General features: G+C 45.5%; 8 protein-coding genes across 8 annotated transcripts; all 8 read right to left on the bottom strand.

Annotated features, from left to right (window-relative positions):
• Positions 1-12,246: 12,246 nt before the first annotated feature.
• Positions 12,247-12,990, bottom strand: LOC127689540 (proline-rich protein 23A3-like). The gene has a single exon (XM_052189234.1). The coding sequence runs from the start codon at positions 12,973-12,975 to the stop codon at positions 12,247-12,249; it is 729 nt and encodes a 242-aa protein (XP_052045194.1). The 5' UTR covers positions 12,976-12,990.
• Positions 12,991-17,990: 5,000 nt separating this feature from the next.
• LOC127688309 (proline-rich protein 23A3-like) lies at positions 17,991-18,800 on the bottom strand. The gene has a single exon (XM_052186819.1). It carries the CDS (start codon positions 18,798-18,800, stop codon positions 18,069-18,071), a length of 732 nt encoding a protein of 243 aa, XP_052042779.1. The 3' UTR covers positions 17,991-18,068.
• A 4,924-nt stretch (positions 18,801-23,724) lies between these two features.
• Positions 23,725-24,456, bottom strand: LOC127689541 (proline-rich protein 23A3-like). Its single transcript, XM_052189236.1, has one exon. The coding sequence runs from the start codon at positions 24,454-24,456 to the stop codon at positions 23,725-23,727; it is 732 nt and encodes a 243-aa protein (XP_052045196.1).
• A 5,008-nt stretch (positions 24,457-29,464) lies between these two features.
• LOC127689542 (proline-rich protein 23A3-like) lies at positions 29,465-30,196 on the bottom strand. Its single transcript, XM_052189237.1, has one exon. It carries the CDS (start codon positions 30,194-30,196, stop codon positions 29,465-29,467), a length of 732 nt encoding a protein of 243 aa, XP_052045197.1.
• An 18,019-nt stretch (positions 30,197-48,215) lies between these two features.
• On the bottom strand, positions 48,216-48,944 carry LOC127689543 (proline-rich protein 23A3-like). Its single transcript, XM_052189238.1, has one exon. The coding sequence runs from the start codon at positions 48,942-48,944 to the stop codon at positions 48,216-48,218; it is 729 nt and encodes a 242-aa protein (XP_052045198.1).
• Positions 48,945-54,043: 5,099 nt separating this feature from the next.
• Positions 54,044-54,775, bottom strand: LOC127689544 (proline-rich protein 23A3-like). The gene has a single exon (XM_052189239.1). The coding sequence runs from the start codon at positions 54,773-54,775 to the stop codon at positions 54,044-54,046; it is 732 nt and encodes a 243-aa protein (XP_052045199.1).
• A 4,983-nt stretch (positions 54,776-59,758) lies between these two features.
• LOC127689545 (proline-rich protein 23A3-like) lies at positions 59,759-60,490 on the bottom strand. Its single transcript, XM_052189240.1, has one exon. It carries the CDS (start codon positions 60,488-60,490, stop codon positions 59,759-59,761), a length of 732 nt encoding a protein of 243 aa, XP_052045200.1.
• Positions 60,491-65,548: 5,058 nt separating this feature from the next.
• On the bottom strand, positions 65,549-66,280 carry LOC127689546 (proline-rich protein 23A3-like). Its single transcript, XM_052189241.1, has one exon. It carries the CDS (start codon positions 66,278-66,280, stop codon positions 65,549-65,551), a length of 732 nt encoding a protein of 243 aa, XP_052045201.1.
• Positions 66,281-67,306: the final 1,026 nt, after the last annotated feature.

The following is a 67,306-nucleotide window of genomic DNA, read 5'->3' on the forward strand; positions in this document are numbered from 1 at the left end:
GGAAACAATCTATTAACCACACCCCTAGATAGCCAGGATTTAGAGGACAAAGACCATCAGATGTGGTGGCATGCAGATACCAGGACTCAGGAGGCTGAGGCAGGAGGATTGTGAGTTTGACACAAGCCAGAGCTACATAGTAAGGCCCTGTCTCAAGACAAAAGGGATGCTCACTGTTGACCAATAGCTCCCTCTTATTCTTTTCCACCTTCTCTCCATCTCTGTCTTTTCCAAGTGTGTCACCTTACATGCCTGGGAACAGCGAGCATACCTCTCCTGCATCCCAACCCTTCCTCTTCCCTCCCAACACAACCGGTGTTTATAGAGTCTCTTCAGTGGCATGAATACATCACTTATTATTGCAACGATAAAGGCAAGAACCAGCATAAACAAGGAGAGCCTTTCCATTTTATAGATGGGGAAACTGAGACAAAGAGCGGTTAGGTCATTTCCCCCTCATTCGCACAGCCTGAATGTGAAATGCAAGCCTGCAGGCCTGAGTGCGGAGTGTAGCGGGGTAGACCACGCCTTTCTGGAACTTTCCTGACCTCAGCCAGGCTCAGACTTCAGTCTTAGTGAACAAGACCAAGGTCACATGCTTCTTACCTATGCTGCCTCTCCTCTCACCCTTCCACAGGTGCAATTATTTATATCAAATGTGTCAGACGAGGTAGACACTCAGTACATTGGGACCAAATGGATGTCACCGTGAATAAAGGACCTGGAGCCGTGCCTGGCTGACTCTGCCCTTCCCTGACTGCAGACACAGCCGGCTGAACTGTTTTACTTACATTACGTTCTGCCTTGGGCACTCCAGAGCCAGATGGGAATGAGTCAGCAGAGGAGGGTTGCCACCCTTTCGTCAGAGTACAGTTGGTCACTAGTTCCGTTCTCTGGACTGTGAGAGCTGGGGGCTAAGTGCTGATTCTTAGTATTATTATTTTTCCAAATAGGATATGATGAACAGCAGCAGGCCCTGAGGGGCAACTATGTCAAGTGGAGAGTCTGAAATGACAGCCAGTCTCTCTCTCTCTCTCTCTCTCTCTCTCTCTCTCTCTCTCTCTCTCTCTCTCTCTCTCTGTCTCTCTGTCTCTCTCTGGCCTCAGACTCACAGTCCTACTCCAGCCTACAAACTTACAGGTATGCACACTTCAGTTCTCATCTTCTGTTTTTACAACAAGGGTCTGTGGCCTGGAACTGCCTTGCATATGTATAATATGTATATAAGACACTAAAATTAATGTCCAGAGTTGTTTGAGTCTGGGCAAGGGAGGGCTGGGAGAAACAGGAGCCAAATATATTGCTGGATGAATTGAGAAAAACACATCCCGGCACTAAGTCTGGAAGCTTCTTAAAAAGGTAAAGGGCCCCCTTTTCCGGTCGAACTTTCTAACCATCTGACCCTGTGCTGCTTCTTCTTCTTCTTCTTCTTCTTCTTCTTCTTCTTCTTCTTCTTCTTCTTCTTCTTCTTCTTCTTTTTTTTTTTTTTTTGACTCTGGAGTTTATCAGAGACATTGGGTCCAGGAGTGTATTGGGACTAAAGTTACTGGGACAAAGCTGTGGGCAGGTCAGTGCTCCACAGGGGAGTCCCAAGGGCCTGCAGGCAGCCACTGCCACCAAGAACTTCTAAGGCCAAGAAAGGGAAGCCTCGAAGCCAAACATCTCTGCACGGTCCCAGGCAAATGTGTTCTTCATCAAGGCAGATACAAACAAAGTTTATTAAAGAGCCTTCTAAAGGGACATTCCAAATCACCAGCAGGCCTCCTCGAGGTGACTGTCCATTCTCTTGTGTGCTCTCATTCCAACATCGTTGGAGCTTTGCAAACATCAAGTCACCAATGTGTCCAGGAAGGAAAATAAACAGGCAGCTCAGGGTGACCCGGCTCTCGGGGCGAGCATGCTCTCCGAGACACTGCAGCTAGTGGGGTCGATGAGAATGACCCAGCGGTGGAGCGCACACAGGGCACTGAGACCTCTTGGTGTCTGTGGGGTTTGAGCCTCTGCTTTGTGCCCTAATAGTGGCCCACCAGGCAGAGGAAGCACCCCTGTGGCTGTAGAAATGGTGGTTTGCTGTAGAGGAGTAAGCTCTGAATTGGAAAGGCCATGGGTCTTTTCTGCATTCTGAGAGGAGAGTGGGGGAGGTTGCTTCTAATTAACTGGAATGTTTTTCATCTGTGAAACCGGTGATTTTTTTTTTTTTTCCGGTTACGGTAGATGGGCATGAGTTCTCAGGCTGGGGTTGGTCGGGGTTCTTAAAGGTTGCCTCACATAACTCCTAAAGCATATTTTGGACACTTGTGTTCGTTTAGGGGAGGAACAATTCATTTTAGTTCATGGTTTCAGAGAATGTCGTCCTTGGTTGCCGGTTGCCTGGCTACGAGCAGGGCGGGAGGAGGGTGTGGCTGAGCAGAGCTCCTCACTACTTGGCCAACCAGGAAGCAGGAAGGAAGACCGGAAGTGGCTACGGACCCTAACTGCCATCCCCCAGTGATTTGCTTTCTTCAGCAGGGTCCCACTTTACAAAGTTTCTAGAACTTTCTAAAATGATGTCACCATTTGGGAAGTTGGGATACTTCATATGCAAAGTAAAACAGGTATCTCTGTGGACCCTGGGGGTTCTTCAGGGCATGATACACATGAGCCGGGACTTCATTGTCACATAATCTGAGTGCACAAGTCAACAAAGGGGAGGAAAGAAAAAGTCTGTCTCAAACATCTGTAGTTGCCACTGCCTCTGGTGGCATTTTGGGCATCTCTGTTTACTTCATGGGCAGGATGGCCTGACTATTGCCTCCTGCTTTGGGTGTGAGATTCTGTTCCAGGATCTAAATGTTACAAAGATTGTGGCCCATGGGTATCACACCATTATTATTACCTTTTTCTCCCCTCTTAAAATATTTATTATTTTCTGTGTGTCTATGTCACAGCATATATGTAGAGGCCAGACAGCTTGAAGAAGTTGATTCTCTCTCCCCCGTGTGAGATCAAACTCCAGGCAGTTCAGGTTGTCAGGCTTAGCAGCAAGCACCTTCTCCTGTCGAGCCGTATTGCTGGCCCTATTGTCACTTTTACCATTGAGCGTGTCTACGTGTTTGCTTCTTACTCAACATTTTGGGGGAACAGGGAGTGTCCAGAGAAGAAAGGAAGAATAGGAGAAAAGGGAGCCCAGAGCAGGTTGGTGGAACCTTGATGCTGATAGAAATTCTATTTGTGGGTCCAGAGAGTGGGTTTAGCAGTTAAGAGCACCCATCGATCTTGCAGATCAGGGCTCAGCTTCCAGCACCCACGTGGCAGCTAACAGCCATCTGCAATTGCCATTCCGGGTAATCTGATGCCCTTTGCTGGCCCCTGTGGGCACTGCATGCATGTGATTCACAAACATCCACACATACGCATGCACGCGCGCAGACACACACACACACACACATACACACACACACACACGTCCATACACATAAACTAAAAATAAATAAATTTTTAAAAAAGAAAAAAAAAACCTTCTATTTGTAACAGTGTATTGATGGTTTCCTGTGAGCAGGGGGTATTGTGTGTGGAGACTGTAGCAAGTACCTCCTGTGACTGTCCCATACCACACACCATAAAGAAGGGAGTTTCAGCGATGGCCCAAACCCAAGATGAGGGTGAGGTTGCTGGATGCCACGGCTTGGCTCTCAGCCCCTCACAGATCTCCAGTTCTGAGGCAAGAGATGGATGCCCTTCTCCTAAGGTTTTGGAACATGAATGTCTGTCTGGGAAGATTCTGCTCCGACTGGAGCTGCTAATGGCTGTGCTGGAGAGGTCCTTTCGGTCGCAGATTTGTGTACAAAGTCAGGGAAGCCTGTGGCCAGTTTTGGTGACTCCATCTTTCCTCGTTGTAAACGTGTGATTGTGAACCCTGTTGCCCAGGTACCTACAGGGGAGCTTGGAGAAATCACCAACATGTAGGCCGCCCAGATCCGTTTCCTCAGCATCTCCTGGTGAGACCTGGGCTCTGGTATCTCCCTAAACCCTGTGGTTGGTGCAAAGAGGGCCTAGGCTTGGGAGTCCTTATGAGACAGCCAGCTGGCACTGAGAGTCTGTTCAGGTCAGAGCAGGTGAAGCAAGGTGTGGATAGGAAGTGGTGGAAATCTTGAGCAAGGATTGTGTGTGGGTAGGAAGGTGGCAAATGGAGAGAGATCAAATACTAACACAAGCATATATGAGACTGTGTGTCTGGTTCAGATGTACACAAGGCAATGGCAGAACTGGGAACCACAGCACCAGTGGGTGGAAAAGACTGGGCTATTTTGTTAACCGTGAGATACCAACAGTAGCTCAGGGGTGAAGTTTTCTAAGGCTCAGTTCTGAACCTAGTTCTTTGCTTAATCTAGTGAGTGGTCCATGCTGTGACCCTTTAATACAGTTCCTCCTGTTGTGGTGACCCCCGGCCCATCATAAAATTACTTTCGTTGCTATTTCATAACTGAAATTTTGCTACTGTTAGGAATCATAATGTAAATGTCGATATGAAGGATATCTGATGATATTTGACCCCTCTGAGGGTGTCATTTGACCCCCAGAAGGGTCCCATCTTTGGTAATTTATTTATATATATTTTTGGCAGTTCATTCATGCTTACATGATGACTTATGTCTGCTGTTCCGTTAGTTTATATCCTGTGTAAGGGAAGGGGCCGGCAGTTTTATATTCTCAGCATCTTACCTCCTATTTAGTAAATATGTGCTGATTACATGATTCTATTTTAGACTTTCAGTTGATTTGAGGGTCATTCACATGATAATCTCTCCAATACGGACTGCTGCCTTTCAAGCAGAAACTGGAGGCAATGCTCAGGTCCCTGTGTCCCCTGTGGTCTAGGTATTTGTCTATAAATACTGAACAAGGGGGTTTGAGGGGGTCAAATGCTCTGAGATGAGACCCAGTCCTACAGCGGTGCACAAACTTGTGGGGCACACACACTTGTGTGTATCCGGAATGCTCTGTTTACTTACTAGGTAGGCATCCTTATTGCGGGAATTAGCTATAAAACGAGCTCCCCACTATTTCTGCAATAATGGGGCTTGGAAAAAAAGAAAACCAATCTGATGATGTCTGGCTTTCTGACCAAAGAAAAATAAAAAGTAGCCTTTTTATCAACTGCCCTTTGAAAGTGCTTTTCTTGGTCAGAGTGGTTCACAGGGAGAGACCTGATGATTCTAAACCTACTTCATATCGGCTCCTGCCGGAGGTGACAGATTGTGTTTCCTCTGGACCGAGACATGGTGGGTAGCCATCAAGATCAAGTCAATGTTAAATTGCGCTGTCTCTGCCATCGGAACAGACCAGCCTTAGCACATCCTCTCTTCCAGGGAAAGCTCACCAGAAGGGGTCCTCGCCCATTATCTGCTGGCCTGGAGGGCGCTCAGACTTGTTCAGTGAGGACAGAGACTATGGCCAAGAAGTTGTTAGGAATTAAGTCTGGGATTAGTGAAACTTAAGTTCACTTCCTGGATCTGCTACTGCCCGGATGAGAATTTGGGGCAATGTCCTTAATAACATTTAGCCTGTTTTTCTATCTGTGAGGAGTTTGCTAGTTATGCTAAGTAATGTTGTTATATAAGGTTTGGTGAGCTGGACCCCAATGGTTCAGTACCTAGCAACAGGAGATATACCAGAAATGTCTAATTGTGGAATGCACGGGGAAAATAATGTCCTCCTCCTTGAATATATGTTAACTAGGGGGTCAAGCCCAGAACCTTACCATGCTAAGCGAGTTCTCTGCCACTTACGTTCCAGCTCCCCACTTTCTCTTTTTTCTGAGGTAGAGAACTATTAAATTGCCTCAAATGGCTTGGAACTCATGATCTGCCTGTCTCAGCCTCCTGAGTATCTGCAATTTTGTACACCACCGTATCTACTTTCTTTGGGACTCCATCAAAGATGCATGCTAATGGGGTCTTGTCGGTTGTTCTCGACCATCAAAAGAGTAGGCCAAACAGGAAGCCTGGCTCCTTCTTGGGCTGAGCCTCCAATCACAGGTGATCCCTAGTGAAGTCAGGAGAGCAGAGGCAGCATCCTGCTCTGGAGGGCTGCTATGCCCAGCCAGGTCTGAGCCTGGTGTGACCACGACTAAGGAGACACAGGCTGACGGGGAAGCCCTGAGGGGCCTCAATTAAGGAGCCAGGCCGATTTGGTCCCCTGGGCCTGCCAAGGTGCTCCCAGTCCAGTTGTCAGCCAGTCCTGATGTCTGAAGATGCTCCTCCTTGGTGTCTTACACAGCACACACATGTTTTGACATGTGGGCTTGGGGTCTTCACCTCCTCGGAAGGGAAAGAAGAATGAACAAGGCATCTCCAGGGTAGTGCTCCTGTGTGCTTCTCCACACAGGTCATTGAGACCAGCAGGAGCTGCAGGGTGACCGGGTGATGTGTCTGAGACAGTGAATGAGGGCTACCACTTATGTAAGCGGCTGAATACTTTTCACTATTTAAACCTAACAGCAACCTACTAAGCTATACCTACCAAGCTGTACCCAGCTCTTTACCACCCCTCCCCTCGTTTAACAGGCTCTCGATACGTAGCCTTAGCTAGCTTAGAACTTGATATGCACACCAGGTTGGCCTTGAACTCATAGACATCTGCCTGCTTTTGTCTCTCAAGGGCTTGGATTAAAGGTGTGTGGCTCCACACCTGGCCTGTTTCCTCCATTTATAGATGAAGAAACCAAGGCATGGAGAATAATATTAAAGCTCAAAAGCTTGAAGCCATTTTATTGGGGGGGGGGAAGGGTAGAGTTGGAATTCAAAAAATAAGGTCTTTAAAGTTGGACTTTAAAGCCCGTGTTCTACCACCCCCTACTGGCCCCTGTACAGCCCTGGAGGACAAGCTATGGAGCCACAGGCCTGGGAGCCCAGCTTGGCCACACTTGGTCACGAGATGCCTCTCCAGCCCTACTTGCTTTCTTTCTTCCTTCCTTCCTTCCTTCCTTCCTTCCTTTCTTTCTTTTTTTTGATTTTTTTTTTTTTTTTTTTTTTTTGGATTTGGTTCTTTGGAGACAGGGTTTCTCTGTGTAGCCCTGGCTGTCCTGGAACTCACTCTGTAGACCAGGCTGGCTTCGAACTCAGAAATCCGCCTGCCTTTGCCCCCCAGAGTTAGGGATTACATTACAGGGGATTACAGGCATGCAACCTCCCCCCCCCCCCCTCTGCCCTGCTTTCTTATCTGCAGAGTGAAGCTGCCTCACTGGGTAGTGGAAAGGGTCAAATGAGTATGTCGGTATATTTAGTACAGTGCCTGAGACAGGTGAAGGCTCAGAATGTGGGTCTTCCCTTTGGTTTGGAAGGGAAGAAATAGGAGGGATCACCTTTCTGGCTACTTCCTCTATCTTTTAAACCTCTGCTTCCTCCTTTCCTCCCCGCCAAAATCTTTTGTGTTAATGTTGGGAGTTCCTTGATCCTGGTGGTTCATTTCTCTGTTTAATCAGCTAGGCTGTGCAGAAAAGGTAGCTCTCTATAGTGTAAGAGCCTTGCGCTAGAATTTAGGAGGCCTTGCCCCTGGTCCTCAGTTTCCTTTTCAGTGAGACTGGAGAGCTGTCCACATACAGGGCTCATGTGCATATGTGGTGCACATGCAGCCACTTCCTGGTGTTACATCCACCGTAGACCATGATTAATCGATTGCAGCATCTTCGTCCGTGATCCTGAATGCGGCACGGAGTCCTCCCTCACACATGGAGGCAATCACTGTCAACTGCTTGGAGTTGAAGTGACAGTTATCCTCTTGGATATTTCTGGAGCCGTTTGCTGTCTAACAACCCTTTTAGCTCTGCCACTGTGACTCTATTACCAGACCCGGGGGTGCTCTGAGGGAAGGGTGGGGAGCTTATGGCTGATCCCAGCCACAGGTCAGATCTAGCAGCTCTGTGACCTTAGACAAGTGCCTTCCATTTTCCTGGGCTTCATTTTTTTTTTTTTTTTAATTTGTAGAATGGGAGTTTCAAACTATCCTTTCTTTCTCGGCATTGCTGTTGAGGCTGAAATCACTGTGGCTTTCTTGTAGGTGGGGCCTGGGTTTTCATCACAGCTGTGCCCTCTGCATTTAGAACAGAGCCTGGCCTAGAGCAGCACAGTAGAATGTTTAAATCTGCAGAAACAGAAGGAACTACAAACCCGTGCAGAATGTCTAGAGAGGTGGCGCTCAGGCCTTATGGAACACAAGGAACTGGAGTCTTCTCAGTGTGTACATTCCAAGGCTCTGAGGAGGTCAACCAGATGGCTGGGCTGGGGCCTGGGTATCCCATTTTCTACAGGCCATCCTGGGAATCCTGCTGCAGACTGTTATCTACTCTGTGGGAAGCATGGGCTCGGGATTAGGTGGAAATTAACACCCCTGAGGCCTCCCCTGTGCCCATTGCTTTCCAGGAGTCTGATCAGGATCAGGCAGTGTTTTTGGAGTTCTGAGTGCCTTTGCACCAGGGAGGGAGGTGCGGAGGGGGGTGGCTGAGCCTGATTCCCACACCCTGTTGGCTACCTGAGTCACAGGTCCCCAGCTGATAGATGCTCTTGGCTGTTACACTCTGGGCTGTAAGGCAGGCTCAGAAAGGTTAGGGCATGTTAGGGTCTACGCTGTCGCAGCAACTCATCCTCAGCTGTCTTGTGAGGATCTCCCCAACTCCAGCCTAAATCCTATTCCTTGAGAAGAAGCAATAAATATGAAACTGACTGGTGTGTGTGTGTGTGTGTGTGTGTGTGTGTGTGTATGTGTGTGTATGTCTGTGACTGTGTGTGAGTATGTATGTGTGTGTATGTGTGTGTATGTGTATGTGAGTGTGTGTGTGTGTGTGTGAATGTGTGTGTGTGTATGAGTGTATGTATGTGTGAATATGTGAATGTGTGAGTATATGTGTGGTGTGTGTGTGTATGTGTGTGTGTGTGAGAGAGAGATTTGCTTTGAACAGAGATCTTTGCAAAGCCTTATGTGTTAGAAGTGGAAGTCTCTTAGCCTTGTGTTTCAGTGTGGGGTGGTACAGTTTGTGTGGAGATGGCTCTCATCACAGGGACCCATACAAACTCTCTGCTTTGGGAACAGGGCTTGGGGGGTGCAGCCCGCCATTGCTCTAGTCCCCAACATTGAACACAGGCTGGTCAGACGGCCATATGACCTTTCTTCCATCCCCAGTGAGAGTACCTGGGTTCTTTTTCTCCCTGAGTTCGAAGGCACTCCCTCCCCTCATGCAGATACTCCACTGCATCAGCCTCAGAGATGCTTCTAAGCTACAACGAGTCTACCAGGACCTAGGGCAAGCAGGACACTATTAAATTTGGATTAGAGTTGGCTTAGCCTGAGTCACATGACTGCTTTTGCTTGATCTTAGGTGGCTAGGGATGTTCTGGAGTGTTCCTGTGAAGTGAAGTGTTACCTGGCTGTTACACACAGGAATTGCCTCCTGCAGCCACTACCCTAGCCTTCCCCACACTCCACCCAGACCCCTCTGTTGCCTTAGCCTGTGTTTCCTTTCTCACAAGTGAAACCAGATGGCTGTGGTGGACAGTGAGTGCTGCTTGGAGTGACCCAGGGGAAGCTGAGCTTCTGATCCTACCACTGCCCCAAACTGCTTCGGAATGGGTTCATCCATGAACGAACCCTCAAATTTCTTTTATCTCCCAACCACCAAGAACCCAATCCTTTATTTAGTCCCGAAACTCGGAAGCTAATCTTTTATTTATTTCTGCCGTAATCCCACTTCAGGCTCCGCATGGAACATTCCACTTGGGAACGGACATCTAGGATTTCAGAAAGACCCCCATTGGGAGAGGATAAGGGCTTAGGAGGAAAAGTAAAACCAGGCTTGGGATATTTTGGCTCCACGTGTGAAATGGAGGAAGATTGCAGCTCAGTTGGGTTTCTGGATGGGTAATGAGCCACGGGTTCATTCACCATACACGGAAGCCCTGATCACTTAGACAGATTTTTTTTTTTTTAAATCCCAACTTGGCTCTAAAGCCAGAGCTAGGACCACTGAGAATCACTGTCTCTTGAAGTATAAGTTGCATCAGGAACCAATTACAAAATCAATGTGGAAGACAGAGACAATGGGGACCAGACCACCTAATCTCAGCCAGTTGACACCAAGGGGCCCTGAAAGGAGTGCTTGGCCTTTGGCAGGCTTTCAGAATGCCATCTCTGTTATCATTCATTCATGCCTGCATTGATTAATATTTCCCAAGTGTATGTGCCAGGCCTAGGGCAATCATTGGCTATTCTGTGATCAGAAATGATCTCTGCCCTCGTAGGCTGTGTGGAGAAATAGAGACATTTCACTAAGACACTGATGGAAGGAGGTGTCTTAGTCAGTGCTCTGGTGCTATGAAGAGATGCCATGGTAGCAATTCTTATAAAAGAAAGAGATTATTTGGGACGTGCTTGCTTTCAGAGCTTACTTTATTGTCATGGTGGGAAGCATGGCGGCACACGGGAAGACACTTCGCTGGAGAGGAAGGTGAGAATTCTATGACAGGGTCTGAGGGGCTGGCTTGAGCTCTTGAAACCCCAAAGCCTACCCTCAGTAACACTTCCGCCCACAAGGCCACACCTCTTAGGCCCTCTCAAGTAACACCACTTCCTAATAATCAAGCATGTAAATATAAGAACCTATGAGGACCATGCCTTTTTTGTTTTTTGTTTTTTTTTTCCCCGAGACGGTGTTTCTTTGTGTAGCCCTGGCTATCCTGGAACTCACTCTGTAGACCAGGCCTCGAACTCAGAAATCTGCCTGCCTCTGCCTCCCAAGCACTGGGATTAAAGGCGTGCGCCACCACCTCCCGCCCCGCTAACAAATGTTTCTTTTATTTGTTTGTTTGTTTGTTTGTTTATTAGTTTATTGGTTTATTTTATTTTTTTTGGATTTTGGTTTTTTTTCGAGACAGGGTTTCTCTGTGTAGCCCTGGCTGTCCTGGAACTCACTCTGTAGACCAGGCTGGCCTCAAACTCAGAAATCCGCCTGCCTCTGCCTCCCAAGTACTGGGATTAAAGGCATGTGCCACCACCTCCCGCCCGGCTATGAGAACCATTTCTATTCAAACCACCCCAGTGGGATAGCCCCAAAGGGTTTGCTAGTTCCTGTCAAGGCGGGGAAGCTCCTGTTGGCAGTACGGTTGGGTTGGCAGACTGTTGGAGGGTGAACTGTCATGGGGCAGAACTGTAGAGGCACAACCTACTACTCTCTTTGCCCACTGTCCTTTCCATCTTCTCCATGCCCGCTTCTAAACCTTAGCCAGGACTTGGGGCTCAGGGACACATAGCATTTATTCAAGATTCTATTCCAATAACATGCATCTGGGTGCAGCCTGCCATTGCACCCAGAATCAACCAGCTGGCAGGTCTCTCCCCAAGGTCTTAGGTCTAAGGAGGTCAAGGTCTAAGGAGGTAGTGATTATGTGCACCGGTAAGCATTCTGCTAGGATGTCTCAGAGCTAAAAGTTTTAAGAAAACAAAGTTAGCACATAGGTTAAACTTTACAATAGTATTTTATTTCCATACATGCTGAGGCAAATTCAATAATGACTGAACCTTTCATACAAGTTTACAGGAGGAAGAAATTGTTAAGTTAAAAGTATAAAACAATTGGGAAGAACACTAACCCAAACACTTCCCATGAGTCTAATGTTTATGTCAGTATGGGAACTGCAGGTCAAAAGGAAGGTCCATCCAGTGCATGATGAAACCAGCTGGTGACAATGTGCATCAAGTCTCACTGGCAGGAGAGGACAAGTGAAGAGCACTCCAGCAGGTGAAGGGATGGCGGAGAAGAAGTATGTCAGCATCATGTATCCAGGGCTGGAACCATCTTTTCCTACTATGGTATTTGTGAGTTTCTGCAGAGCCCAGCTTGGACTGAGGAGGACAAGTTTTCTTTCATCCATGGATGGACACTGGCAGCAAACCCAATGGTTTCTTGTTTCCAGAAAGACGAGAGGTTCTTAGGGTTCTTACCAGGAACTGCCTGTGCACATGAGGGGAATATGGAAGATTGTGAGAGAAAGTCTCAAGTTTGACAATCCATCTTCTGGTGTTCAAAGGCAGATTTATTTAAACTTCCAAGGTGCGACTTTGTGTCTCCCTTCTTCTTGAAGTGTGTATGTTCTGTCTGTAGTTTGCAGCAGAGAGCACTGTGTGGACACAGGCTGAACATTATCTTGTTGGGTATGCAGCACAGGAGCTCTGTGATTCCCAGGAAGAGTCCCAGGCGCCGTGTGTTTCTGGAGCAGTCTATTTTTCCTCAAAGACTAGGCGCTTCCTGGCCTTGCATGGAGGGCGAGTAGGTCTCACAGGATTCAGCGGGCACTGTTGTTGGTGGCTTGAATAAGAAGATGGAGGGGGAGGCTCCAGTGGTGAGTGCAGAAGAAACTCCCGCATGCTGCCTTGGGGGCTCCAGTAAGCCCAGGGAGCATATTCCTCTGCTCTAGGAGAGACGGAAGGAATGCGGCCATCTGGGACTTGACCCTGAAATGAAGAAGATGAGAGATGAAGCTCTGGGACCAGGCCAGATGGAGCCTTCATCCATGGCATCCCTGAGTGAGAGACATTTTGCAGGCCCTTGCAGTCTCTTACCGAAGCACTGAAGGATCCTGGCTGGATGACTATGACTTCCCGCGGCATGTCCAGGAGATCAGAGTCAGGCTGGTCTGAGGGCAAGAACTCAGGATGTCTGGGGCCAGTGGAATCTAGGAGGCTTCCGGGGACCAAGAGGAAGTGTTCTGGGAGGGACACTTCCAGGATCGAGGTGTGCTGAGGTTCCAAGAGCAGGTCGCAGTCATCCAGGTTCAGCTGTAAGGCAGAGCCAGGTGGCAGGAACACCAGGGAAGTGAGCCTGTAGCTGGAAGTCTCCATAGGCCCCTCCAGGTCGTGTTGAGCATGGTGGTCTTGTTGGAGTCGAGGGCGCTTGGCAGGATTGGTTACAGGATCAGCGCTGGTGCCCTGGGGCCTCACTCCCTCCATGGTGTGATGATTTGGCAAATTGGGAGTTGGTGCCTAAAGAGGTGCACTGCAGATGCTAGACCTGTGAGCTGTACTTCATGCAGGTATGACTGTTGTCAGACTGGCTTTTGCAAGAGACTCTGTGCGCCCTCTTGGAGAGAAGAGATTCGGTCGGAAGGACTAGCTGATCTGAAGTGTTGGCTTGGAGAGAACCTGAGTTCTTTATATCTTCCTGGCTTGCAGGAAGCTCCGCCCAGGCAGGGCGGGGCCTCAAACACAGGCAGGGCAGGGCGTTGGGAACAGGCCCTCGAAGGGGGTGGCATGGGTGGAGGAGGATGGGCAGCAGGGGTAAGCAGTGTTGGGAATATTCGTAGTCAAGGGAGAGAAAATGGCCCTTGAATGTCCTTGTCGTTATCCTTGCCTTCACCTGTGGCATCACACACAGGAACATGGCTTTCCCACCCCAGCCACGTTTTCAGGAACTCTTGGTCCCATCCTAGAAATTCCCTTCATTTGCAAATAAAAACGGAAATGCACATTATCAAAGTGAAACAACACTTGTTCCTTGCAGGTCAGGCTTGCTACTTAAGGACAGAAACTAAAAGCGTTTTAGGTTCCTATTTTTCTATTAGAAAAATGACCTCAAAGTTGTGTTATAATGAAGTACATAATTGATCTGAGACAACCCATCGATGAGTGAATATTCGCCTAGCATGCTGGGGGGCATTGGATTTGATCTCCAGAAACAAATCAGAAAAGTATTCCTGTGAGTACTGTAGAACTTCCCTAACCCCAGCGTTTGAGAGACAGTCACAGCAAGATTATGAGTTCAAGGCCAGTCGGGTACATGGTGACAACTAGACTGGTCTTGGTATGTGGTGAGCTCAAGGCTAGCCTGGACTGACTGAATTATGCCTGAGAAAGTTAGTTCATCCTCACGAGCCTTTACAAGTGGGGAAAAATAGTTTCAATGTTAGATGCTTTGTTTCTGTTGGATATGATAATGAAGGACAGATCTGTTGATTGATTTATTTACTTTTTTCCCAGACAGGGTTTCTCTGTGTAGCCCTGTCTGTCCTGGAACTCACTCTGTAAACCAGGCTGGCCTCGAACTCAGAAATCCCTGTGCCACTGGCTCCCAAGTGCTGGGATTAAAGGTGTGAGCCACCACTGCCCTAGCAGGCAGTTCTTCAGGAGCACTTAGTGCCCTTAAGAGCTCTGCTCTCTCTCACTTCCTAATTGTCCTAATGAGTTTATTTCTTAATGTAAGTAGTGGTTGTACACATTCATTGATATACAGAGTGGTGCACAAAGTGGTGCTGTGATGTGTCTATAATGAAGAATTAACTGAAGCTGTTTTCTGGTCTTTACAGGAGACTTCTGGCCACACAGAAGCTGACATCACTCTTCCAATCAGCCTGAGTCCGTGGAAGTGGCAAGAAACTGCAGCACTCCACCAGAAGTCTTTTGGTGTTTTTCTCTCTAATATGTCCCAACTGACTGAGCTCAAGTATGTCATGTTTAAGTCAATATAAGGTCTTTGGAAGCCAGAGCAAGACTGCCTGCATACTCAGGATCCCATCATATTCCCAAGCCTTTCTCAGATTAAACTTGTAATCGCTCTAAGTCCATCTTGCTCTGACATACTTCAGTTTAGAAGAACATTTAGTCGAAACTGAAGAACAGAAGCTAAAAATGTTGTGCCGGGAAGTATTCACTGAACCTCCAAAACACAACCAAGGAGCAAATTCCAATGGAGCCCGATTAGGCTCTCTTTATTCCAGCTGAAGCTTAGAGTTTCTGTTTGTTTGTTTCTTTGTTTGTTTGAGGCAGGTTTTCTCTGAGTAGCCCTGCCATGTTTGGAATTTGATCTCTGGATCAGGCAGGACTCAACAGAGATCCACCTGCCTCTGCCTCCCCAGTCCTCTGGAAGGGTCTTCTTTGTTTGTTTGTTTGTTTGTTTGTTTGTTTGTTTCTTTCTTTCTTTCTTTTAAAAGATGTATTTTTTTTTTTAAAAAGATGTATTTATTTTTTCTATGCCAGCCGGGGAAGCTCCCTTCAGGCACACCACAGCAGGGTATTGGATACCATTACAGATGGTTGTGATCCACCCTGTGTTTGTTGGGCCCTCTGCAAGATCAATACAGGCTCTTATCTGCTGAGCCATCTCTCCAGCCCCCACCAAAGGCTTCTTAACTGAACATCCTAACAGTATGTGAGCAGGTCCTAATGATGCAAAGCTTCTTCCTTACCGCAGTTAGTCTGTTAAATTTCTATGCCCTTATCCATCTTGTGGTATAAATGGGGCCTCTGGTATTTGTTTTTCTTCCCTCTTTTATCTCATGGTCCCATAGAGGCCAGGCTGGCCTTGAACTTGCTCTGTAGTTGAGATTCTGTTGTAACTTTTACTCCTTGTGCCTCTCCCTGAAACCTCAGGTAAATAACACCTCAACCAGTACACTTAAGCTTTAGAAATATGCTGGACTCCGTGGCTGGAGAGATAACCAAGTGGTTAAGAGCACTGACTACTCTTCCAAAGATCCTGCGTTCAAATCCCAGTAACCACATGCTGGCTCACAACCATCTGTAATGAGATCTGAAGCCCTCTTCCGGTGTGTCTGAAGATAGCTCCAGTGTCCTTACATATAATAATAAATACATAATTTAAAAAGTACATAGACTAGCCTTAAAGGTTTAGTTGGAAAACCATGATAGTGATTCATTTCAGGTTTTTTATGTACAGAACCAATTAATTATCCTATCACACTTTATTTCCAACAGTATATAGTGTCCTATTTTTCTGTGTTTCCCTATTAAAAAATTATGATATTGGTGTGAATTTTGTAAAAGAAGAGGGAGAAGAAGGAAAAGAGAAAAACCAATACCAATCCATCCATTCTTGTATCTCTCTCTGTCTCTCTCTCTGTCTCACTCTCTCTCTGCTTCTGTCTCTGTCTCTCTCTCTTTCTTTCTCTCTCTATCATATCTTATTTCAATGCCTTTTCTATTGGCTGTTCTTAAATGCTTGAACCTACCTTGTAGCCCATAACCCACCAGATGTGTGGAAGAATAGTGAACCTGTTCAGAAATGGTTCTTTGGGACAACCTCCATCAGTGTTGTCTAGAAATTGGTAGTTGAGTTCACTGCTCAGCTGCTGTGGCAGGATCCATAGGATGTCAGTAGCAGCTAGATCCAGTGGCAAACACTTCTCGGGTATAGCCACCCTCCAGTTTGGTAGAGACAGGATAGCAGCAGGTGGCAGGACCTAGCAGGAACATCCAGGCAGAAGGGACTTTGACAAGTAGTGATATCTGGACTTGTGCCTCTCATGAAAGAGCAAGGATCGGGGAAAGAAGAGAGACCAACCAGTGTTTTGCTATGCAAGCAAGCCAAGCTCAGCCCCTTTGCCTGTCTGCCCAGTCCGTTTTCTACTTCCTTCAGACATCAGGTTCCTCCACAGGTGTTGCCTTAAGCCCAAGTCCTGCCTTGCCCCAGCCCCTGTGCCTGTCTCAGCTGACATCACTCTGTCAATCAGCCTGAGTCTGTGAAAGTGGCAAGAAACTGCAGCACTCCACCACAAGTGTTTTGGTGTTTTTCTCTCTAATATGTCCAAACTGAATGAGCTCAAGTATGTAATGTAAGGCAGACACATCCATGGTGGTAGTTAGCGAAGAATCCTTCATCATGTGTCCTTCCACCTGTTGTTTTTAGCAGAAGCTTCTTTCTCCTCTGCTTCAGAGAAAAGTTCCTTCACCAGTCTGCCTCAGGAAGCCCTATGCAACAAAACTGACATTCTAAAGTACCCTTTTGTCTCTTTTGTTCTCTTTAGGTTCTTTATATAGACATTTAAATCAACATTGAATTAGTTTATGCAGGGCCTTGGTTTTATGCAACTAAATCTGTAGTCCAGCCTGGCTTTGACTTCGGAGATCCACCTGACTCTGCTTCCCCCGTGATGAGACTGAAGATGTGGGCACCACTGCCAGCCCCAACCCATTCTTTGATCCCATGTACCATGTCTGCTTCAGCATCAGCTCCAGACCTTGGTGCTTCTGTGTTATTTTTATGTTGTGATCATGGGCACCCATGAGCTATTCCCTATGGAGCCTTAAAGATAAAAGTTTTCAGAACACACAATTATTGTTTAGTCTTAAACTTTACTAATAAAATTTTATTTCCTTACAAGAAAGGCATCCACTATAGTGATTGAAATTATCATACAAGTTTGGATTTTTTTTTTCCAGGAGAAATTTTTCTTCTGCCTCTGTTTTTTTTTTTTTTTGGTTTTGCAGGACAGGGTTTCTCTGTGTGGCTCTGGCTGTCCTGGAACACACTCTGTAGACCATGCTGGCCTGGAACTCAGAAATGTGCCTGCCTCTGCCTCTGCCTCCCAAGTGCTGGGATTAAAGGTGTGTGGCACCACTGCCAGGCTTTCAGGAGACATTTACATTGTCAAGTTTAAAGTATAAAAGACAATGAAACAGTAAACTAACCACCTTCCACAGGTCTAATGTTTATGTCAGTATGGGAACTGCAGGTCAAAAGGAAGGTCCATCCAGTGCATGATGAAACCAGCTGGTGACAATGTGCATCAAGTCTCACTGGCAGGAGAGGACAAGTGAAGAGCACTCCAGCAGGTGAAGGGATGGCGGAGAAGAAGTATGTCAGCATCATGTATCCAGGGTTGGAACCATCTTTTCCTACTATGGTATTTGTGAGTTTCTGCAGAGCCCAGCTTGGACTGACGAGGACAAGTCTGCATTCATCCATGGATGGACACTGGCAGCAAACCCAATGGTTTCTTGTTTCCAGAAAGATGAGAGGTTCTTAGGGTTCTTACCAGGAACTGCCTATGCACATGAGGGGAATATGGAAGAATGTGAGAGAAAGTCTCAAGTTTGACAATCCATCTTCTGGTGTTCAAAGGCAGATTTATTTAAACTTCCAAGGTGCGACTTTGTGTCTCCCTTCTTCTTGCAGTGTGTATGTTCTGTCTGTAGTTTGCAGCAGAGAGCACTGTGTGGACACAGGCTGAACATTATCTTGTTGGGTATGCACAGGAGCTCTGTGATTCCCGGGAAGAGTCCCAGGCGCCGTGTGTTTCTGGAGCAGTCTATTTTTCCTCAAAGACTAGGCGCTTCCTGGCCTTGCATGGAGGGCGAGTAGGTCTCACAGGATTCAGCGGGCACTGTTGTTGGTGGCTTGAAGGAGAAGATGGATGGGGAGGCTCCAGTGGTGAGTGCAGAAGAAACTCCAGCATGCTGCCTTGGGGGCTCCAGTAAGCCCAGGGAGCATATTCCTCTGCTCTAGGAGAGACGGAAGGAATGCGGCCATCTGGGACTTGAACCTGAAATAAAGAAGATGAGAGATGAAGCTCTGGGACCAGGTCAGATGGAGCCTTCATCCATGGCATCCCTGAGTGAGAGACATTTTGCAGGCCCTTGCAGTCTCTTACCGAAGCACTGAAGGATCCTGGCTGGATGACTATGACTTCCCGCGGCATGTCCAGGAGATCAGAGTCAGGCTGGTCTGAGGGCAAGAACTCAGGATGTCTGGGGCCAGTGGAATCTTGGAGGCTTCCGGGGACCAAGAGGATGGTGTGTTCTGGGAGGGACACTTCCAGGATCGAGGTGTGCTGAGGTTCCAAGAGCAGGTCGCAGTCATCCAGGTTCAGCTGTAAGGGAGAGCCAGGTGGCAGGAACAGCAGGGAAGTGAGCCTGTAGCTGGAAGTCTCCATAGGGCCCTCTAGGTCGTGTTGAGCATGGTGGTCTTGTTGGAGTCGAGGGCGCTTGACAGGATTGGTTACAGGATCAGCGCTGGTGCCCTGGGGCCTCACTCCCTCCATGGTGTGATGATTTGGCAAATTGGGAGTTGGTGCCTAAAGAGGTGCACTGCAGATGCTAGACCTGTGAGCTGTACTTCATGCAGGTATGACTGTTGTCAGACTGGCTTTTGCAAGAGACTCTGTGCGCCCTCTTGGAGAGAAGAGATTCGGTCAGAAGGACTAGCTGATCTGAAGTGTTGGCTTGGAGAGAACCTGAGTTCTTTATATCTTCCTGGCTTGCAGGAAGCTCTGCCCAGGCAGGGCGGGGCCTCAAGCACAGGCAGGGCGGGGCCTTGGGAACAGGCCCTCGAAGGGGGTGGCATGGGTGGAGGAGGAAGGGCAGCAGGGGTAAGCAGTGTTGGGAATATTCGTAGTCAAGGGAGAGAAAATGGCCCTTGAATGTCCTTGTCGTTATCCTTGCCTTCACCTGTGGCATCACACACAGGAACATGGCTTTCCCACCCCAGCCACGTTTTCAGGAACTCTTGGTCCCATCCTAGAAATTCCCTTCATTTGCAAATAAAAACGGAAATGCACATTATCAAAGTGAAACAACACTTGTTCCTTGCAGGTCAGGCTTGCTACTTAAGGACAGAAACTAAAAGCGTTTTAGGTTCCTATTTTTCTATTAGAAAAATGACCTCAAAGTTGTGTTATAATGAAGTACATAATTGATCTGAGACAACCCATCGATGAGTGAATATTCGCCTAGCATGCTGGGGGGCATTGGATTTGATCTCCAGAAACAAATCAGAAAAGTAGTCCTGTGAGTACTGTAGAACTTCCCTAACCCCAGCGTTTGAGAGACAGTCACAGCAAGATTATGAGTTCAAGGCCAGTCGGGTACATGGTGACAACTAGACTGGTCTTGGTGTGTGGTGAGCTCAAGGCTAGCCTGGACTGACTGAATTATGCCTGAGAAAGTTAGTTCATCCTCACGAGCCATTACGAGTGGGGAAAAATAGTTTCAATGTTAGATGCTTTGTTTCTGTTGGATATTATAATGAAGGACAGATCTGTTGATTGATTTATTTACTTTTTTCCCAGACAGGGTTTCTCTGTGTAGCCCTGTCTGTCCTGGAACTCACCCTGTAGACTAGGCTGGCCTTGAACTCAGAAATCCCTGTGCCACTGGCTCCCAAGTGCTGGGATTAAAGGTGTGAGCCACCACTGCCCTAGCAGGCAGTTCTTCAGGAGCACTTAGTGCCCTTAAGAGCTCTGCTCTCTCTCACTTCCTAATTGTCCTAATGAGTTTATTTCTTAATGTAAGTAGTGGTTGTACACATTCACTGATATACAGAGTGGTGCACAAAGTGGTGCTGTGATGTGTCTATAATGAAGAATTAACTGAAGCTGTTTTCTGGTCTTTACAGGAGACTTCTGGCCACACAGAAGCTGACATCACTCTTCCAATCAGCCTGAGTCCGTGGAAGTGGCAAGAAACTGCAGCACTCCACCAGAAGTCTTTTGGTGTTTTTCTCTCTAATATGTCCCAACTGACTGAGCTCAAGTATGTCATGTTTAAGTCAATATAAGGTCTTTGGAAGCCAGAGCAAGACTGCCTGCATACTCAGGATCCCATCATATTCCCAAGCCTTTCTCAGATTAAACTTGTAATCGCTCTAAGTCCATCTTGCTCTGACATACTTCAGTTTAGAAGAACATTTAGTCGAAACTGAAGAACAGAAGCTAAAAATGTTGTGCCGGGAAGTATTCACTGAACCTCCAAAACACAACCAAGGAGCAAATTCCAATGGAGCCCGATTAGGCTCTCTTTATTCCAGCTGAAGCTTAGAGTTTCTGTTTGTTTGTTTCTTTGTTTGTTTGAGGCAGGTTTTCTCTGAGTAGCCCTGCCATGTTTGGAATTTGATCTCTGGATCAGGCAGGGCTCAACAGAGATTAGGCTCTCTTTATTCCAGTTGAAGCTTAGAGTTTCTGTTTGTTTGTTTCTTTGTTTGTTTGAGGCAGGTTTTCTCTGAGAGGCCTGCCTGTTTTGGAATTTGATCTCTGGATCAGGCAGGGCTCAACAGAGATCCGCCTGCCTCTGCCTCCCCAGTCCTCTGGAAGGGTTCTTCTTTCTTTTTTAAAAAAAGATGTATTTATTTTCTGTATATCAGCCCAGGAAGCTGCCTTCAGGCACACCACAGCAGGGTATTGGATACCATTACAGATGGTTGTTATCCACCCTGCTTTTGTTGCGCCCTCTGCAAGATCAATACAGGCTCTTATCTGCTGAGCCATCTCTGCAGCCCACCCCCTCCACCAAAGGCTTCTTAACTGAACATCCTAACAGTATGTGAGCAGGTCCTAATGATGCAAAGCTTCTTTCTTACTGCAGTTAGTCTGTTAAATTTCTATGCCCTTATCCATCTTGTGGTATAAATGGGGCCTCTGGTATTTGTTTTTCTTCCCTCTTTTTTCTCATGGTCCCATAGAGGCCAGGCTGGCCTTGAACTTACTCTGTAGTTGAGATTCTTTTGTAACTTTTACTCCTTGTGCCTCTCCCTGAAACCTCAGGTAAATAACACCTCAACCAGTACACTTAAGCTTTTGAAATATGCTTGACTCCGTGGCTGGAGAGATAACCAAGTGGTTAAGAGCACTGACTACTCTTCCAAAGATCCTGCATTCAAATCCCAGTAACCCCATGCTGGCTCACAACCATCTGTAATGAGATCTGACGCCCTCTTCCGGTGTGTCTGAAGATAGCTCCAGTGTCCTTACATATAATAATAAATACATAATTTACAAAGTACATAGGCTAGCCTTAAAGGTTTAGTTGGAAAACCATGATAGTGATTCATTTCAGGTTTTTTATGTACAGAACCAATTAATTATCCTATCACACTTTATTTCCAACAGTATATAGTGTCCTATTTTTCTCTGTTTCCCCATTAAAAAATTATGATATTGGTGTGAATTTTGTAAAAGAAGAATGAGAAGAACGAAAAGAGAAAAACCAATACCAATCCATCCATCTTGTATCTCTCTCTGTCTCTCTCTGCTTATGTCTCTCTCTCTGTCTCTCTTTATTTATTTCTCTTTCATATCTTATTTCAATGCCTTTTCTATTAGCTGTTCTTAAATGCTTTAACTTACCTTTTAGCCCATAACCCACCAGATGTGTGGAAGAATAGTGAACCTGTTCAGAAATGGTTCTTTGGGACAACCTCCATCAGTGTTGTCTAGAAATTGGTAGTTGAGTTCACTGCTCAGCTGCTGTGGCAGGATCCATAGGATGTCAGTAGCAGCTAGATCCAGTGGCAAACACTTCTCGGGTATAGCCACCCTCCAGTTTGTTAAAGACAAGAGAGCAGCAGGTGGCAGGACCTAGCAGGAACATCCCCGCAGAAGGGACTTTGACAAGTAGTGATATCTGGACTTGTGCATCTCATGACAGAGCAAGGATCTGGAAAAAAGAGAGACCAACAAATGTTTTGCTATGCAAGCAAGCCCAGCTCAGCCCCTTTGCCTGTATGCCCAGTCCTTTTTCTACTTCCTTCAGATATCAGGTTCCTCCACAGGTGTTGCCTTAAGCCCAAGTCCTGCCTTGCCCCAGCCCCTGTGTCTGTCTCAGCTGACATCACTCTGCCAATCAGCCTGAGTCTGTGGAATTGGCAAGAAACTGCAGCACTCCACCACCCTTTTGTCTCTTCTGTTCTCTTTAGGTTCTTTATATAGATATATAAATCAAGATTGAATTAGTTTATGCAGGGCCTTGGTTTTCTGCAACTAAATCTGTAGTCCAGACTGGCTTTGACCTCGGAGATTCCCCTGACTCTGCTTCCCCCGTGATGAGACTGAAGATGTGTGCACCACTGCCAGCCCCAACCCATTCTCCGTGCCCTGTACCATGTCTGCTTCAGTATCAGCTCCAGACCTTGGTGCTTCTGTGTTATTTTTATATTGTGATCATGGGCACCCATGAGCTAGTCCCCATGGTGTCTTGAAGATCAAAGTTTTCAGAACACAAAATTATTGTATAGACTTAAACGTTACAAATAAAATGTTATTTCCTTACAAGAAAGGCATACTCTATAGAGATTGAAATTTTCATACAATTTTTTATTTTTTTTCCAGGAAATTTTTTTTCTTTTTTCTCTTTTTTCTCTTTTTTTTTCTCTTTGGTTTTGTGAGACAGGGTTTCTCTATGTAGCTCTGGCTGTCTTGGAACACACTCTGTAGACCATGCTGGCCTGGAACTCAGAAATCTGTCTGCCTCTGCCTCCCAAGTGCTGGGATTAAAGGTGTGTGCCACCACCGACAGGCATTCAGGAGACATTTACATTGTCAAGTTTAAAGTATAAAGGACAATGTAACAGTAAACTAACCACCTTCCACAGGTCTAATGTTTATGTCAGTATGGGAACTGCAGGTCAAAAGGAAGGTCCATCCAGTGCATGATGAAACCAGCTGGTGACAATGTGCATCAAGTCTCACTGGCAGGAGAGGACAAGTGAAGAGCACTCCAGCAGGTGAAGGGATGGCGGAGAAGAAGTATGTCAGCATCATGTATCCAGGGCTGGAACCATCTGTTCCTACTATGGTATTTATCAGTTTCTGCAGAGCCCAGCTTGGACTGTCGAGGACAAGTCTACATTCATCCATGGATGGACACTGGCAGCAAACCCAATGGTTTCTTGTTTCCAGAAAGATGAGAGGTTCTTACCAGGAACTGCCTGTGCACATGAGGGGAATATGGAAGAATGTGAGAGAAAGTCTCAAGTTTGACAATCCATCTTCTGGTGTTCAAAGGCAGATTTATTTAAACTTCCAAGGTGCGACTTTGTGTCTCCCTTCTTCTTGCAGTGTGTATGTTCTGTCTGTAGTTTGCAGCAGAGAGCACTGTGTGGACACAGGCTGAACATTATCTTGTTGGGTATGCAGCACAGGAGCTCTGGGATTCCCGGGAAGAGTCCCAGGTGCCGTGTGTTTCTGGAGCAGTCTATTTTTCCTCAAAGACTAGGCGCTTCCTGGCCTTGGATGGAGGGCGAGTAGGTCTCACAGGATTCAGCGGGCACTGTTGTTGGTGGCTTGAAGGAGAAGATGGAGGGGGAGGCTCCAGTGGTGAGTGCAGAAGAAACTCCCGCATGCTGCCTTGGGGGCTCCAGGAAGCCCAGGGAGCATATTCCTCTGCTCTAGGAGAGACCGAAGGAATGCGGCCATCTGGGACTTGACCCTGAAATGAAGAAGATGAGAGATGAAGCTCTGGGACCAGGCCAGATGGAGCCTTCATCCATGGCATCCCTGAGTGAGAGACATTTTGCAGGCCCTTGCAGTCTCTTACCGAAGCACTGAAGGATCCTGGCTGGATGACTATGACTTCCCGCGGCATATCCAGGAGATCAGAGTCAGGCTGGTCTGAGGGCAAGAACTCAGGATGTCTGGGGCCAGAGGAATCTTGGAGGCTTCCGGGGACCAAGAGGATGGTGTGTTCTGGGAGGGACACTTCCAGGATCGAGGTGTGCTGAGGTTCCAAGAGCAGGTCGCAGTCATCGAGATTCAGCTGGAAGGCAGAGCCAGGTGGCAGGAACACCAGGGAAGTGAGCCTGTAGCTGGAAGTCTCCATAGGCCCCTCCAGGTCGTGTTGAGCAGGGTGGTCTTGTTGGAGTCGAGGGCACTTGGCAGGATTGGTTACAAGATCAGCGCTGGTGCCGTGGGGCCTCACTCCCTCCATGGTGTGATGATTTGGCAAATTGGGAGTTGGTGCCTAAAGAGGTGCACTGCGGGTGCTAGACCTGTGAGCTGTACTTCATGCAGGTATGACTGTTGTCAGACTGGCTTTTGCAAGAGACTCTGTGCGCCCTCTTGGAGAGAAGAGATGTGGTCAGAAGAACTAGGTGATCTGAAGTGTTGGCTTGGAGAGAACCTGAGTTCTTTATATCTTCCTGGCTTGCAGGAAGCTCCGCCCTGGCAGGGCGGGGCCTCAAGCACAGGCAGGGCGGGGCCTGGGGAACAGGCCTTCGAAGGGGGTGGCATGGGTGGAGGAGGAAGGGCAGCAGGGGTAAGCAGTGTTGGGAATATTCGTAGTCAAGGGAGAGAAAATGGCCCTTGAATGTCCTTGTCGTTATCCTTGCCTTCACCTGTGGCATCACACACAGGAACATGGCTTTCCCACCCCAGCCACGTTTTCAGGAACTCTTGGTCCCATCCTAGAAATTCCCTTCATTTGCAAATAAAAACGGAAATGCACATTATCAAAGTGAAACAACACTTGTTCCTTGCAGGTCAGGCTTGCTACTTAAGGACAGAAACTAAAAGCGTTTTAGGTTCCTATTTTTCTATTAGAAAAATGACCTCAAAGTTGTATTATAATGAAGTACATAATTGATCTGAGACAACCCATCGATGAGTGAATATTCGCCTAGCATGCTGGGGAGCATTGGATTTGATCTCCAGAAACAAATGAGAAAAGTAGTCCTGTGAGTACTGTAGAACTTCCCTAACCCCAGCGTTTGAGAGACAGTCACAGCAAGATTATGAGTTCAAGGCCAGTCGGGTACATGGTGACAACTAGACTGGTCTTGGTATGTGGTGAGCTCAAGGCTAGCCTGGACTGACTGAATTATGCCTGAGAAAGTTAGTTCATCCTCACGAGCCATTACGAGTGGGGAAAAATAGTTTCAATGTTAGATGCTTTGTTTCTGTTGGATATTATAATGAAGGACAGATCTGTTGATTGATTTATTTACTTTTTTCCCAGACAGGGTTTCTCTGTGTAGCCCTGTCTGTCCTGGAACTCACTCTGTAGACCAGGCTGGCCTCGAACTCAGAAATCCCTGTGCCACTGGCTCCCAAGTGCTGGGATTAAAGGTGTGAGCCACCACTGCCCTAGCAGGCAGTTCTTCAGGAGCACTTAGTGCCCTTAAGAGCTCTGCTCTCTCTCACTTCCTAATTGTCCTAATGAGTTTATTTCTTAATTGTAAGTAGTGGTTGTACACATTCATTGATATACAGAGTGGTGCACAAAGTGGTGCTGTGATGTGTCTATCATGAAGCATTAATTATTTACTGAAGCTGTTTTCTGGTCTTTACAGGGGACTTTTGGCCACACAGAGCTTTAAGTCAACATAAGGTCTTTAGAAGCCAGAGCAAGACTGCCTGCATACTCAGGATCCCTTTATATTCCCAAGCCTTTCTCAGGTTAAACTGGTAATCACTCTAAGTCCATCTTGCTCTGACATACTTCAGTTAAGAAGAACATTTAGTCAGATCTGAACAACAGAAGCTACAAATGTCGTGCTGGGAAGAATTCACTGAACCTCCAAAACACCACCAAGGAACAGGTTCCAATGCAGCCCCATTAGGCTCTCTTTATTCCAGCTGAAGCTTAGAGTTTCTGTTTGTTTGTTTCTTTGTTTGTTTGTTTGAGGCAGGTTTTCTCTGAGTAGCCCTGCCATGTTTGGAATTTGATCTCTGGATCAGGCAGGACTCAACAGAGATCCACCTGCCTCTGCCTCCCCAGTCCTCTGGAAGGGTCTTCTTTGTTTGTTTGTTTGTTTGTTTGTTTGTTTCTTTCTTTCTTTCTTTCTTTCTTTTTTTAAAAGATGTATTTTTTTTTTAAAAAGATGTATTTATTTTTTCTATGCCAGCTGGGGAAGCTCCCTTCAGGCACACCACAGCAGGGTATTGGATACCATTACAGATGGTTGTGATCCACCCTGTGTTTGTTGGGCCCTCTGCAAGATCAATACAGGCTCTTATCTGCTGAGCCATCTCTCCAGCCCCCACCAAAGGCTTCTTAACTGAACATCCTAACAGTATGTGAGCAGGTCCTAATGATGCAAAGCTTCTTCCTTACCGCAGTTAGTCTGTTAAATTTCTATGCCCTTATCCATCTTGTGGTATAAATGGGGCCTCTGGTATTTGTTTTTCTTCCCTCTTTTATCTCATGGTCCCATAGAGGCCAGGCTGGCCTTGAACTTGCTCTGTAGTTGAGATTCTGTTGTAACTTTTACTCCTTGTGCCTCTCCCTGAAACCTCAGGTAAATAACACCTCAACCAGTACACTTAAGCTTTAGAAATATGCTGGACTCCGTGGCTGGAGAGATAACCAAGTGGTTAAGAGCACTGACTACTCTTCCAAAGATCCTGCGTTCAAATCCCAGTAACCACATGCTGGCTCACAACCATCTGTAATGAGATCTGACGCCCTCTTCCGGTGTGTCTGAAGATAGCTCCAGTGTCCTTATATATAATAATAAATACATAATTTAAAAAGTACATAGACTAGCCTTAAAGGTTTAGTTGGAAAACCATGATAGTGATTCATTTCAGGTTTTTTATGTACAGAACCAATTAATTATCCTATCACACTTTATTTCCAACAGTATATAGTGTCCTATTTTTCTGTGTTTCCCTATTAAAAAATTATGATATTGGTGTGAATTTTGTAAAAGAAGAGGGAGAAGAAGGAAAAGAGAAAAACCAATACCAATCCATCCATTCTTGTATCTCTCTCTGTCTCTCTCTCTGTCTCACTCTCTCTCTGCTTCTGTCTCTGTCTCTCTCTCTTTCTTTCTCTCTCTATCATATCTTATTTCAATGCCTTTTCTATTGGCTGTTCTTAAATGCTTGAACCTACCTTGTAGCCCATAACCCACCAGATGTGTGGAAGAATAGTGAACCTGTTCAGAAATGGTTCTTTGGGACAACCTCCATCAGTGTTGTCTAGAAATTGGTAGTTGAGTACACTGCTCAGCTGCTGTGGCAGGATCCATAGGATGTCAGTAGCAGCTAGATCCAGTGGCAAACACTTCTCGGGTATAGCCACCCTCCAGTTTGGTAGAGACAGGATAGCAGCAGGTGGCAGGACCTAGCAGGAACATCCAGGCAGAAGGGACTTTGACAAGTAGTGATATCTGGACTTGTGCCTCTCATGAAAGAGCAAGGATCGGGGAAAGAAGAGAGACCAACCAGTGTTTTGCTATGCAAGCAAGCCAAGCTCAGCCCCTTTGCCTGTCTGCCCAGTCCGTTTTCTACTTCCTTCAGACATCAGGTTCCTCCACAGGTGTTGCCTTAAGCCCAAGTCCTGCCTTGCCCCAGCCCCTGTGCCTGTCTCAGCTGACATCACTCTGTCAATCAGCCTGAGTCTGTGAAAGTGGCAAGAAACTGCAGCACTCCACCACAAGTGTTTTGGTGTTTTTCTCTCTAATATGTCCAAACTGAATGAGCTCAAGTATGTAATGTAAGGCAGACACATCCATGGTGGTAGTTAGCGAAGAATCCTTCATCATGTGTCCTTCCACCTGTTGTTTTTAGCAGAAGCTTCTTTCTCCTCTGCTTCAGAGAAAAGTTCCTTCACCAGTCTGCCTCAGGAAGCCCTATGCAACAAAACTGACATTCTAAAGTACCCTTTTGTCTCTTTTGTTCTCTTTAGGTTCTTTATATAGACATTTAAATCAACATTGAATTAGTTTATGCAGGGCCTTGGTTTTATGCAACTAAATCTGTAGTCCAGCCTGGCTTTGACTTCGGAGATCCACCTGACTCTGCTTCCCCCGTGATGAGACTGAAGATGTGGGCACCACTGCCAGCCCCAACCCATTCTTTGATCCCATGTACCATGTCTGCTTCAGCATCAGCTCCAGACCTTGGTGCTTCTGTGTTATTTTTATGTTGTGATCATGGGCACCCATGAGCTATTCCCTATGGAGCCTTAAAGATAAAAGTTTTCAGAACACACAATTATTGTTTAGTCTTAAACTTTACTAATAAAATTTTATTTCCTTACAAGAAAGGCATCCACTATAGTGATTGAAATTATCATACAAGTTTGGATTTTTTTTTTCCAGGAGAAATTTTTTGCTGCCTCTGTTTTTTTTTTTTTTTTTTTTTTTTTTTTTGGTTTTTCAGGACAGGGTTTCTCTGTGTGGCTCTGGCTGTCCTGGAACACACTCTGTAGACCATGCTGGCCTGGAACTCAGAAATGTGCCTGCCTCTGCCTCTGCCTCTGCCTCCCAAGTGCTGGGATTAAAGGTGTGTGGCACCACTGCCAGGCTTTCAGGAGACATTTACATTGTCAAGTTTAAAGTATAAAAGACAATGTAACAGTAAACTAACCACCTTCCACAGGTCTAATGTTTATGTCAGTATGGGAACTGCAGGTCAAAAGGAAGGTCCATCCAGTGCATGATGAAACCAGCTGGTGACAATGTGCATCAAGTCTCACTGGCAGGAGAGGACAAGTGAAGAGCACTCCAGCAGGTGAAGGGATGGCGGAGAAGAAGTATGTCAGCATCATGTATCCAGGGCTCGAACCATCTTTTCCTACTATGGTATTTGTGAGTTTCTGCAGAGCCCAGCTTGGACTGACGAGGACAAGTCTGCATTCATCCATGGATGGACACTGGCAGCAAACCCAATGGTTTCTTGTTTCCAGAAAGATGAGAGGTTCTTAGGGTTCTTACCAGGAACTGCCTATGCACATGAGGGGAATATGGAAGAATGTGAGAGAAAGTCTCAAGTTTGACAATCCATCTTCTGGTGTTCAAAGGCAGATTTATTTAAACTTCCAAGGTGCGACTTTGTGTCTCCCTTCTTCTTGAAGTGTGTATGTTCTGTCTGTAGTTTGCAGCAGAGAGCACTGTGTGGACACAGGCTGAACATTATCTTGTTGGGTATGCAGCACAGGAGCTCTGGGATTCCCGGGAAGAGTCCCAGGTGCGCTGTGTTTCCGGAGCAGTTCATTTTCCCTCAAAGAGTAGGCGCTTCCTGGCCTTGCATGGAGGGCGAGTAGGTCTCACAGGATTCAGCGGGCACTGTTGTTGGTGGCTTGAAGGAGAAGATGGAGGGGGAGGCTCCAGTGTTGAGTGTGGAAGAAACTCCAGCATGCTGCCTTGGGGGCTCCAGTAAGCCCAGGGAGCATATTCCTCTGCTCTAGGAGAGACCGAAGGAATGCGGCCATCTGGGACTTGACCCTGAAATGAAGAAGATGAGAGATGAAGCTCTGGGACCAGGCCAGATGGAGCCTTCATCCATGGCATCCCTGAGTGAGAGACATTTTGCAGACCCTTGCAGTCTCTTACCGAAGCACTGAAGGATCCTGGCTGGATGACTATGACTTCCCGCGGCATGTCCAGTAGATCAGAGTCAGGCTGGTCGGAGGGCAAGAACTCAGGATGTCTGGGGCCAGTGGAATCTTGGAGGCCTTCGGGGACCAAGAGGATGGAGTGTTCTGGGAGGGACACTTCCAGGATCGAGGTGTGCTGAGGTTCAAGGAGCAGGTCGCAGTCATCCAGGTTCAGCTGTAATGCAGAGCCAGGTGGCAGGAACACCACGGAGGTGAGCCAGTCGCTGGAACTCTCCATAGCCCCCTCCAGGTCGTGTTGAGCAGGGTGGTCTTGTTGGAGTCGAGGGCGCTTGGCAGGATTGGTTACAATATCAGCGCTGGTGCTGTGGGGCCTCACTCCCTCCATGCTGTGATGATTTGGCAAATTGGGAGTTGGTGCCCAAAGAGGTGCACTGCAGATCCTGGACCTGTGAGCTGTACTTCTTGCAGGTACGACTGTTGTCAGACTGGCTTTTGCAAGAGACTCTGTGCGCCCTCTTGGAGAGAAGAGATGTGGTCAGAAGGACTAGCTGATCAGACGTGTTGGCTTGGAGAGAACCTGAGTTCTTTATATCTTCCTGGCTTGCAGGAAGCTCCGCCCAGGCAGGGCGGGGCCTCGGCACAGGAACCGGAAGGGGCGGGTGTGGATGTGGTTTGGGGAGGATGGTTCTGCAGCAGTAAGAAGTGTTGGGAATATTCGGGGTCAAGAGAGAGAAATCTGCCCTTGAATGTCCTTACGGTTTGCATTGCCTTCATTTGTGGCATCATACACAGTAACATGGCTTTCCCACCCCAGTCATGTTTTCATGAACTCTTTGTCCCATCTTAGAAATTCTCTTCATTTGCAAAAGAAAATGGAAATGCAAGCTGGGCGTGGTGGCTCACGCCTGTAATCCCAGCACTCTGGGAGGCAGAGGCAGGTGGATTTCTGACTTCGAGGCCAGCCTGGTCTACAGAGTGAGTTCCAGGACAGCCAGGAGTATATAGTGAAACCCTGTCTCGAAAAAACCAAATACAAAAAACCAAACCGAAAAAAAAAAAAGGAAATGGAAATTATCAAAGTGAAACGTCAGTTGTTCCTTGGAGGTCAAGCTTGGCTCTTAAGGCTAGTAACTAAAATATTTTTAGGTACCTATTTTTCTATTAGAAAAATGACCTCAAATTTGTATTCTATTGTAGTACATCTGGAAAAACCCATCGATGATTGAATATTCGCCTATCATGCTGGAGGTCAATGGATTTGATCTCCGTAAGCAAATCCAAAACCGCGTGGTGGTGGTGCACGCCTTTAATCCCAGCACTTGGGTGGCAGAGGCAGGTAGATTTCTGAGTTTGAGGCCCGCCAGGTCTACAGAGTGAGTTCCAGGACAGCCAGGAGTATACAGAGAAACCTTGTCTCAGAAAAAACAAAACAAAACAAAACCAACCAACCAAACAAAAAACAAATAAAGTATTCCTGGTAGTACTTTAGAACTTGCCTAACCCCAGAGTTTGAGAGACAATTATAGCAATACTACGAGTTCAAGGCCAGTCGGGTACATGGTGACAACTAGGCCAGTCTTGGTATAAAGTGAACCCAAGGCTAGCCTGGAGTGATTGAATTATGTCTGAGAAAATTAGTTCATCCTCAGAAGCCATTACTAGTGGGAAAAATAGTTTCAAAATTAGATGTTTGATTTTGTTGAAATGATAATTAAGCTCAGATCTTCTTGATTTCTAAGTGGCATTTTTGAGCATTTGTTATGTATACATTTGTCTGAGACTTGAGTCCATTTTTTTTTTTGTTGTTTTTTGGTTTTTGTTTTTTGTTTTGTTTTGTTTTTCCCGAGACAGGGTTTCTCTGTGTAGCTCTCTCTGTCCTGGAACTCACTCTGTAGACTCATAAATCCTCTCACCTCTGCCTCCCAAGTGCTGGGATTAAAGGCATGTGCCACCACTGCCCTGTTTTGAGTCCATTTTTTTATGGTTTCTCTCTCCTCTCTCCCTTCAGTCCCGTCTGAGCTCAACCTCATATACACTAGACAAACACTACAGATCAGGGACACAGCCTGGGCCCTTTTGTTGCTAAGTTTCTTATGTATGTATGTATGTGTGTATGTATGTATGTATGTGTGTATGTATGTATTGAGTACATTTCAGAGGCCTTGGCTGAGTCAGTGTGGTGTTTGGTGTACTGGCTGTGCAGCCCTGTACTCTGATGGGTGAGTGTACCACACTTTTTTGTTTGTATCTTCACTGAGTTTTTCTAATCATTTAAATGTTAGATCATTGTCATTAATGCTTGGATATGTTGATATCCATTGGCAAATTATGTTCAGTGACAGGAAGACAGTCCTGTGAATGGTTCTGTCTGCCCTGCAGAGTAAAGCTTCTGGAAAATGTCTCCCAAAGGCCTCCCCTCCTTTCGATCTCTTCTTCAGTTTCATGATGGCATCCTTTCACACGTGTAAGGTAGACTTTGGCATGACTCTCCACCCATTTCCCTGCCCTCTTTATTGGTTCTGTCCATTTTCCTAATCATGTGTCACTGTACTTTTATGACTTTAAAAATACATTTACTATTTCTTTCTTGAGACACAGTGCCATATAACCAACTCAATTGGTCTAAAACGTACCGTGTAGCTAAGGAAAATCTCAAATTTCTGGGTGACTTCTCTCTACCTCCGGAGGCTGGAATGCGTGTTCCGACGTTTTTACATCTCCTAAGACCTGGAATTAGGGTGGGACTTCCCACTTTACAGGATTCAATCAAGAAAAATCCCTCACAGGTGAACTAGACCCCTGGAATTTTTGTCAATCCTCGGTGGAGAATCTGATAATCGACAGCAGGCACAGCACACTCCTGTGTCAAAAGTGTTATCTTCAAAATTTCTCATTCTTTTAAAAAAATTATATTTGTTTGTTCATGTGCCTGTTAGGATGCCTCCTTTAGTTCATATGCTACACAGGCATGCCAGAGCTCACAGATAAGAGGGCGTGGGAGGGTCTGGAATTACTGTCACAGGTGGCTAATAGTCATGTGAATGCTGCCAACTTAGTAAGTCCTTTTAAGGTAGTGTTTCTCATCCTTTCTAATGTTAGGACTCTGTAATATAGTTCCTCATGTTGTGGTGCTCCCCACCCCTGACATAAAAGTATTTTCATTGCTTCTTCATAATGTAATTTTGCTACTGTTATTATAGTAATGTATAGTAATGTAAGTATCTAGGATATCTGATCCCCAAGTTAGAGTCACTCAACTGCTCAGAGGTGCTGAGAGCTATGGGTGGAGAACGCTTCTTCTAAGTGCTGGGCCATCTCTCCAGTCCTTCATTCTTTGTTTTTATTTCTTTGACACATTGTCTCAGGTAGCCCTGGTTGTCTCTGAATGTTCTTTGTAGCTGAGAGTGTGTGCAAAGTCCTGATGATGGAGTTCAGCCATCGACCTTCAAGTGGGATCTCAGTCATGCACTACCACACTGGGCTTTTCCTCATGTTTTCCCCTGTTACCTTTCAACCCCTAGGAAGAACAACAATATCAACCAACCAGACCTCCCCCTGCCCCAGAGCTCCTAGGGTCTAAACCACCAAACAAAGAGTATAGATGGAGGGAGCTATGGCTCCAGCTCCATATATAGCAGAGGATGGCCTTGTCGGACATCAGAGAGAGGAGAGGCCCTTGGACCTTGGAAGGCTAGATGCCTGAGTGTAGGGGAATGGGAGGATGGGGAGGCAGGAGTGGGTGGTGCAGGAGGGTGGGTGTAGGAGCACCCTCATAGATGCAGGGGGAGAGGGGATTGCATAGGAGTTTTTGAGGATGGGGGAATTGGGAATGGGCATATCATTTGATATGTAAATAAAGTTAATATCAAATAAAATAATAATTAACCTGCTATAAGTTGAATCAAATTTGCTCTTGTTTGATTTTGGGGGGATCACTAAAATTTCCCTGTACCACATTTTGGTGAGTTGATTGGGAAGTTCCCCATGACTAACAGGAATGTGTATCTGTGTAGGGTTCCATAGCTGCCTGCAGCTATTACGAAGTGGGTTTCTGGAACAGAAGCTGAGGAATAAATAGGGAAGAGGGGCGAAAAGAAGTATGGCTAAGACAATATTCACTGATCAAAGCCAGAAACTTTAATGGCGCCAGACTTTTTAACAGTTTGGGCAAACCCTTCTCCCCAGACTCCAGGCTGAGTTCCGGTGGAAGTTGTCTAGCTTCTCTTGGAGGTCTTCGTCTTGACTGCTCCTGTAGCTGGGTGGGCCACCTGCTTAATTCAGGAATTATTAGACCTGGAGGAACAATGAACTTAACCTTTACTTCGAGCACTCGACCCTAGGTGGAGCAGGATCCTGGCTATCTGGGAGAAGTTAACCTTGACCAAAGTCAAACTCTGACCAAGTGCATGACTGCCCCAATATGGCTCTGTACATGTCCTCCCTTTTTTTATTAATTAGAACACGAGGAGGTAGAAAACAAGTGGATAAATATCCTTCATAAGAAGGCGGGCCTTAACCAGGAGGGGAAGCATTGACCGTAATTCCTCTTAAATTGTATAATGTCTTTTTCAGAGGAGGGGTAATAGGCTCCCTTATTATTTTAAGGACAGCCTCTCGACGTTAACCCCTATGTAATTAGGTGTACTTCCTGGGGACTCAGAAGCAGAAATTCACCTCCCCATGTGGTGCTTTGCCTCGCACGTCTCACTGGTACCCATGTTTGTTCTTAAACAAACACACATAGATCTGAGTTTTATGTGGCTCCCTCTTTGGAGATCCACTTGTGTAAGTTTTGAAGCCAGGGGGGTCTGCAAGTGTCTTTAACAGACATGTAATCTCTCCATCCAGGTGAGCCTGGGTGGAGACAGCCAGTCTGCTTAACAAACAAGGTCAAGAGTTAAAGGTGGAATAGGATTAACTTGTCTCTGAAGTATCTAATTCAGTTGTAAATTAACAACTTTAAGGACCTAAAGCTTGGCCTCTGGGGTGGGAGAGGTAGCCTTGTGTATCAAGAGATATGCTGTTAGTTCTCAGGAAAAGTGGAGACTATATGTTAAATTAACACAGCTGGCTGAAGATTGTTAGCCATCTTCAAAATTGGAATCCTCAATATTGGAATTATTTCTAGACCAGTCTATGGTTGAGTCAGCTGAACACAATAAGGAGAAGAGTCATTTTAACTCTTCTTTAGATTAATTTTTCCTAAGCTAGCTTAACAGTCTCTATGTTCTGTCCCACAAAGTCTAAAAGCTTGAAGCTAGGCAATTTATCTAACCTGGGACATTTGACAATTGAGGTAATTCAAGAACATATACCCAATATAGCTCTTATGTTACCATGGTCTGGGCATTCAGCAAGCACACAGTCAGCATATCTTCTGTAGCATTCTGTGGAAAAAAACATAGGGGACATGCCTTCTCCAATATTAAATCAGGATCATGGCATATGTCAATAAGTGAATTCCTTTATTTCACCTAGACATCAATATGCTTAATTACAAGATGTCATATACATTTAGCAAGGAGTTTCTAGGCATCCAAATTTTAAAATTTTCTTAAAAACATGTAAGCATAATATAAATGATATGCACAGGGACACGATTTCCCCTCTCTTCTCTCTTCCAAGAAGATATTGTTTTATTAATTTAAGTTGGAACACAAAGTATAACCCATAACATAGGCAATAACTATGTAATTATATAAAATAAACATAGCATTTTTAGTTGCTTTTTCTGTTAGAGCAGTTGCAACTAGACAGCCTAAAAATGAATCATTAGTCACATGCACATATTTTTTAATCTTCTAAATTAGAAATATGAATATCATTTATCTGTAATAACTAAGTCCTCTAGGATTAACACCATTACGTGGTAGAGGTAGAAATTGAGGACATCAAGAACAAATCTTTATAATTTGATGTGTACAAAATATAAAAATTATTTCAAATACCTAAAGGACAGTCATTTAGAGAACATATCCTTTGTTCTTAGAAATTTGAATCACATTTGTATAAACTGTAAAAATTAAGAATTAGCAGTACTAAAAATGGACCAATTTTAAGCAATCTGTTTTCTTTAAAATCAATGGCAAACACATATTCACAGCACAAGGTTTGTCTGCCAGTTCTCATGTTCAAGTGTATGACAGTGTAACTTATTAAAGAGACATTATTTTAAATCTTAATCTTCATTAAGTCTAATCTCCAGGCCAAGATTCACATGAAACACCATGTCAATTTAGGAGCATCTTAAAGGCCTGTATTTCCTGAATTGCGTCATGTCACGAGTTGTTTAAAAATGGCGACTACCCTAAACTACCAGCTTTAACCGTCATGTCACGTGTTGTTTAAAAATGGTGACTACCCTAAACTACCAGCTTTAACCTAACTTTTGTTAATAACATTATACCTTTTAAATCATGTCTAGTGACTTAAGCCAATACTCTATAGTCAAGACATGTAAAATATACCTTTAAATCTAATTATAAACAAGAACAAAGCATGAGTTGCGTTAGGCCACGTGTAGCTAGTTAAGATGGCTCCAACACTGAATCGCCAGTTTTAAACTAACCTTTTCTTAATAACACTATACCTTTTACATAATAACCAATTAATTTATAACTCTTTAGTCAAGACATGTAAAGCCTTACACCATTAAAACCAATTAGAAACAAGTATAAAGCGACTACATGAATTTCACAAGCCAAACCAAGGTTTTCCCAAATCTTGAGGCTTCTGGGCTTTTAAAAGCGGCTTTTTCCCCAGCCATGCTTGCCTCTTGGGTGAGTGAGCTGCGCTGCTGCGGCGCGGCTTTAAATCAATCCCCACACAAACTGTGGCTGGCTCAAGAGGTTACCAGCAGATGAAATCCTTACCAATTTTTCTTTTTAACATGAAACAGTCATTCACACAAAAACACAGAGAGGACATAAACATACACATAGACAAACAGTCGGTGCACCGGGACAAACACGGAAAGATACACAGAAAGTTAAGCGCGCTTGTTAAGCAATTGCATCCATTTTCCTCTTTAAACAGCTCTTAGAGGCTGTGGACATATGCCTATTTTTAAAACGCCTTTCTTTTTCGCCTAAATCAGCTCTTACGAGCTTTGGGCAAATGCCTACCAAATTTCTTCCCCATATTTCCCTATCTTTTCAACCCAAGCAGCCACTGTGCCGGGTCAACACAGTTCGCTTGCAAAACCCGTATCCCTCTGCACTCACAACAATAGAAAAAATTTTTCACTAGCGCTAGTTTTTGACCTCTATGTTGCTTACCGTGCGGATACCATTCCTTATCACCTTTTCTGCGAAGCTTCGCTCGATAGGGTTACCTCAGGAAATTCTCCCGTACCAGGTTGCCCCACGTTGGGCGCCAATATGTAGGGTTCCATAGCTGCCTGCAGCTATTACGAAGTGGGTTTCTGGAACAGAAGCCGAGGAATAAATAGGGAAGAGGGGCAAAAAGAAGTATGGCTAAGACAATATTCACTGATCAAAGCCAGAAACTTTAATGGCGCCAGACCTTTTAACAGTTTGGGCAAACCCTTCCCCCCAGACTCCAGGCTGAGTTCCGGTGGAAGTTGTCTAGCTTCTCTTGGAGGTCTTCGTCTTGACTGCTCCTGTAGCTGGGTGGGTCACCTGCTTAATTCAGGAATTCTTAGACCTGGAGGAACAATGAACTTAACCTTTACTTCGAGCACTCGGCCCTAGGTGGAGCAGGATCCTGGCTATCTGGGAGAAGTTAACCTTGACCAAAGTCAAACTCTGACCATGTGCATGACTGCCCCAATATGGCTCTGTACATATCTGGAGGATCTTGAAGCCAGCAGAACTAGATCAAGTACTTGTGGTTTTACTTTTGTAATAATGTTTTTAACCTCCTGCTTCTTGGCTGTCTGAGAGCTGAATTTGAGCTTTCTTCATGAGATTTGCTGAGTGGAATGGAAGCAAGCTTGTGTAGAGGTAAATTTAGTAACTCTTCTAGCTATGCTGAGATGATCTATTTGTGTGGAACCTGGTGCCCTGCGTTGCCATGGTAGTTCTTCTGGGTTTGAGCCCTGCTTAGGAATTTGACTGTAAGAAGTTTTCTATGAGGTCTGAGCAGGTGAGTGCTTGCACCTTGGCTCAAAAGCTTGTGATTTGTGTGTTGGCTATCTTGTCTGAATGTTAGAACCTTTTGAGAGGTCTACAAAGCATAAGGAAAACTTGTGTAAAGATAAATGACTTATGTTACCATGGTGATTTTTCCAGATCTGAGTAAATATTTGTGCATTACTGAGGGTTGTCATGTGTGTATGAATGCCACCTTTTGGTTGGTTCTTGTTACTGAGGGCTGTATCTTTTTATGGATTTGGTAGGTTTTTATTTCTGGTTGTGCCTTTTTCTGTTCATTGATTCTAAATAATACCACATCCTTATGGGAATTTGTTTCTGGGGTTAGGACAGACATGTCTGGGAACTGTGGCCATGGTGGATTCAGGACATGTCCTGAGCCTTTTTTATTTATTTATTTTTTTGGGTGGGCGTGGGCTCAGAAAGCAGAGGCATCCATCTTTCTGGGAATAAAGACTTGATTTTGTTTCTGTGGTTGGTTAGTGGTTAGGACAGATGTATCTGGAAGCTGTGGTTAAGGCAGGGCCAGGAGACATCCTGAGTCTTAGTCTGAGTTGAGCGTGGGCTAAAGAGAGATACCCACCAATCTGGGTCTTTTCATGTGGGTGTGCACCAGTTTCTGGTTATTTCTTATTTCTGCCTGATGGAGAGAGCAGGTGAATTTGCGTTTTGGATGTTACAGTGAGGTCTTTTTCATGAGTATTATTTTCTGCTTATTTCTTGTCTCTACTTGGTAGAGAAGGAAGGTTACATTTGCTTTTCTCAAATTCTATTTGTGTTGTTGTTGTTGTTTTTTTGTTACAAATTGACTTTGACAGACATATTAACATGGAACAGACACCTCCAAGCCATTTGGAATTGCTTCTCAGTGACTTGAAGTATTTTAAAAGAATTAGGGAGAATCTCTTGCTCATTATTAAGAAAGATTAATTAACCACATTCTGCAGGTAAGAATGCCCCCCAGAAAGGTCCTCTGATTTGAAATTGGTCCAGGGGATTGGAAAGGTCATTTTTCAGCCCATGTCTGTCCATCCTGACCAAATAACTTATGTGGTGGTTTGTTGAGATCTCATGGAGGACATACCTTCTTGGCTTAAACCTTTTCTACCCAGACAACAAACAGAAGTTCTTATTTTGTCACCAGGAATTCCTAGGATACTAAGGAAAAGATACTAGATCAACCATCCCCTTCTGCAACACCACTCTGGTGCTCCAAGGAGGGACAGTGGAAGATGTTATTTTTCCACCCCCACCTTACTTAACCCTTCAAGTCAAACAGCAGCCACCAGCTGCAACTGGGCAGCATGCAGCCCCATCAAGGCAGTGGGAGGGACCTCTGATGCAGGGACGTGGAGCCAACAGAGATGCCCCCTGTGTCACAGTCTTTCATCCTGCTCTTGTGTGTAGCTAGGCCAGCTGATGACCAAGGGAATCATCTGTCTCACTACTTGTCCTTTGTCACCAGTGACCTTTATAGCTGGAGAACTCAGCATTCTCCCTTTTCAGACAACCTTAGAGATCTAATAAATCCCTTAGAAACTGTCCTCTTCACTCACCAGTCCACTTGGGATGATTGTCAACAACGTTTTCAGGTCTTCCTCACGGCAGAGGAGAGGGAAAGGATCCAGAATGAATCTAGTGGGCTGATTCATGGCCCCACAGGGGAGCCTATTAGTAATCAAGAAACTCTTGATACTTGCTTCTGCGTAACTAGTCCATTCTGGGATTATAATACTAGAAGGTAAGAAGAGATTCTTGGTACACCATTAGACTCTGCTGGTAGGTCTCATGGCAGCTGCAAGATGGTCAACAATTTTTGTCTAGAGCATAGGGCATTCGGCAGGGAGAAAATAAATGCCCTGCAGTATTTTTAGAAAAGTGTTGTGGAGACATTTTGACAATACCGCCCCATGGACCCTGAATCACCAGAAGCAAAGGCAATAGTTGGTCTATCTTTTATTAACTAGGCAGCCCCAGATATTTAGAAACAGCTCCAGCAGATTGAGGCGTTAGGAGAAAGGAATCTGAGAGACTTAGTAGTAGTGGCAGAGAGTAGATAATAGAGGAGAGATTACAGAGAAGAAGCAGTAGAGAGGACAGAAGCAGCAGACTCAACATTGGCCAAACATCCTATTGGCAGCCAAGAACAAAGCAGAAGACCCTAAGAGATGCTTAAAAGAGAGAAGAAGGAGATGGGGGGGGTCATAAAGATGAAAAGTGCTTCCTCACCAAGCACAAGGGTAGCCCTCAAAGTAAAAGGGAAACCCATGAGGTTTTTTTTTTGTTGTTGTTGATAATGAGGTTCAACATTCTGTCTTGTTAAGTGTAAGATAAAGTTTCTTCATCTGTTTATACATGACTTCCTGGTGGGAACATAAAAACAACCACAGAAAGCTTTGACCTCTTAGAGGCCTTGAAAATTTCAGACTATTGTGCCTACAGCAAGAAGGACTTACTCTGCTAACTAAAGGTGACCTCCCTAGACCCACAGGTGCAAACTCAGACTCATGGCCTTGTCATCAGCCAATGGTCAATATGTCACTAATTAGGATATACTGGCCCCCACCCTCTTTACACATCAGTGTAGCAATGACCTGTTGGTTAAAGTTGGTGCCAGATGACTCATTACCAGTCTCTCTTCTTGAATGCCTCCATGATTCTTTTTCAGCTGCCTTGCAGCCTGACCCTGACCTTGATTGAAGGGCCTCTACATGACCACTCATATGTATATAGAGGTGTCATGGTTCCCCAGTGGCAACAGCCACATTTGGGATATACTGGAGCAGTGGTCATCTCAAATAATGAGATCATATGAACAGAGCCACTCCTGGCAGGAATGTCAGCCTAGAAAACTGAACTGGCAGTTCTGACCAAGGCATTAGAGCTGAGAAGACAAGAGACACAGATAACCAGTATGCCTTTGCTACCGCTCATATTAGTGGGGCTACTTATACACAGAGAGGCCTTCTGATGACAGAAGGAAGGACTAAACTTCATCCCAGAGAGCAACAAGATAGACAAGTAGGTGCCCCTAAAAATTGGGCCCCTCATATTTTTTTTATTCCATATATTCTTTATTTACATTTCAAATGATTTCCCCTTTCCTGGATCCCCTCTCCCCGAAAGTCCCATAAGCCCTCTTCCCTCCCCCTGTTCCCCTATCCACCCCTCCCCACTTCCCTGTTCTGGTATTCCCCTACACGGCTGCACTGAGCCTTTCCAGAACCAGGGGCCTCCTCATATTTTGATTGCTCAAGATCCAGGAGTTCCCACACTCTGTGACCAGACAGAAGATATGATCTGGCCCATATCTCAGCGCTATAAGAGATGACCAAGGACAGTTGACTACAAACTAATTGTACCAGAGAAGATGTCCTAAGCATGCAGATAAAGATCCATTGTTTTTCACACCTGGGACCCTGGAAAATGCAGGACTTAGTCCTACAGTCACACATTAGAATAATATATACCAATTTGAAAATAGCTGAAATTGTTATAAATTGTAAGGCCTGTCAATTGACTAAGGTGGTTGCCAATGAGAAGAACCCCAGAGCACCAAGCCAGGAGTCTATCAGGAAATGGACTTCACAGATACAAATATTTGCTAGTCTTTATATATACCTTGTCAGGATTGACTGAGAACCAATCACTTGTCCTGTGCCTCTTTATTGAAAACTTTAGCCTTTCCTACTAAATGCCATTTTATAAAACATTATGTAGTGCCCTATGTTTGCTATATTTCCCTATAGTAGTTTTATTAGGTGGATAGTATGAATTCTGTAAAAGAAGAGGGAGAAGGAAAAGAGAAATACAAATTCATTCTTCCATCTCTCTTTTGCTGTAACTTTACTTATTTCAGTGCCTATATCAATGATGGGTTTTACATGCTTTAACCTCTCTTTTAGCCCAGCACGCACCAGAAGTAGTGGAAAAGACAGGATACTGGGGAGGTGGACATGTTCAGAAATGGTTCCGTGGGGCAACTGCAATCTCTGTTGCCTGGAAATTGGCAGTTGAGTTCACAGGTTGGTCACAGCAGTCTGATCCACTGGCAAACACTTCTCAAGTATTCCATCATTCCAGTTTGGAAGATAGAAGACAGGATGGCAGCAGGTACGAGGACCTAGGAGGGACAGCCAGGCAGGTGGGATTTAGACCAGCAGGGATATCAGGAGCTCTGCCTCTCATGACACAGCAAAGATTGGGGAAGAGGAAAGACCAACGAATGTGTTGCTATGTAATCACACCAAGTTCAAACTCTTTCAATGTCTGCCCAGTCATTTTTCTACTCCCTCAAAATGTCATGTGTCTGCCGGGGGTCTTACCTTAAGCCCAAGTCCTGCCTTGCCTCAGAAGGTGAATCTGTCTCAGCTGACATCACTCTTCCAATCAGCCTGAGTCTGTGGAAGTGGCAAGGAACTGCAGCACTCCACCAGAAGTCTTTTGGTGTGCTTCTCTCTAATGTGTCACAATGAATTGAACTCAACTATTGAATTAAGGCAGAGAGATACATGTTTGTAGTTAGTGAAAAATCCATCATCATGTGTCCTTCTACCTGCTTGCTTTCGCAGAATATCCTTTCTCTTCTGTCTGCTTCAGGGAAAAGTTCCTTCACCAGTCTGCCTTAGCAACACCTGTTCAACAAAACTGACTTTCCAAACATCCCTTCAGTCTCTCCTTTTCCATTTATTTATTTATGTATTTATGTATTTATTTATTTAATTACAGGACAGGATTTCTTTGTACAGGGCATTGGTTCTTATGCAACTACATCTGTAGTCCAGGCTGGCTGAACTTAGAGATCTGCCTGCCTGTGCACCCCAAGTGCTGAGACCAAAGACATATGTACCACTGCCAGCCCAAAACCCATTCTTTCTGCCCCTACACTGTGTCTGCTTCAACTTCAGCTGACAGACCTTGGTGCTTCTGTGTTATTTTTATATTGTGCACTTATAAGTGGTTCACAATGGTGTCTTAAAGATAAAACCCTTAAGAATACAAAATTATTGCATAGGCTTAAACTTTACAAGTAAAAATTAGTTTCCATACACGAAAAGGCACACTCTATAGTGATTGAACTTTTCATATAAGCTTGGTTTTCAGAAGATACTTTATTGTCAAGCTGAAAGTATAAAAGCCTATGAAACAGTAAACTAACCACCTTCCACGAGTCTAATGCTAAAGTAAGTATGAGACCTTCAGTTAAAAAGAGAGGTCCGTCCAGTTCTGGCTGAAAACAGCTGGTGAAAAGCTTCATCAAGTCTCACTCACAGAAGACGGAGAAGTGAAGTACATTCCAGTAGGTGAAGGGATGGCTGAGAAGAACTATGTAAGCATCATGCATTCAGGGATCTAATAACAATCTGCTAATATGGTATATGTTAGTTTTGCAAAGAGCAGCTCGGACTGACAAGGATAAGTCTTCATTCAGTCATAAATGGACACTGGCAGCAAAACCAACGGTTTCTTGTTTCCAGAGAGAATAGACGTTCTTAGGGTTCTTACCTGGAACTGGCAACACACATGAGGGGAACATGGGAGGTTGTGAGAAAAAAATCTCAAGTTTGAAAATACATCTTCTGGTTGGTGTTCAAAGATAGATTCTTTTAAATTTCTAAGGTGTGGCAAGATGTCACCCTGCTTCCTGAAGTGTGTATGTTCTGTCTGTAGAGTATAGCAAACAGCACAGTTTGCACACAGGCTAAACATTATCTTGTTAGGTATAAAGAAGAACTGCAGGATTCCCAGTAAGAGTCCCAGGCGCCCTGTGTTTCTGGAGCAGTCCATTTCTCCTCAAAGAGTAGGCACTTCCTGGCCTTGCATGGAGGGCGAGTAGGTCTCACAGGACTCAGCGGGCACTGTTGTTGGTGGCTTTATCAAAGTGAAACAACACTTGTTCCTTGCAGGTCAGGCTTGCTACTTAAGGACAGAAACTAAAAGCGTTTTAGGTTCCTATTTTTCTATTAGAAAAATGACCTCAAAGTTGTATTATAATGAAGTACATAATTGATCTGAGACAACCCATCGATGAGTGAATATTCGCCTAGCATGCTGGGGGGCATTGGATTTGATCTCCAGAAACAAATCAGAAAAGTATTCCTGTGAGTACTGTAGAACTTCCCTAACCCCAGCGTTTGAGAGACAGTCACAGCAAGATTATGAGTTCAAGGCCAGTCGGGTACATGGTGACAACTAGAATGGTCTTGGTATGTGGTGAGCTCAAGGCTAGCCTGGACTGACTGAATTATGCCTGAGAAAGTTAGTTCTTCCTCACGAGCCATTACAAGTGGGGAAAAATAGTTTCAATGTTAGAAGTTTTGTTTCTGTTGGATATGATAATGAAGGACAGATCTGTTGATTGATTTATTTACTTTTTTCCCAGACAGGGTTTCTCTGTGTAGCCCTGTCTGTCCTGGAACTCACTCTGTAGACCAGGCTGGCCTCGAACTCAGAAATCCCTGTGCCACTGGCTCCCAAGTGCTGGGATTAAAGGTGTGAGTCACCACTGCCCTAGCAGGCAGTTCTTCAGGAGCACTTAGTGCCCTTAGAGCTCTGCTCTCTCTCACTTCCTAATTGTCCTAATGAGTTTATTTCTTAATTGTAAGTAATGGTTTTATACAGTCATAGATATACAAAGTGGTGCACAAAGTGGTGCTGGGATGTGTCTATAATGAAGAATTAACTGAAGCTGTTTTCTGGTCTTTACAGTAGACTTCTGGCCACACAGAAGCTGACATCACTCTTCCAATCAGCCTGAGTCCGTGGAAGTGGCAAGAAACTGCAGCACTCCACCAGAAGTCTTTTGGTGTTTTTCTCTCTAATATGTCCCAACTGACTGAGCTCAAGTATGTCATGTTTAAGTCAATATAAGGTCTTTGGAAGCCAGAGCAAGACTGCCTGCATACTCAGGATCCCATCATATTCCCAAGCCTTTCTCAGATTAAACTTGTAATCGCTCTAAGTCCATCTTGCTCTGACATACTTCAGTTTAGAAGAACATTTAGTCGAAACTGAAGAACAGAAGCTAAAAATGTTGTGCCGGGAAGTATTCACTGAACCTCCAAAACACAACCAAGGAGCAAATTCCAATGGAGCCCGATTAGGCTCTCTTTATTCCAGCTGAAGCTTAGAGTTTCTGTTTGTTTGTTTCTTTGTTTGTTTGAGGCAGGTTTTCTCTGAGTAGCCCTGCCATGTTTGGAATTTGATCTCTGGATCAGGCAGGGCTCAACAGAGATTAGGCTCTCTTTATTCCAGTTGAAGCTTAGAGTTTCTGTTTGTTTGTTTCTTTGTTTGTTTGAGGCAGGTTTTCTCTGAGAGGCCTGCCTGTTTTGGAATTTGATCTCTGGATCAGGCAGGGCTCAACAGAGATCCGCCTGCCTCTGCCTCCCCAGTCCTCTGGAAGGGTTCTTCTTTCTTTTTTAAAAAAAGATGTATTTATTTTCTGTATATCAGCCCAGGAAGCTGCCTTCAGGCACACCACAGCAGGGTATTGGATACCATTACAGATGGTTGTTATCCACCCTGCTTTTGTTGGGCCCTCTGCAAGATCAATACAGGCTCTTATCTGCTGAGCCATCTCTGCAGCCCACCCCCCCCCCACCAAAGGCTTCTTAACTGAACATCCTAACAGTATGTGAGCAGGTCCTAATGATGCAAAGCTTCTTTCTTACTGCAGTTAGTCTGTTAAATTTCTATGCCCTTATCCATCTTGTGGTATAAATGGGGCCTCTGGTATTTGTTTTTCTTCCCTCTTTTTTCTCATGGTCCCATAGAGGCCAGGCTGGCCTTGAACTTGCTCTGTAGTTGAGATTCTTTTGTAACTTTTACTCCTTGTGCCTCTCCCTGAAACCTCAGGTAAATAACACCTCAACCAGTACACTTAAGCTTTTGAAATATGCTGGACTCCGTGGCTGGAGAGATAACCAAGTGGTTAAGAGCACTGACTACTCTTCCAAAGATCCTGCATTCAAATCCCAGTAACCCCATGCTGGCTCACAACCATCTGTAATGAGATCTGACGCCCTCTTCCGGTGTGTCTGAAGATAGCTCCAGTGTCCTTATATATAATAATAAATACATAATTTACAAAGTACATAGGCTAGCCTTAAAGGTTTAGTTGGAAAACCATGATAGTGATTCATTTCAGGTTTTTTATGTACAGAACCAATTAATTATCCTATCACACTTTATTTCCAACAGTATATAGTGTCCTATTTTTCTCTGTTTCCCCATTAAAAAATTATGATATTGGTGTGAATTTTGTAAAAGAAGAATGAGAAGAACGAAAAGAGAAAAACCAATACCAATCCATCCATCTTGTATCTCTCTCTGTCTCTCTCTGCTTATGTCTCTCTCTCTGTCTCTCTTTATTTATTTCTCTTTCATATCTTATTTCAATGCCTTTTCTATTAGCTGTTCTTAAATGCTTTAACTTACCTTTTAGCCCATAACCCACCAGATGTGTGGAAGAATAGTGAACCTGTTCAGAAATGGTTCTTTGGGACAACCTCCATCAGTGTTGTCTAGAAATTGGTAGTTGAGTTCACTGCTCAGCTGCTGTGGCAGGATCCATAGGATGTCAGTAGCAGCTAGATCCAGTGGCAAACACTTCTCGGGTATAGCCACCCTCCAGTTTGTTAAAGACAAGAGAGCAGCAGGTGGCAGGACCTAGCAGGAACATCCCCGCAGAAGGGACTTTGACAAGTAGTGATATCTGGACTTGTGCATCTCATGACAGAGCAAGGATCTGGAAAAAAGAGAGACCAACAAATGTTTTGCTATGCAAGCAAGCCCAGCTCAGCCCCTTTGCCTGTATGCCCAGTCCTTTTTCTACTTCCTTCAGATATCAGGTTCCTCCACAGGTGTTGCCTTAAGCCCAAGTCCTGCCTTGCCCCAGCCCCTGTGTCTGTCTCAGCTGACATCACTCTGCCAATCAGCCTGAGTCTGTGGAATTGGCAAGAAACTGCAGCACTCCACCACCCTTTTGTCTCTTCTGTTCTCTTTAGGTTCTTTATATAGATATATAAATCAAGATTGAATTAGTTTATGCAGGGCCTTGGTTTTCTGCAACTAAATCTGTAGTCCAGACTGGCTTTGACCTCGGAGATCCCCCTGACTCTGCTTCCCCCGTGATGAGACTGAAGATGTGTGCACCACTGCCAGCCCCAACCCATTCTCCGTGCCCTGTACCATGTCTGCTTCAGTATCAGCTCCAGACCTTGGTGCTTCTGTGTTATTTTTATATTGTGATCATGGGCACCCATGAGCTAGTCCCCATGGTGTCTTGAAGATCAAAGTTTTCAGAACACAAAATTATTGTATAGACTTAAACGTTACAAATAAAATGTTATTTCCTTACAAGAAAGGCATACTCTATAGAGATTGAAATTTTCATACAATTTTTTATTTTTTTTCCAGGAAATTTTTTTTCTTTTTTCTCTTTTTTCTCTTTTTTTTCTCTTTGGTTTTGTGAGACAGGGTTTCTCTATGTAGCTCTGGCTGTCTTGGAACACACTCTGTAGACCATGCTGGCCTGGAACTCAGAAATCTGTCTGCCTCTGCCTCCCAAGTGCTGGGATTAAAGGTGTGTGCCACCACCGACAGGCATTCAGGAGACATTTACATTGTCAAGTTTAAAGTATAAAGGACAATGTAACAGTAAACTAACCACCTTCCACAGGTCTAATGTTTATGTCAGTATGGGAACTGCAGGTCAAAAGGAAGGTCCATCCAGTGCATGATGAAACCAGCTGGTGACAATGTGCATCAAGTCTCACTGGCAGGAGAGGACAAGTGAAGAGCACTCCAGCAGGTGAAGGGATGGCGGAGAAGAAGTATGTCAGCATCATGTATCCAGGGCTGGAACCATCTTTTCCTACTATGGTATTTGTGAGTTTCTGCAGAGCCCAGCTTGGACTGAGGAGGACAAGTTTTCTTTCATCCATGGATGGACACTGGCAGCAAACCCAATGGTTTCTTGTTTCCAGAAAGACGAGAGGTTCTTAGGGTTCTTACCAGGAACTGCCTGTGCACATGAGGGGAATATGGAAGAATGTGAGAGAAAGTCTCAAGTTTGACAATCCATCTTCTGGTGTTCAAAGGCAGATTTATTTAAACTTCCAAGGTGCGACTTTGTGTCTCCCTTCTTCTTGAAGTGTGTATGTTCTGTCTGTAGTTTGCAGCAGAGAGCACTGTGTGGACACAGGCTGAACATTATCTTGTTGGGTATGCAGCACAGGAGCTCTGTGATTCCTGGGAAGAGTCCCAGGCGCCGTGTGTTTCTGGAGCAGTCTATTTTTCCTCAAAGACTAGGCGCTTCCTGGCCTTGCATGGAGGGCGAGTAGGTCTCACAGGATTCAGGGGGCACTGTTGTTGGTGGCTTGAAGGAGAAGATGGATGGGGAGGCTCCAGTGGTGAGTGCAGAAGAAACTCCAGCATGCTGCCTTGGGGGCTCCAGTAAGCCCAGGGAGCATATTCCTCTGGTCTAGGAGAGACGGAAGGAATGCGGCCATCTGGGACTTGAACCTGAAATAAAGAAGATGAGAGATGAAGCTCTGGGACCAGGCCAGATGGAGCCTTCATCCATGGCATCCCTGAGTGAGAGACATTTTGCAGGCCCTTGCAGTCTCTTACCGAAGCACTGAAGGATCCTGGCTGGATGACTATGACTTCCCGCGGCATATCCAGGAGATCAGAATCAGGCTGGTCTGAGGGCAAGAACTCAGGATGTCTGGGTCCAGTGGAATCTAGGAGGCTTCCGGGGACCAAGAGGAAGTGTTCTGGGAGGGACACTTCCAGGATCGAGGTGTGCTGAGGTTCCAAGAGCAGGTCGCAGTCATCGAGATTCAGCTGGAAGGCAGAGCCAGGTGGCAGGAACACCAGGGAAATGAGCCTGTAGCTGGAAGTCTCCATAGGCCCCTCCAGGTCGTGTTGAGCAGGGTGGTCTTGTTGGAGTCGAGGGCGCTTGGCAGGATTGGTTACAAGATCAGCGCTGGTGCCCTGGGGCCTCACTCCCTCCATGGTGTGATGATTTGGCAAATTGGGAGTTGGTGCCTAAAGAGGTGCACTGCAGATGCTAGACCTGTGAGCTGTACTTCATGCAGGTATGACTGTTGTCAGACTGGCTTTTGCAAGAGACTCTGTGCGCCCTCTTGGAGAGAAGAGATTCAGTCAGAAGGACTAGCTGATCTGAAGTGTTGGCTTGGAGAGAACCTGAGTTCTTTATATCTTCCTGGCTTGCAGGAAGCTCCGCCCAGGCAGGGCGGGGCCTCAAGCACAGGCAGGGCGGGGCCTTGGGAACAGGCCCTCGAAGGGGGTGGCATGGGTGGAGGAGGATGGGCAGCAGGGGTAAGCAGTGTTGGGAATATTCGTAGTCAAGGGAGAGAAAATGGCCCTTGAATGTCCTTGTCGTTATCCTTGCCTTCACCTGTGGCATCACACACAGGAACATGGCTTTCCCACCCCAGCCACGTTTTCAGGAACTCTTGGTCCCATCCTAGAAATTCCCTTCATTTGCAAATAAAAACGGAAATGCACATTATCAAAGTGAAACAACACTTGTTCCTTGCAGGTCAGGCTTGCTACTTAAGGACAGAAACTAAAAGCGTTTTAGGTTCCTATTTTTCTATTAGAAAAATGACCTCAAACTTGTGTTATAATGAAGTACATAATTGATCTGAGACAACCCATCGATGAGTGAATATTCGCCTAGCATGCTGGGGGGCATTGGATTTGATCTCCAGAAACAAATCAGAAAAGTATTCCTGTGAGTACTGTAGAACTTCCCTAACCCCAGCGTTTGAGAGACAGTCACAGCAAGATTATGAGTTCAAGGCCAGTCGGGTACATGGTGACAACTAGACTGGTCTTGGTGTGTGGTGAGCTCAAGGCTAGCCTGGACTGACTGAATTATGCCTGAGAAAGTTAGTTCATCCTTACGAGCCATTACAAGTGGGGAAAAATAGTTTCAATGTTAGATGCTTTGTTTCTGTTGGATATGATAATGAAGGACAGATCTGTTGATTGATTTATTTACTTTTTTCCCAGACAGGGTTTCTCTGTGTAGCCCTGTCTGTCCTGGAACTCACTCTGTAAACCAGGCTGGCCTCGAACTCAGAAATCCCTGTGCCACTGGCTCCCAAGTGCTGGGATTAAAGGTGTGAGCCACCACTGCCCTAGCAGGCAGTTCTTCAGGAGCACTTAGTGCCCTTAAGAGCTCTGCTCTCTCTCACTTCCTAATTGTCCTAATGAGTTTATTTCTTAATGTAAGTAGTGGTTGTACACATTCATTGATATACAGAGTGGTGCACAAAGTGGTGCTGTGATGTGTCTATAATGAAGAATTAACTGAAGCTGTTTTCTGGTCTTTACAGGAGACTTCTGGCCACACAGAAGCTGACATCACTCTTCCAATCAGCCTGAGTCCGTGGAAGTGGCAAGAAACTGCAGCACTCCACCAGAAGTCTTTTGGTGTTTTTCTCTCTAATATGTCCCAACTGACTGAGCTCAAGTATGTCTTGTTTAAGTCAATATAAGGACTTTGGAAGCCAGAGCAAGACTGACTACATACTCAGGATCCCATCATATTCCCAAGCCTTTCTCAGATTAAACTGGTAATTGCTCTAAGTCCATCTTGCTCTGACATACTTCAGTTTAGAAGAACATTTAGTCGAAACTGAAGAACAGAAGCTAAAAATGTTGTGCCGGGAAGTATTCACTGAACCTCCAAAACACAACCAAGGAGCAAATTCCAGTGGAGCCCGATTAGGCTCTCTTTATTCCAGCTGAAGCTTAGAGTTTCTGTTTGTTTGTTTCTTTGTTTGTTTTAGGCAGGTTTTCTCTGAGAGGCCTGCCTGTTTTGGAATTTGATCTCTGGATCAGGTAGGGCTCAACAGAGATCCGCCTGCCTCTGCCTCTGCCTCCCCATTCCTCTGGAAGGGTTCTTCTTTCTTTTTTAAAAAAAGATGTATTTATTTTCTGTATATCAGCCCGGGAAGCTGCCTTCAGGCACACCACAGCAGGGTATTGGATACCATTACAGATGGTTGTGATCCACTCTGTGTTTGTTGGGCCCTCTGGAAGATCAATACAGGCTCTTATCTGCTGAGCCATCTCTCCACCCCCCCACCCCCCACCAAAGGCTTCTTAACTGAACATCCTAACAGTATGTGAGCAGGTCCTAATGATGCAAAGCTTCTTTCTTACTGTAGTTAGTCTGTTAAATTTCTATGCCCTTATCCATCTCGTGGTATAAATGGGGCCTCTGGTATTTGTTTTTCTTCCCTCTTTTTTCTCATGGTCCCATAGAGGCCAGGCTGGCCTTGAACTTGCTCTGTAGTTGAGATTCTGTTGTAACTTTTACTCCTTGTGCCTCTCCCTGAAACCTCAGGTAAATAACACCTCAACCAGTACACTTAAGCTTTTGAAATATGCTGGACTCCGTGGGTGGAGAGTTAACCAAGTGGTTAAGAGCACTGACTACTCTTCCAAAGATCCTGCATTCAAATCCCAGTAACCCCATGCTGGCTCACAACCATCTGTAATGAGATCTGACGCCCTCTTCCGGTGTGTCTGAAGATAGCTCCAGTGTCCTTATATATAATAATAAATACATAATTTAAAAAGTACATAGACTAGCCTTAAAGGTTTAGTTGGAAAACCATGATAATGATTCATTTCAGGTTTTTTTATGTAGAGAACCAATTAATTATCCTATCACACTTTATTTCCAACAGTATATAGTGTCCTATTTTTTCTGTGTTTCCCTATTAAAAAATTATGATATTGGTGTGAATTTTGTAAAAGAACAGGGAGAAGAAGGAAAAGAGAAAAACCAATACCAATCCATCCATTCTTGTATCTCTCTCTGTCTCTCTCTCTGTCTCACTCTCTCTCTGCTTCTGTCTCTGTCTCTCTCTCTTTCTTTCTCTCTCTATCATATCTTATTTCAATGCCTTTTCTATTGGCTGTTCTTAAATGCTTTAACCTACCTTGTAGCCCATAACCCACCAGATGTGTGGAAGAATAGTGAACCTGTTCAGACATGGTTCTTTGGGACAACCTCCATGAGTGTTGTCTAGAAATTGGTAGTTGAGTTCACTGCTCAGCTGCTGTGGCAGGATCCATAGGATGTCAGTAGCAGCTAGATCCAGTGGCAAACACTTCTCGGGTATAGCCACCCTCCAGTTTGGAAGAGACAGGATAGCAGCAGGTGGCAGGACCTAGCAGGAACATCCAGGCAGAAGGGACTTTGACAAGTAGTGATATCTGGACTTGTGCCTCTCATGACAGAGCAAGGATCGGGGAAAGAAGAGAGACCAACCAGTGTTTTGCTATGCAAGCAAGCCAAGCTCAGCCCCTTTCCCTGTCTGCCCAGTCCTTTTTTCTTCTCCCTCCAGCCATCAGGTTTCTCCACAGGTGTTGCCTTAAGCCCAAGTCCTGCCTTGCCTCAGCCCCTGTGTCTGTCTCACCTGACATCACTTTGCCAATCAGCCTGAGTCTGTGAAAGTGGCAAGAAACTGCAGCACTTCACCACAAGTGTTTTTGTGTTTTTCTCTCTAATATGTCCAAACTGAATGAGCTCAAGTATGTAATGCAAGGCAGACTCCTCCATGGTGGTAGTTAGCGAAGAATCCTTCATCATGTGTCCTTCCACCTGTTGTTTTTAGCAGAACCTTCTTTCTCCTCTGCTTCAGAGAAAAGTTCCTTCACCAGTCTGCCTCAGGAAGCCCTATGCACCAAAACTGACATTCTAAGTTCCCTTTTGTCTCTTCTGTTCTCTTTAGGTTCTTTATATAGATATTTAAATGAACATTGAATTAGTTTATGCAGGGCCTTGATTTTATGCAACTAAATCTGTAGTCCAGCCTGGCTTTGACCTCGGAGATCCACCTGACTCTGCTTCCCCCGAGAGGAGACTGAAGATGTTTGCACCACTGCCAGCCCCAAGCCATTCTTTGAGCCCCTGTACCATGTCTGCTTCAGCATCAGCTCCAGACCTTGGTGCTTCTGTGTTTTTTTTTATGTTGTGATCATGGGCACCCATGAGCTATTCCCTGTGGAGTCTTAAAGATAAAAGTTTTCAGAACACACAATTATTGTTTAGTCTTAAACTTTACTAATAAAATTTTATTTCCTTACAAGAAAGGCATGCTCTATAGTGATTGAAATTTTCATACAAGATTGGATTTTTTTTTTCCAGGAGAAATTTTTCTTTTTTCTCTGTTTTTTTTTTTTGTTTTTTGTTTTTTTGTTTTTTTGTTTTGTTTTTTTTTTTGTTTTTGTTTTTTTTTTCAGGACAGGGTTTCTCTGTGTAGCTCTGGCTGGCCTGGAACACACTCTGTAGACCATGCTGGCCTGGATCTCAGAAATGTGCCTGCCTCTGCCTCTGCCTCCCAAGTGCTGGGATTAAAGGTGTGTGGCACCACTGCCAGGCTTTCAGGAGACATTTACATTGTCAAGTTTAAAGTATAAAAGACAATGAAACAGTAAACTAACCACCTTCCACAGGTCTAATGTTTATGTCAGTATGGGAACTGCAGGTCAAAAGGAAGGTCCATCCAGTGCATGATGAAACCAGCTGGTGACAATGTGCATCAAGTCTCACTGGCAGGAGAGGACAAGTGAAGAGCACTCCAGCAGGTGAAGGGATGGCGGAGAAGAAGTATGTCAGCATCATGTATCCAGGGCTGGAACCATCTTTTCCTACTATGGTATTTGTCAGTTTCTGCAGAGCCCAGCTTGGACTGACGAGGACAAGTCTGCATTCATCCATGGATGGACACTGGCAGCAAACCCAATGGTTTCTTGTTTCCAGAAAGATGAGAGGTTCTTAGGGCTCTTACCAGGAACTGCCTATGCACATGAGGGGAATATGGAAGAATGTGAGAGAAAGTCTCAAGTTTGACAATCCATCTTCTGGTGTTCAAAGGCAGATTTATTTCAACTTCCAAGGTGCGACTTTGTGTCTCCCTTCTTCTTGAAGTGTGTATGTTGTGTCTGTAGTTTGCAGCAGAGAGCACTGTGTGGACACAGGCTGAACATTATCTTGTTGGGTATGCAGCACAGGAGCTCTGGGATTCCCGGGAAGAGTCCCAGGCGCCCTGTGTTTCTGGAGCAGTCTATTTTTCCTCAAAGACTAGGCGCTTCCTGGCCTTGCATGGAGGGCGAGTAGGTCTCACAGGATTCAGCAGGCACTGTTGTTGGTGGCTTGAAGGAGAAGATGGAGGGGGAGGCTCCAGTGGTGAGTGCAGAAGAAACTCCCGCATGCTGCCTTGGGGGCTCCAGGAAGCCCAGGGAGCATATTCCTCTGCTCTAGGAGAGACCAAAGGAATGCGGCCATCTGGGACTTGACCCTGAAATGAAGAAGATGAGAGATGAAGCTCTGGGACCAGGCCAGATGGAGCCTTCATCCATGGCATCCCTGAGTGAGAGACATTTTGCAGGCCCTTGCAGTCTCTTACCGAAGCACTGAAGGATCCTGGCTGGATGACTATGACTTCCCGCGGCATGTCCAGGAGATCAGAGTCAGGCTGGTCTGAGGGCAAGAACTCAGGATGTCTGGGGCCAGTGGAATCTTGGAGGCTTCCGGGGACCAAGAGGATGGTGTGTTCTGGGAGGGACACTTCCAGGATCGAGGTGTGCTGAGGTTCCAAGAGCAGGTCGCAGTCATCGAGATTCAGCTGGAAGGCAGAGCCAGGTGGCAGGAACACCAGGGAAGTGAGCCTGTAGCTGGAAGGCTCCATAGGCCCCTCCAGGTCGTGTTGAGCAGGGTGGTCTTGTTGGAGTCGAGGGCGCTTGGCAGGATTGGTTACAAGATCAGCGCTGGTGCCCTGGGGCCTCACTCCCTCCATGGTGTGATGATTTGGCAAACTGGGAATTGGTGCCTAAAGAGGTGCACTGCGGGTGCTAGACCTGTGAGCTGTACTTCATGCAGGTACGACTGTTGTCGGACTGGCTTTTGCAGGAGACTCTGTGCGCCCTCTTGGAGAGAAGAGATGTGGTCAGAAGAACTAGGTGATCTGAAGTGTTGGCTTGGAGAGAACCTGAGTTCTTTATATCTTCCTGGCTTGCAGGAAGCTCCGCCCAGGCAGGGCGGGGCCTCAAGCACAGGCAGGGCGGGGCCTTGGGAACAGGCCCTCGAAGGGGGTGGCATGGGTGGAGGAGGATGGGCAGCAGGGGTAAGCAGTGTTGGGAATATTCGTAGTCAAGGGAGAGAAAATGGCCCTTGAATGTCCTTGTCGTTATCCTTGCCTTCACCTGTGGCATCACACACAGGAACATGGCTTTCCCACCCCAGCCACGTTTTCAGGAACTCTTGGTCCCATCCTAGAAATTCCCTTCATTTGCAAATAAAAACGGAAATGCACATTATCAAAGTGAAACAACACTTGTTCCTTGCAGGTCAGGCTTGCTACTTAAGGACAGAAACTAAAAGCGTTTTAGGTTCCTATTTTTCTATTAGAAAAATGACCTCAAAGTTGTGTTATAATGAAGTACATAATTGATCTGAGACAACCCATCGATGAGTGAATATTCGCCTAGCATGCTGGGGGGCATTGGATTTGATCTCCAGAAACAAATCAGAAAAGTATTCCTGTGAGTACTGTAGAACTTCCCTAACCCCAGCGTTTGAGAGACAGTCACAGCAAGATTATGAGTTCAAGGCCAGTCGGGTACATGGTGACAACTAGACTGGTCTTGGTATGTGGTGAGCTCAAGGCTAGCCTGGACTGACTGAATTATGCCTGAGAAAGTTAGTTCATCCTCACGAGCCATTACGAGTGGGGAAAAATAGTTTCAATGTTAGATGCTTTGTTTCTGTTGGATATGATAATGAAGGACAGATCTGTTGATTGATTTATTTACTTTTTTCCCAGACAGGGTTTCTCTGTGTAGCCCTGTCTGTCCTGGAACTCACTCTGTAAACCAGGCTGGCCTCGAACTCAGAAATCCCTGTGCCACTGGCTCCCAAGTGCTGGGATTAAAGGTGTGAGCCACCACTGCCCTAGCAGGCAGTTCTTCAGGAGCACTTAGTGCCCTTAAGAGCTCTGCTCTCTCTCACTTCCTAATTGTCCTAATGAGTTTATTTCTTAATGTAAGTAGTGGTTGTACACATTCATTGATATACAGAGTGGTGCACAAAGTGGTGCTGTGATGTGTCTATAATGAAGAATTAACTGAAGCTGTTTTCTGGTCTTTACAGGGGACTTTTGGCCACACAGAGCTTTAAGTCACCATAAGTTCTTTAGAAGCCAGAGCAAGACTGCCTGCATACTCAGGATCCCTTTATATTCCCAAGCCTTTCTCAGGTTAAACTGGTAATCACTCTAAGTCCATCTTGCTCTGACATACTTCAGTTAAGAAGAACATTTAGTCAGATCTGAACAACAGAAGCTACAAATGTCGTGCTGGGAAGAATTCACTGAACCTCCAAAACACCACCAAGGAACAGGTTCCAATGCAGCCCCATTAGGCTCTCTTTATTCCAGCTGAAGCTTAGAGTTTCTGTTTGTTTGTTTCTTTGTTTGTTTGTTTGAGGCAGGTTTTCTCTGAGTAGCCCCGCCAGGTTTGGAATTTGATCTCTGGATTAGGCAGGACTCAACAGAGATCCACCTGCCTCTGCCTCCCCAGTCCTCTGGAAGGGTCTTCTTTGTTTGTTTGTTTGTTTCTTTCTTTCTTTCTTTCTTTTTTTAAAAGATGTATTTTTTTTTAAAAAAAAAAAGATGTATTTATTTTTTCTATGCCAGCCGGGGAAGCTCCCTTCAGGCACACCACAGCAGGGTATTGGATACCATTACAGATGGTTGTGATCCACCCTGTGTTTGTTGGGCCCTCTGCAAGATCAATACAGGCTCTTATCTGCTGAGCCATCTCTCCAGCCCCCACCAAAGGCTTCTTAACTGAACATCCTAACAGTATGTGAGCAGGTCCTAATGATGCAAAGCTCCTTCCTTACTGCAGTTAGTCTGTTAAATTTCTATGCCCTTATCCATCTTGTGGTATAAATGGGGCCTCTGGTATTTGTTTTTCTTCCCTCTTTTTTCTCATGGTCCCATAGAGGCCAGGCTGGCCTTGAACTTGCTCTGTAGTTGAGATTCTGTTGTAACTTTTACTCCTTGTGCCTCTCCCTGAAACCTCAGGTAAATAACACCTCAACCAGTACACTTAAGCTTTTGAAATATGCTGGACTCCGTGGGTGGAGAGATAACCAAGTGGTTAAGAGCACTGACTACTCTTCCAAAGATCCTGCGTTCAAATCCCAGTAACCACATGCTGGCTCACAACCATCTGTAATGAGATCTGACGCCCTCTTCCGGTGTGTCTGAAGATAGCTCCAGTGTCCTTATATATAATAATAAATACATAATTTAAAAAGTACATAGACTAGCCTTAAAGGTTTAGTTGGAAAACCATGATAGTGATTCATTTCAGGTTTTTTATGTACAGAACCAATTAATTATCCTATCACACTTTATTTCCAACAGTATATAGTGTCCTATTTTTCTGTGTTTCCCTATTAAAAAAATTATGATATTGGTGTGAATTTTGTAAAAGAAGAGGGAGAAGAAGGAAAAGAGAAAAACCAATACCAATCCATCCATTCTTGTATCTCTCTCGGTCTCTCTCTCTCTGTCTCACTCTCTCTCTGCTTCTGTCTCTGTCTCTCTCTCTTTCTTTCTCTCTCCATCATATCTTATTTCAATGCCTTTTCTATTGGCTGTTCTTAAATGCTTGAACCTACCTTTTAGCCCATAACCCACCAGATGTGTGGAAGAATAGTGAACCTGTTCAGACATGGTTCTTTGGGACAACCGCCATCAGTGTTGTCTAGAAATTGGTAGTTGAGTTCACTGCTCAGCTGCTGTGGCAGGATCCATAGGATGTCAGTAGCAGCTAGATCCATTGGCAAACACTTCTCGGGTATAGCCACCCTCCAGTTTGGAAGAGACAGGATAGCAGCAGGTGGCAGGACCTAGCAGGAACATCCAGGCAGAAGGGACTTTGACAAGTAGTGATATCTGGACTTGTGCCTCTCATGAAAGAGCAAGGATCGGGGAAAGAAGAGAGACCAACCAGTGTCTTGCTATGCAAGCAAGCCAAGCTCAGCCCCTTTGCCTGTCTGCCCAGTCTGTTTTCTACTTCCTTCAGACATCAGGTTCCTCCACAGGTGTTGCCTTAAGCCCAAGTCCTGCCTTGCCCCAGCCCCTGTGTCTGTCTCAGCTGACATCACTCTGCCAATCAGCCTGAGTCTGTGAAAGTGGCAAGAAACTGCAGCACTCCACCACAAGTGTTTTGGTGTTTTTCTCTCTAATATGTCCAAACTGAATGAGCTCAAGTATGTAATGTAAGGCAGACACATCCATGGTGGTAGTTAGCGAAGAATCCTTCATCATGTGTCCTTCCACCTGTTGTTTTTAGCAGAACCTTCTTTCTCCTCTGCTTCAGAGAAAAGTTCCTTCACCAGTCTGCCTCAGGAAGCCCTATGCAACAAAACTGACATTCTAAAGTACCCTTTTGTCTCTTCTGTTCTCTTTAGGTTCTTTATATAGATATTTAAATCAACATTGAATTAGTTTATGCTGGGCCTTGGTTTTATGCAACTAAATCTGTAGTCCAGCCTGGCTTTGACTTCGGAGATCCACCTGACTCTGCTTCCCCCGAGTTGAGACTGAAGATGTGGGCACCACTGCCAGCCCCAACCCATTCTTTGATCCCATGTACCATGTCTGCTTCAGCATCAGCTCCAGACCTTGGTGCTTCTGTGTTATTTTTATGTTGTGATCATGGGCACCCATGAGCTATTCCCTATGGAGCCTTAAAGATAAAAGTTTTCAGAACACACAATTATTGTTTAGTCTTAAACTTTACTAATAAAATTTTATTTCCTTACACGAAAGGCATCCTCTATAGTGATTGAAATTATCATACAAGTTTGGATTTTTTTTTTCCAGGAGAAATTTTTCTTCTGCCTCTGTTTTTTTTTTTTTTTTTTTTTTTTTGGTTTTTCAGGACAGGGTTTCTCTGTGTGGCTCTGGCTGTCCTGGAACACACTCTGTAGACCATGCTGGCCTGGATCTCAGAAATGTGCCTGCCTCTGCCTCTGCCTCCCAAGTGCTGGGATTAAAGGTGTGTGGCACCACTGCCAGGCTTTCAGGAGACATTTACATTGTCAAGTTTAAAGTATAAAAGACAATGAAACAGTAAACTAACCACCTTCCACAGGTCTAATGTTTATGTCAGTATGGGAACTGCAGGTCAAAAGGAAGGTCCATCCAGTGCATGATGAAACCAGCTGGTGACAATGTGCATCAAGTCTCACTGGCAGGAGAGGACAAGTGAAGAGCACTCCAGCAGGTGAAGGGATGGCAGAGAAGAAGTATGTCAGCATCATGTATCCAGGGATGGAACCATCTTTTCCTACTATGGTATTTGTGAGTTTCTGCAGAGCCCAGCTTGGACTGACAAGGACAAGTTTTCTTTCATCCACGGATGGACACTGGCAGCAAACCCAATGGTTTCTTGTTTCCAAAAAGACGAGAGGTTCTTAGGGGTCTTACCAGGAACTGCCTGTGCACATGAGGGGAATATGGAAGAATGTGAGAGAAAGTCTCAAGTTTGACAATCCATCTTCTGGTGTTCAAAGGCAGATTTATTTCAACTTCCAAGGTGCGACTTTGTGTCTCCCTTCTTCTTGAAGTGTGTATGTTGTGTCTGTAGTTTGCAGCAGAGAGCACTGTGTGGACACAGGCTGAACATTATCTTGTTGGGTATGCAGCACAGGAGCTCTGGGATTCCCTGGAAGAGTCCCAGGCACCCTGTGTTTCTGGAGCAGTCTATTTTTCCTCAAAGACTAGGCGCTTCCTGGCCTTGCATGGAGGGCGAGTAGGTCTCACAGGATTCAGCAGGCACTGTTGTTGGTGGCTTGAAGGAGAAGATGGAGGGGGAGGCTCCAGTGGTGAGTGCGGAAGAAACTCCAGCACGCTGCCTTGGGGGCTCCAGGAAGCCCAGGGAGCATATTCCTCTGCTCTAGGAGAGACCAAAGGAATGCGGCCATCTGGGACTTGACCCTGAAATGAAGAAGATGAGAGATGAAGCTCTGGGACCAGGCCAGATGGAGCCTTCATCCATGGCATCCCTGAGTGAGAGACATTTTGCAGGCCCTTGCAGTCTCTTACCGAAGCACTGAAGGATCCTGGCTGGATGACTATGACTTCCTGCGGCATGTCCAGGAGATCAGAGTCAGGCTGGTCTGAGGGCAAGAACTCAGGATGTCTAGGGCCAGTGGAATCTTGGAGGCTTCCGGGGACCAAGAGGATGGTGTGTTCTGGGAGGGACACTTCCAGGATCGAGGTGTGCTGAGGTTCCAAGAGCAGGTCGCAGTCATCGAGATTCAGCTGGAAGGCAGAGCCAGGTGGCAGGAACACCAGGGAAGTGAGCCTGTAGCTGGAAGTCTCCATAGGCCCCTCCAGGTCGTGTTGAGCAGGGTGGTCTTGTTGGAGTCGAGGGCACTTGGCAGGATTGGTTACAAGATCAGCGCTGGTGCCCTGGGGCCTCACTCCCTCCATGGTGTGATGATTTGGCAAACTGGGAGTTGGTGCCTAAAGAGGTGCACTGAGGGTGCTAGACCTGTGAGCTGTACTTCATGCAGGTACGACTGTTGTCGGACTGGCTTTTGCAGGAGACTCTGTGCGCCCTCTTGGAGAGAAGAGATGTGGTCAGAAGAACTAGGTGATCTGAAGTGTTGGCTTGGAGAGAACCTGAGTTCTTTATATCTTCCTGGCTTGCAGGAAGCTCTGCCCAGGCAGGGCGGGGCCTCAAGCACAGGCAGGGCGGGGTCTTGGGAACAGGCCCTCGAAGGGGGTGGCATGGGTGGAGGAGGATGGGCAGCAGGGGTAAGCAGTGTTGGGAACATTCGTAGTCAAAGGAGAGAAAATGGCCCTTGAATGTCCTTGTCGTTATCCTTGCCTTCACCTGTGGCATCACACACAGGAACATGGCTTTCCCACCCCAGCCACGTTTTCAGGAACTCTTGGTCCCATCCTAGAAATTCCCTTCATTTGCAAATAAAAACGGAAATGCACATTATCAAAGTGAAACAACACTTGTTCCTTGCAGGTCAGGCTTGCTACTTAAGGACAGAAACTAAAAGCGTTTTAGGTTCCTATTTTTCTATTAGAAAAATGACCTCAAAGTTGTGTTATAATGAAGTACATAATTGATCTGAGACAACCCATCGATGAGTGAATATTCGCCTAGCATGCTGGGGGGCATTGGATTTGATCTCCAGAAACAAATCAGAAAAGTAGTCCTGTGAGTACTGTAGAACTTCCCTAACCCCAGCGTTTGAGAGACAGTCACAGCAAGATTATGATTTCAAGGCCAGTTGGGTACATGGTGACAACTAGACTGTTCCTGGTATGTGGTGAGCTCAAGGCTAGCCTGGACTGACTGAATTATGCCTGAGAAAGTTAGTTCATCCTCACAAGCCATTTCAAGTGGTGAAAATAGTTTCAATGTTAGATGCTTTGTTTCTGTTGGATATTATAATGAAGGACAGATCTGTTGATTGATTTATTTTCTTTTTTCCCAGACAGGGTTTCTCTGTGTAGCCCTGTCTGTCCTGGAACTCACTCTGTAGACCAGGCTGGCCTCGAACTCAGAAATCCCTGTGCCACTGGCTCCCAAGTGCTGGGATTAAAGGTGTGAGCCACCACTGCCCTAGCAGGCAGTTCTTCAGGAGCACTTAGTGCCCTTAAGAGCTCTGCTCTCTCTCACTTCCTAATTGTCCTAATGAGTTTATTTCTTAATGTAAGTAGTGGTTGTACACATTCATTGATATACAGAGTGGTGCACAAAGTGGTGCTGGGATGTGTCTATAATGAAGAATTAACTGAAGCTGTTTTCTGGTCTTTACAGGAGACTTCTGGCCACACAGAAGCTGACATCACTCTTCCAATCAGCCTGAGTCCGTGGAAGTGGCAAGAAACTGCAGCACTCCACCAGAAGTCTTTTGGTGTTTTTCTCTCTAATATGTCCCAACTGACTGAGCTCAAGTATGTCATGTTTAAGTCAATATAAGGTCTTTGGAAGCCAGAGCAAGACTGCCTGCATACTCAGGATCCCATCATATTCCCAAGCCTTTCTCAGATTAAACTTGTAATCGCTCTAAGTCCATCTTGCTCTGACATACTTCAGTTTAGAAGAACATTTAGTCGAAACTGAAGAACAGAAGCTAAAAATGTTGTGCCGGGAAGTATTCACTGAACCTCCAAAACACAACCAAGGAGCAAATTCCAATGGAGCCCGATTAGGCTCTCTTTATTCCAGCTGAAGCTTAGAGTTTCTGTTTGTTTGTTTCTTTGTTTGTTTGAGGCAGGTTTTCTCTGAGAGGCCTGCCTGTTTTGGAATTTGATCTCTGGATCAGGCAGGGCTCAACAGAGATCGGCCTGCCTCTGCCTCCCCAGTCCTCTGGAAGGGTTCTTCTTTCTTTTTTAAAAAAAGATGTATTTATTTTCTGTATATCAGCCCGGGAAGCTGCCTTCAGGCACACCACAGCAGGGTATTGGATACCATTACAGATGGTTGTGATCCACTCTGTGTTTGTTGGGCCCTCTGCAAGATCAATACAGGCTCTTATCTGCTGAGCCATCTCTCCACTCCCCCCCACCCATCCACCAAAGGCTTCTTAACTGAACATCCTAACAGTATGTGAGCAGGTCCTAATGATGCAAAGCTTCTTTCTTACTGCAGTTAGTCTGTTAAATTTCTATGCCCTTATCCATCTTGTGGTATAAATGGGGCCTCTGGTATTTGTTTTCCTTCCCTCTTTTTTCTCATGTTCCCATAGAGGCCAGGCTGGCCTTGAACTTGCTCTGTAGTTGAGATTCTGTTGTAACTTTTACTCCTTGTGCCTCTCCCTGAAACCTCAGGTAAATAACACCTCAACCAGTACACTTAAGCTTTTGAAATATGCTGGACTCCGTGGGTGGAGAGTTAACCAAGTGGTTAAGAGCACTGACTACTCTTCCGAAGATCCTGCGTTCAAATCCCAGTAACCCCATGAAGGCTCACAACCATCTGTAATGAGATCTGACACCCTCTTCCAGTGTGTCTGAAGACAGTTCCAGTGTCCTTACACATAATAATAAATACATAATTTAAAAAGTACATAGGCTAGCCTTAAAGGTTTAGTTGGTAAATCATGATAGCGATTCATTTCAGGTTTTTTATGTACAGAACCAATTCATTATCCTATCACACTTTATTTCCAACAGTACATAGTGTCCTATTTTTTCTGTGTTTCCCTATTAAAAAATTATGATATTGGTGTGAATTTTATATAAGAAGAGGGAGAAGAAGGAAAAGAGATAAACCAATACCAATCCATCCATTCTTGTATCTCTCTCTGTCTCTCTCTCTGTCTCACTCTCTCTCTGCTTCTGTCTCTGTCTCTCTCTCTTTCTTTCTCTCTCTATCATATCTTATTTCAATGCCTTTTCTATTGGCTGTTCTTAAATGCTTGAACCTACCTTTTAGCCCATAACCCACCAGATGTGTGGAAGAATAGTGAACCTGTTTAGAAATGGTTCTTTGGGACAACTGCCATCAGTGTTGTCTAGAAATTGGTAGTTGAGTTCACTGCTCAGCTGCTGTGGCAGGATCCATAGGATGTCAGTAGCAGCTAGATCCAGTGGCAAACACTTCTCGGGTATAGCCACCCTCCAGTTTGGAAGAGACAGGATAGCAGCAGGTGGCAGGACCTAGCAGGAACATCCAGGCAGAAAGGACTTTGACAAGTAGTGATATCTGGACTTGTGCCTCTCATGACAGAGCAAGGATCAGGAAAGAAGAGAGACCAACCAGTGTTTTGCTATGCAAGCAAGCCCAGCTCAGCCCCTTTCCCTGTCTGCCCAATCCTTTTTCTTCTCCCTTCAGACATCAGGTTTCTCCACAGGTGTTGCCTTAAGCCCAAATCCTGCCTTGCCTCAGTCCCTGTGTCTGTCTCAGCTGACATCACTCTGCCAATCAGCCTGAGTCTGTGAAAGTGGCAAGAAACTGCAGCACTCCATCACAAGTGTTTTGGTGTTTTTCTCTCTAATATGTCCAAACTGAATGAGCTCAAGTATGTAATGTAAGACAGAGCCATCCATGGTGGTAGTTAGCGAAGAATCCTTCATCATGTGTCCTTCCACCTGTTGTTTTAGCAGAACCTTCTTTCTCCTCTGCTTCAGAGAAAAGTTCCTTCACCAGTTTGCCTCAGGAAACCCTATGCAACAAAACTGACATTCTAAAGCACACCCTTTTGTCTCTTCTGTTCTCTTTAGGTTCTTTATATAGATATTTAAATCAACATTGAATTAGTTTATGCAGGGCCTTGGTTTTATGCAACTAAATCTGTAGTCCAGCCTGGCTTTGACCTCGGAGATCCACCTGACTCTGCTTCCCCCGTGATGAGACTGAAGATGTGTGCACCACTGCCAACCCAACCCATTCTCTGAGCCCTGTACCATGTCTGCTTCAGCATCAGCTCCAGACCTTGGTGCTTCTGAGTTATTTTTATATTGTGATCATGGGCACCCATGAGCTAGTCCCCATGGTGTGTTAAAGATCAAAGTTTTCAGAACACAAAATTATTGTATAGAATTAAACGTTACAAATAAAATTTTATTTCCTTACATGAAAGGCATCCTCTATAGAGATTGAAATTTTCATACAACTTTTGATTTTTTTTCCAGGAGAATTTTTTTTCTTTTTTCTCTTTTTTCTCTTTTTTCTCTTTTTTTTCTCTTTGGTTTTGTGAGACAGGGTTTCACTATGTAGCTCTGGCTGTCCTGGAACACACTCTGTAGACCATGCTGGCCTGGAACTCAGAAATCTGTCTGCCTCTGCCTCTGCCTCCCAAGTGCTGGGATTAAAGGTGTGTGCCACCACCGCCAGGCATTCAGGAGACATTTTATCATCAAGTTGAAAGTATAAAAGACTATGAAACAGTAAACTAACCTCCTTCCATGAGTCTAATGTTTATGTCAGTATGGGAACTGCAGGTCAAAAGGAAGGTCCATCCAGTGCATGATGAAACCAGCTGGTGACAATGTGCATCAAGTCTCACTGGCAGGAGAGGACAAGTGAAGAGCACTCCAGCAGGTGAAGGGATGGCGGAGAAGAAGTATGTCAGCATCATGTATCCAGGGCTCGAACCATCTTTTCCTACTATGGTATTTGTGAGTTTCTGCAGAGCCCAGCTTGGACTGACGAGGACAAGTCTTCATTCATCCATGGATGGACACTGGCAGCAAACCCAATGGTTTCTTGTTTCCAGAAAGATGAGAGGTTCTTAAGGTTCTTACCAGGAACTGCCTGTGCACATGAGGGGAATATGGAAGAATGTGAGAGAAAGTCTCAAGTTTGACAATCCATCTTCTGGTGTTCAAAGGCAGATTTATTTAAACTTCCAAGGTGCGACTTTGTGTCTCCCTTCTTCTTGAAGTGTGTATGTTCTGTCTGTAGTTTGCAGCAGAGAGCACTGTGTGGACACAGGCTGAACATTATCTTGTTGGGTATGCAGCACAGGAGCTCTGGGATTCCCGGGAAGAGTCCCAGGCGCGCTGTGTTTCCGGAGCAGTTCATTTTCCCTCAAAGAGTAGGCGCTTCCTGGCCTTGCATGGAGGGCGAGTAGGTCTCACAGGATTCATTGGGCACTGTTGTTGGTGGCTTGAAGGAGAAGATGGAGGGGGAGGCTCCAGTGTTGAGTGTGGAAGAAACTCCAGTATGCTGCCTTGGGGGCTCCAGTAAGCCCAGGGAGCATATTCCTCTGCTCTAGGAGAGACCGAAGGAATGCAGCCATCTGGGACTTGACCCTGAAATGAAGAAGATGAGAGATGAAGCTCTGGGACCAGGCCAGATGGAGCCTTCATCCATGGCATCCCTGAGTGAGAGACATTTTGCAGACCCTTGCAGTCTCTTACCGAAGCACTGAAGGATCCTGGCTGGATGACTATGACTTCCCGTGGCATGTCCAGGAGATCAGAGTCAGGCTGGTCGGAGGGCAAGAACTCAGGATGTCTGGGGCCAGTGGAATCTTGGAGGCCTTCGGGGACCAAGAGGATGGAGTGTTCTGGGAGGGACACTTCCAGGATCGAGGTGTGCTGAGGTTCAAGGAGCAGGTCGCAGTCATCCAGGTTCAGCTGTAAGGCAGAGCCAGGTGGCAGGAACGCCACGGAGGTGAGCCAGTCGCTGGAACTCTCCATAGGCCCCTCCAGGTCGTGTTGAGCAGGGTGGTCTTGTTGGAGTCGAGGGCGCTTGGCAGGATTGGTTACAGGATCAGCGCTGGTGCTGTGGGGCCTCACTCCCTCCATGGTGTGATGATTTGGCAAATTGGGAGTTGGTGCCCAAATAGGTGCACTGCAGATGCTGGACTTGTGAGATGTACTTCTTGCAGGTATGACTGTTGTCAGACTGCCTTTTGCAAGAGACTCTGTGCGCCCTCTTGGAGAGAAGAGATGTGGTCAGAAGGACTAGCTGATCAGAAGTGTTGGCTTGGAGAGAACCTGAGTTCTTTATATCTTCCTGGCTTGCAGGAAGCTCCGCCCAGGCAGGGCGGGGCCTCGGCACAGGAACCGGAAGGGGCGGGTGTGGATGTGGGTTGGGGTGGATGGTTCTGCAGCAGTAAGAAGTGTTGGGAATATTCGGGGTCAAGAGAGAGAAATCTGCCCTTGAATGTCCTTACGGTTTGCATTGCCTTCATTTGTGGCATCATACACAGTAACATGGCTTTCCCACCCCAGTCATGTTTTCATGAACTCTTTGTCCCATCTTAAAAATTCTCTTCATTTGCAAAAGAAAATGGAAATGCAAGCTGGGTATGGTGGCTCACGCCTGTAATCCCAGCACTCTGGGAGGCAGAGGCAGGCGGATTTCTGACTTCGAGGCCAGCCTGGTCTACAGAGTGAGTTCCAGGACAGCCAGGAGTATATAGTGAAACCCTGTCTCGAAAAAACCAAATACAAAAAACCAAACCGAAAAAAAAAAAAAAGGAAATGGAAATTATCAAAGTGAAACGTCAGTTGTTCCTTGGAGGTCAAGCTTGGCTCTTAAGGCTAGTAACTAAAATATTTTTAGGTACCTATTTTTCTATTAGAAAAATGACCTCAAATTTGTATTCTATTGTAGTACATCTGGAAAAACCCATCGATGATTGAATATTCGCCTAGCATGCTGGAGGTCAATGGATTTGATCTCCGTAAACAAATCCAAAACTGCGTGGTGGTGGTGCACGCCTTTAATCCCAGCACTTGGGTGGCAGAGGCAGGTAGATTTCTGAGTTTGAGGCCCACCTGGTCTACAGAGTGAGTTCCAGGACAGCCAGGAGTATACAGAGAAAC

Source organism: Apodemus sylvaticus, chromosome 7 (genome assembly GCF_947179515.1).
Source record: "Apodemus sylvaticus chromosome 7, mApoSyl1.1, whole genome shotgun sequence".
In the NCBI taxonomy this organism is placed as follows: domain Eukaryota; kingdom Metazoa; phylum Chordata; class Mammalia; order Rodentia; family Muridae; genus Apodemus; species Apodemus sylvaticus.

Bases quoted from the DNA above. Each gene is read 5' to 3' on its own strand.
- LOC127689540 (XM_052189234.1), bottom strand. From the start codon at position 12,975: ATGGAGGGAGTGAGGCCCCAGGGCACCAGCGCTGATCCTGTAACCAAT.
- LOC127689545 (XM_052189240.1), bottom strand. From the start codon at position 60,490: ATGGAGGGAGTGAGGCCCCAGGGCACCAGCGCTGATCTTGTAACCAAT.
- LOC127689546 (XM_052189241.1), bottom strand. From the start codon at position 66,280: ATGGAGGGAGTGAGGCCCCACAGCACCAGCGCTGATCCTGTAACCAAT.
- LOC127688309 (XM_052186819.1), bottom strand. From the start codon at position 18,800: ATGGAGGGAGTGAGGCCCCAGGGCACCAGCGCTGATCCTGTAACCAAT.
- LOC127689542 (XM_052189237.1), bottom strand. From the start codon at position 30,196: ATGGAGGGAGTGAGGCCCCACAGCACCAGCGCTGATATTGTAACCAAT.
- LOC127689543 (XM_052189238.1), bottom strand. From the start codon at position 48,944: ATGGAGGGAGTGAGGCCCCAGGGCACCAGCGCTGATCTTGTAACCAAT.
- LOC127689541 (XM_052189236.1), bottom strand. From the start codon at position 24,456: ATGGAGGGAGTGAGGCCCCACGGCACCAGCGCTGATCTTGTAACCAAT.
- LOC127689544 (XM_052189239.1), bottom strand. From the start codon at position 54,775: ATGGAGGGAGTGAGGCCCCAGGGCACCAGCGCTGATCTTGTAACCAAT.